Source organism: Aphidius gifuensis, linkage group LG2 (genome assembly GCF_014905175.1).
Source record: "Aphidius gifuensis isolate YNYX2018 linkage group LG2, ASM1490517v1, whole genome shotgun sequence".
NCBI classification, from domain to species: Eukaryota; Metazoa; Arthropoda; class Insecta; order Hymenoptera; family Braconidae; genus Aphidius; species Aphidius gifuensis.
In genome coordinates this window covers 19,964,589-20,032,878 of record NC_057789.1, presented here as the reverse complement: position 1 = coordinate 20,032,878, position 68,290 = coordinate 19,964,589, and the positions used below count along the sequence as shown (strand labels likewise).

The 68,290-nt window shown below is 32.7% G+C and overlaps 4 protein-coding genes and 1 long non-coding RNA gene across 14 annotated transcripts in view; 2 read left to right on the top strand and 3 right to left on the bottom strand.

Annotated features, from left to right (window-relative positions):
• The first annotated feature begins 6,571 nt into the window (after window positions 1–6,571).
• On the top strand, window positions 6,572–8,215 carry LOC122850499. The gene is made up of 3 exons (XM_044149635.1): window positions 6,572–6,737; window positions 6,843–6,998; window positions 7,641–8,215. Exons 1-3 carry the CDS (start codon window positions 6,572–6,574, stop codon window positions 8,213–8,215), a joined length of 897 nt encoding a protein of 298 aa, XP_044005570.1.
• Window positions 8,216–24,865: 16,650 nt separating this feature from the next.
• LOC122849293 (peptidyl-prolyl cis-trans isomerase FKBP8) lies at window positions 24,866–28,068 on the bottom strand. Its single transcript, XM_044147976.1, has 5 exons — window positions 28,054–28,068; window positions 26,289–27,977; window positions 25,794–25,993; window positions 25,415–25,710; window positions 24,866–25,340 (listed from the first exon to the last, which is right to left on the bottom strand). The coding sequence occupies exons 2-5, from the start codon at window positions 26,607–26,609 to the stop codon at window positions 25,039–25,041; spliced, it is 1,119 nt and encodes a 372-aa protein (XP_044003911.1). The 5' UTR covers window positions 26,610–27,977; window positions 28,054–28,068; the 3' UTR covers window positions 24,866–25,038.
• A 37-nt stretch (window positions 28,069–28,105) lies between these two features.
• On the bottom strand, window positions 28,106–28,787 carry LOC122849304. The gene is made up of 3 exons (XR_006373564.1): window positions 28,739–28,787; window positions 28,279–28,565; window positions 28,106–28,197 (listed from the first exon to the last, which is right to left on the bottom strand). It is a non-coding gene; the product is annotated as an uncharacterized LOC122849304 (long non-coding RNA).
• Window positions 28,788–52,782: 23,995 nt separating this feature from the next.
• Window positions 52,783–61,685, top strand: LOC122849287 (protein MTSS 2). Of its 9 annotated transcripts, none has more exons than XM_044147963.1 (9): window positions 53,038–53,184; window positions 53,359–53,439; window positions 53,872–54,012; window positions 54,483–54,703; window positions 54,851–55,544; window positions 55,945–56,082; window positions 56,235–56,855; window positions 58,696–59,108; window positions 59,327–61,685. In XM_044147963.1, the coding sequence occupies exons 3-9, from the start codon at window positions 53,941–53,943 to the stop codon at window positions 59,973–59,975; spliced, it is 2,808 nt and encodes a 935-aa protein (XP_044003898.1). In that variant the 5' UTR covers window positions 53,038–53,184; window positions 53,359–53,439; window positions 53,872–53,940; the 3' UTR covers window positions 59,976–61,685. The 9 variants fall into 9 exon arrangements, with proteins under 9 accessions (XP_044003899.1, XP_044003904.1, XP_044003902.1 ...); XM_044147966.1 differs by having other exon boundaries at window positions 53,038–53,254; XM_044147964.1 differs by having other exon boundaries at window positions 52,783–53,439.
• A 3,158-nt stretch (window positions 61,686–64,843) lies between these two features.
• LOC122849285 (arf-GAP with dual PH domain-containing protein 1-like) overlaps window positions 64,844–68,290 on the bottom strand; it is a 4,362-nt gene continuing 915 nt past the window's right edge. For both annotated transcript variants that reach the window (XM_044147959.1, XM_044147960.1), the window contains exons 3-5: window positions 67,977–68,290; window positions 67,664–67,886; window positions 64,844–67,582 (exon numbers count right to left, since the gene is read on the bottom strand). The exon at window positions 67,977–68,290 is cut by the window's right edge and continues 245 nt beyond it. In XM_044147959.1, the coding sequence (XP_044003894.1) occupies window positions 67,518–67,582; window positions 67,664–67,886; window positions 67,977–68,290 (602 nt within the window). In that variant the 3' untranslated portion in view covers window positions 64,844–67,517. The remainder of the gene's footprint in view (window positions 67,583–67,663; window positions 67,887–67,976) is intronic.

Genomic DNA, 68,290 nt, shown 5'->3' with positions numbered 1-68,290 from the left:
GAGGATATTTGGTAAAGCCGGTGAGGTGCGAATATCCTCGTTCTCGTATTGACTTAGGTTGTGCGAGTGAGTTAAACCAAGGTTAAAGTTCACGGTAATAACCGCCGCCGCGGGGTGAGGTTATTACGCTCCCGGCCAACACTAACAACAATATACATTTTAGTAATGGTGCCAGAGTGACGTTTTGGAACTAATATGGTGGACCGCGCCCCTCTACCATTTTCTTACTGAACTAGTCGCTACCGAAATGGCCGTCGGCGGCCATTGCTCCCGAAACTACCCCACGGTCCGTTGGTTGCCGTTATACACCAGCTGGCTCCCTCCTGGCGGTAAGAGAGGAGGATGGTGAGAAATCCTCGTTGACCCCATAGTAACTGAGGCTTCTACTTTATCGATGGAAAAATCAGTTACAAAATGGCTCCCAACGTGAGGCCTGCCATGGCAGGTTTCGAAGCGACACTCACGGCAAAATGGGGAGTCTGGTACCGTAGTTCCAACTTTTGCCACATTAGGGCTCGGCGTTAGTGCGCTCCATTCTCATTGGTCATGTGAACCCCTCGCGTGATTGGTGAGGAAGACGGAGTTGCGCAGACGATCGATACTTGTTGTAGCAAATTGGAGGGGCGAAATATCGAGCTCCCACGCGTATATAAGGAGCTGCTTCGAGTGAAGAAGCTCATTCCTTGTCCGGTTACGACGAGAGATACAGCTCGGGAATAAGCTTGTGTGATAGCGAATTCCTAAGCTGTGATATGGAATAACGTTGGTTATTCGTTCTCGTGACAACTCATTGGTCGTTTGTGCTCCAAGGGTTGTTGGTTCCCGGTTGTTGGACTCGGTAGTTCTCGGACATGGTCGTAACTGTTTAATACAGTATGCGGTAGTCTAAAGAACTACGTTCTCGGTAGTCCTCGGATAGTCTTAGTCGTTAAAAAACTAAGACAATCTAAAGGGCTACGATCACGGTAGTTTCAAGAGATAGTCTTGGCTGGTTAACGCAGGCTGAAGACAGTCAAAAGAAACTACGCTCTCGGTAGTTCTCGGACACGGTCGTAACCGTTTGGTACGGATTCGACAGTCTTAAGATCTACGATCTCGGTAGTCTCTAAAGACAATCTCGGCTGTCCTCGTACAGGCTGAGATATTTCAGAAATCTACGCTCTCGGCTATTTCCGTTAATGTTCGGTAGATCCCCACCTACGGACATTAACAGATGGCGCTGGCATCACTCCCCTTCCAGGGAAAGATGCGCTCACGGGCTTTGCGCAGGAGTAGAGAGAAGGGATGCAAGACTCCCACCACTCAAAACTGGGTATATAAGGCCGATCCCGAGTAAAGAGAAATCACTTCTGGCTTCAACGAGCTGGAGGAAGGTTCTCTGAACGCTCTCGATATGGCTGATGACCAAAAACCAGGTGCCTCTGGTGAGAAACCAGGGGAGGCTCCCGAGGTAGAAGTAGTGAATCCACCATTAATAGGAGGCAGCTCCGAAAATGTTGGGAACACTCTACTGTTGAAGACAGTGCAGGCTCTCCTGGATGGAATGCGCAGTATAGAAACTCGTCTTGAAGCTTTGGAGCCTCGTGGTAGAGGCAGACCGAAGAAAGACGGGAGTCGTGCGCCCTCTCCTAGAAGGCTAACACCAGAGCTTCGAGTGGAAGAACCACCGAATGGTCGTGTGGTTGACCACGTGTACATTCCGGAGTTGGAGATTCCGAGACTCGACTTGGAGCGTCAAGGGGGAAACCGTACTCATGGGGAACCTCAAACGATGTCACCAACGAAAGTCTTCGAGTTACTGAGTCGCTGGAACGTACAGTTCTCGGGTCAACGAGGCGAAGTTGTGGAATATTTCCTGTCTCGTATCGAAGACGCTCTCGAAAGTTTCCCTATACGGGAAGAAGACCTTTTAGGAGTATTGCGTGGGTGTCTACACGATACAGCCCTATTGTGGTTTAGAGAGAAACGATTCGGTAGCTGGCGTGCTGCTCGCACGGCTTTCAGGATTCGTTTCTCTGATCTCGATTTTCAAGCCACCCTGGAAATGGAGATATTATCCCGAACCGAGGGGAGGTATAAAAATGTCTGTGAATACATTTCTAAGATGAAAGCGCTATTCGCAAAGACGCTCCCGCCATGGCCTGAGACTCGTAGAGTACAAGTGCTCTATCGAAATCTGTTGCCCAAATTCCGATTGGGTTTACAGTTCGATGAATGTTTATCTCTAGACGTACTAGAGCATAGACTGCGAAGACAGGAGAAGAACATGGAATGCTCCCGTAGTTGGCAACCTCCGCGTAAACCGGAGGAATCTATGTGTCCAAGCTTGGCTTATCGACTGGCCAAAGACGTACGACACAATGCTCACGCTCTCGAGGAAGATGGAATCCTCTTTGACGAGGAAGCTATCAATCCTGATCTCGAAATGTTGGATGCTTTGGGTCGTCCAAGGTTCCAGGGACCAAGGCATTGCTATAATTGCAAAAGCACTGAACGCCAGTTCAGAGTTTGCCCAGAACCACCAACATTGTTTTGTTACCGGTGTGGAAAACCGGGGCTCACGTTTAAAGAATGCTCCCGTTGCAACCCGGGAAACGCCAAAACGGTCGTGTAAAGCACCCTGTCGTATCGACCGTTAGTATTACCCCAAGACAGGGAAATACATTGGAATTGGCTACCCCGGAACCTAACCCTATCTGGGATAGGTTGCAAAACACTCTCGGTCCTGGTCGAAAGATTACTTTCTACCTAACGATTAAAATCGGAGGACGTTCGATCAAAGCGTTAATGGATTCAGGAGCGACTCGTACCTTCGCAGGTCACAGAGGCATCGAGTTGCTCAGGAAATCAGACATTGAGCCGATCGATTGTCCAGGTAGAAAGGTTCTGGTTGCCAACAAACAGATAGAAATCATTCGACAAATATCGATGACACCTATCTCGTTGGGCGGCAAGACCATTCTCGTGGAAACTCTATGGATGCCATCTGTATCGGAAGATTTTATCATAGGGATCGATTTTCTACGAGAAGCAGGAATCGTGGTCGATTTCTTTGGGCAAGTCTGGTATTTTCGAGACCAGCCTACGGAAATGTTCTCGTTTGCTCCCGTTGAAACCATCCATCACTTAACTCGCTAGCTCCTGAAAGTCGTGAAATCACGGCTTTTATTGTTTCCGGCAGAGGGCTCTTTCACTTTCGAAGGATGCCATTCGGCCTGTCGAACGCTCCCGCGGCGATGCAGCGATCTCTCGACAGATTGCTGGGTCCGGAATTCTATCCTCATGTCTTTGTCTATTTAGACGATATCATCATCGTGACGAAGACATTTGAGGAACACATAGAATGGCTCACGAAAGTTCTCGTCAAATTGCGTGACGCGAATCTCACGATCAATAGAGAGAAAAGTGAGTTTTGCCGATCGCAGGTAAAGTATCTGGGGTTCCAGATCAATAGTGGAGGACTCCAGGTAGACCCCGAGAAAACCTCGGCTGTGCGCAACTTTCCTGCGCCACAGTCAACTAAGGAGGTACGGAGGTTTCTGGGTATGGCTTCTTGGTATCGTCGGTTTATTCCAGACTTTGCTTCGATAGCCTCGCCAATATCCAAGCTAGTGAGAAAGCAATGCAAGTGGCATTGGAACTCCGAACAGCAAGAGGCGTTCGAGATCCTGAAGTCAAAACTGACTGCAGCCCCAACACTAGATAGTCCAGACTTTACGATCCCGTTCACACTGCAAACTGATGCGAGCAGTGTAGGTCTTGGCGCTGTACTCACCCAGGTACAAGATGGCCAAGAAAGAGTTATCGCCTACGCAAGTAGAGGGTTAACTGCTCCCGAAACAAAGTATACCGTCACGGAGCAGGAATGCTTGGCAGTCGTGTGGGCTATCAAGAAATTTCGTGCATACGTGGAGGGATACAAGTTCACGGTCATCACCGATCATAGCAGTTTACGCTGGCTTCATAATTTGAAGGACCCTGGTGCTCGACTTGGTAGATGGGCTCTCGGACTGATGGAATATGATTTTGAGATAGTAGTCGTTGACCCCATAGTAACTGAGGCTTCTACTTTATCGATGGAAAAATCAGTTACAATATATATGTCCATGCCATGACAAGTCAATGTCACATGAACACACACGTCTAGTTTGATGCAGATGGAGATGAAAGGAGAAGTGGAAACGTAATAATATCAAGTACATTTAATTTATATTTATTTTATTAAACAACAGCATGTTTAGTTTTGTTGTTTTTTTTTAATCAAGTATGTGTCAATATATGTGTGAAAAAAAAGAAAAATAAATGATGAATATTGACCACACGAACAAGTAATATTTTTGCAAAATATAATGTAAAAAAAACAATGTTAAATTAAATATTTAACTGATAAATTATTGGCTCGAATTTTATGTAGAAAAAAAAATAATAATGTATCAAAATAGTTTTAAATATATACATATAATGAAATGATTTTAAATATAAAGATATATAAAAAATGATTTTCAAAACAGGAAATGATGAACTTGTGGTTAAATATTAGTGTTTATTTAATAGGGAAAAATAGCTGTGTTCGATGGTCGTCTCGGCTCAGTTCCGTCTCACTTACGGCTTACTTATGGCGCTAGCGACGTACGGTTGTTTGAAGAACTACAAAGGCACAAAATCTCAATACAGGTGCCTATCTATATCATCACTGTAAATAAACAATATTTATTGGGGCATTAATACAGTGATGATATAGATAAGCACCTGTATTGAGATTTTGTGCCTTTGTAGTTCTTCAAACAACCGTACGTCGCTAGCGCGTAAGTGACCGTAAGTGGGCTGAGGAGACGACCATCGAACACATTTAACAAAAGGGTGATATTACTCAATAAAAATACTCTGCAAAAGGTTGTATACCTTTTGCCCAACGTGAAAATAACTCAAAAGTAATTATACTTGGTGTGTATCACCAGGTATAAATGGATGAAAAAATAATGTGGTGTGTATTGTAGAATAACCAAAACGCAAGTGACACCAGAACGCTGCTTGGAGACTTGCTTGATGTTGAACTCGAAGTTGGCCGGAGATCCTCGATGATGAACGAGAGACTCGAATAGTTACGGCAACGTACGGTGTAAGCCGAGCGTTGTTGTGACGACATGAGAGTTTCTCTAGTGTGCGCTGATTGGACAGTGAATAACAGAGATGCGCAGTGGTTACTGGTCATCTCTGTGACGACACACATTAGAGGAGCACCCGGAAGTTCAAAATTGTGATCATAGAAAATTTTTGATATTTTGTTGTGGTAGACATGATTTTTTTTCCATGAATTTTAATAGGTACAAATCAAAAAAATATTATTGTTTAATTATTCTATACAATAAAAAAAGGACCAATTTCTTGGAAACGCAATTTTATGCAAACTACTCGTCCGATTTACTTGAAATTTAACATAGTTATTCAGTTTGGCTATCTGATTGTTCAGATGACAAAAAAAATTACCCTGGCGACTTTTTGCGATCACCAGGAGTCAAAAACTTATTTTTCCATCATCTTCAGGATTTTCTCAATTTGATAATATATCATCTATTTTTTTTCTGGTTCACTTAAAGATGATATATTTTTTCTGGTCTATTGGAAGATATGATATTTTATTCATGAATTTTTGATTATTGCTTTATGGTATAGAAAAAATAATTATTATTTGCATTTTTTTTATTTCCGATTAATTCAAAATTTAACATATATATATGCTGTTTGGTTGTATGATCATGTAGATGACAAAAAAAAATAACTATGAATAAGATTTGTGATCACCAGGATGTGAAAACTGATTTTCTCATCATCCTCAGGGTTTTTTCGATTTGATAATATGTAATTTGTTTTTTTTTTTCTGGTCTATTAACAGATATGATATTTTTTTTTATGGTTTATTGGAAGATATGATATTTTATTTGGGAATTTCAGATAAATGTTTCATGTCATAGAAAAAATAATAATTTGCATTTTTTTTCAAGTATACAGCCTACTTCAGATATGTATACAATATAAATTAAAAGCGATCGATTTTAAAAAGTATAAGCTGTCAATAAGATTAACCTATATTAAAACTCATATACAAGTTTACGAAAGTTCAATAGCAACAAACTAACCGTATCGATGAATTTAATTTGAACAAAACTATCAGTAGCATACAAATAATATTCTTATTATGCCTAAAGGAAAAAAAATATTGGACGAAAATCTTTGTTGGCAAAAAGATTGAAAAAATATAAAGAACCTCATAATACACAACAAAAAAAATCTAAAATAATTCTGGACATGAAAGCATTTAACTATACTTATAGCGATATATATGATGATGATTGTCGTATTTCTATTGGTAATATGGATGTTGCATGTAAACATTGCCATGCTTTGAGATTTAAAGATCAATCTGATAGTATGTGTTGTGCAAACGGAAAAATAAAATTGCCTTTTCAGTTAGCCTGAAGATCGCGAGCCTTTATTCACTTATTTATCTGGTTTAACAGATCATTCGAAGCATTTTTTAGATAATATAAGAAAATATAATTTATGTTTTAACATGACTTCATTTGGTGCAAATAGGAAAAAAGAGTCAGGTTATCAAACTACCTTCAAAATTCAAGGACAAATTTATCATAGAATAGGGTCCCTTGTTCTTTATGATGGCGATGAATCTGCTTTTTTACAAATATATTTTATTGGTGATGATCAGATAGAGTCAGAACGTAGGTGCTCAATTGTCCCAAATGTACAACAAGAAATTATCGATTCTTTACAAAACTATTTGCATAAACATAATTTATTGATAAAATTATTCAAAATCTCATTAGAAAATATGCCAACAGATGAATGCAAAATAGTTCTCCGAGCTGATAAAATCCCTTCAAATGAACATGAGCGACGTTTCAATTTACCTGTTGTTCAAGAAGTAGCTGCAATAATCAATGGAAATGAATTTATAAAACGTGATATTATATTACAAAAACGTAGTAACGAATTCGTAATCGTTCAAGAAACTCATAAGTAATATGATGCTCTACAATATCCACTAATCTTTTGGCGAGGAGAAGATGGATATCATTTTGAGTTGAAGCAAATAAACCCTAATACTGGATTAACTACAAATAAAAAAGTTTCAGCAATGGATTTTTATGCACAAAAACTTATGATACGTAATAATCCAAAAAAATTATTTATTATGTTATAAGCAATTGTTAAATCAGTTTGTCGTTGATATGTATGCGAAAATTGAAAGTGAACTTTTACGTTATATTTGATGTAATCGAGAAACTCTTAAAGTAGAACAATATATTCATTTAAAAGATGCATTCGAAAATGATGAAAATGTAAATAATATAGGGCAAACATTTATTTTACCAGTAAGTTTCATGAATATATACAAGACGCTCTTTGTTATGTAAAACATAATGGAAAACCATGTTTATTTATTACATTTACATGTAATAATCGATGGGATGAAATTAAAAATTCATTGTTACCTCATCAGCAACCGAGCGATCGTCATGACTTGATAGCTAGAGTATTTAAATGTAAATTGAGAAAATTAATTAATCTGATAACAATACATAAAATTTTCGGTGATGTTATATCTTGGGTTTACTCAATAGAATGGCAAAAAAGAGGTTTACCCCATGTTCATATTTTAGTATGGTTGAAAAATAAAATTCATGCAAACCAAATTAATGATATTATTTCTGCTGAGCTACCAGATCCAGAACAAGATCCACTTTTACACGAAATAATTAAAAAAAATATGATACATGGACCATGTAGACCATTGAATCCTTTTTCACCATGTATGAAAAACGGTAAATGTTCATATAATTATCCCCGTGCTTTAATTGATGCTACAAGATCGGATAGAAATGGATATCCTTTGTATAGAAGAAGAAGTGTAGTAAATGGTGGTTTTCAGACTACTATTAATGCTAAAATTCATGATAAATATGAAAAAATAAATATCGATAATCGTTGGATTGTCCTTTACTGTCCACTTATTTCTAAAATAATGGAAGCACATGTTAATGTCGAATTATGCAGCTCGGTCGTTGCGGTTCAATATATATTAAAATATATACATAAAGGTAGTGATCAAGCAATTTTTACCATAGAAAATAAAAACGATGAAATTGAAAAATATCAATCTGGACGGTATATAAGTAGTAATGAAGCAATATGGTGAATTTGTGGATTTAAAATTCATGATCGATATCCAAATATCCAACATTTGAATGTTCACCTCGAAAATGGACAACGCGTTAATTTTTCAAATGAAAATATAGTTCACTTGGTCTTATGATAGGTAAATAAATAATAATAATAATAGAAAAAAAAAATTTCAATTTTGTCAAATAATTTAATTACAAAAAAATATATAAATTACTATTAATATGTTCTTTGCTTTGGAGTAAATTAATATGTAAGATATTCAATATTTTTGTCTCAATAAAAATTATGTACGTACTTTAATTTATAGGTTCATTTTTTATTAAAAATATTCATTACATCATTGGATAAAATAAAATTGAAGTAATTATGAGTTTTGTTTTAAAATTATGATATTGACATGAGCCTTGGTGCAGATTCATTTTTAACCATCACATTTATAAGAAACCCCCGAAGCCAAAAAGAAATAAAAAAAAAACTTACCGTAATTGCAATTCATCCTTTCTTCAAAAGATAAAAAAGAAAAAATATAATGCATGACTTCATATAAAAGATCAAAAATACTCATCTTGCTGCTGTCAAAAAAGAAAACATGGCCTATGAACTAATGTCAGATTTACATTTATTATTTTGTTTTTTTTTTTCAATTGTTTTTAAATAAAAAAAATTAAATTTCCTGTGAAATACCGCTCCCGGGCGAAGCCGGGTATTTCTGCTAGTTAATAATAATTATAAAAATACTTTTCACAACTGTAATAGGTAACAAAAGTAAGTGGCATGTATGCAATATGGCTAATTTTGTTGTTTACAATCTACAGTAACTTTTAAGTTTATTTTATTCCTATATTTTTTCGTCTACTGCGCTGCTTCCAGGCTTCCGCAGTCCAATTCACAGGGCATTACAATTTAAGGCTTTTTTCCTTCACTGGCGGCGCTTGTAGAGCTTTTGTATGTGAAATCTATATAAAAAAAATTTTACAAGCGCCATCACCGGCAAAAAAAGCCCTAAATTGTAAAAAAATTTGCCCTGTGAATTGGACTGCAGTATTGGATAGGTAAATACCTTGGTATGTTACATGTGTAAGATACCATGTAAGATGCTGTATCTTACAGCATTAGTTTCATACATCGAGGTATCTTACACTGCATTCCCAGCGCCTCCTATGATTTTTTAGTGGGACCTTCATGCCACAATTTTTTTTTTTTATTCGATAAATACATGTAGTTTATTTATTAAATAAATAAAAATCCCAAGAACAAGCAGTAGCGAAGGAATTACAGTTGCTAGAGTGGGTATAAGAAATTATTTGTTAAGCAACATTACTTCCTTAGTTACATCTTTTCGCTTGGACATTTTTATTTTTTTAAAATAAAATTACATGTACTTTATTTTTTGAATAAACTAGGGCATATCCGCGCTTCGCGCGGTTTTTTCCGTGAGTTTTTTTTTAACCAAAAATTATAGTCAAAATAATACTAAAAATAATTATACAGATAATTTGTTTAATTCGTTAATATTTAAATAAATTGAGAGAATTCACAGAAAACTCTATTACCTCGTGAATTCAACTACTGATGATAGCTAAATACAGGCAGGGTTGAATAAGGGGTCTCTGGGGGCTTAGGTTTTTTGGTCACTGAATTTTATAGAATGTTGATTTACTTAGAAAACAATAAGAAATAATTATTTTGTATTAATATTTCATAGCATGAACTAATTTTATTAGGTTTTTTTTTTTTTTTCAATAAAGCAATACGTATGAGGCTATTTAAAATAGATAGATAAAATTTACTTGTATTGCGGAGCACCGTCAACTTATTAGAGTGTCATTAACTAAGGAAACAATAAGAAATAATTATTTTGTAAGCCTCATATGTATTGCTTTAATTTTCTTCCGCCCCATACGTATTGCTTTAATTTTTTTTTAGCCCCATACATATTGCTTTAATTCTTTTAAGCCTCATACGTATTACTTTGAATTTTCTGAGCCTCATACGTATAGCTTGATTTTTTTTCAGCTCCATACATATTGCTTCAATTTTCATACTCCTTACATACGTATTTGCTTTTGAGCCCAATACGTATTGCTTTGCGTTTTCTGAGCCTCATACGTACTGCTTTAATTTCTGCCATCCCCATACGTATTGCTTTGGATTTTCTAAGCCTCATACGTATTGCTTCAATTTTTTCCAGCCTTATACGTACTGCTTTGGATTTTCTAAGCCCCATACGTATTGCTTTGATTTTTTCAAGCCTCATACATATTGCTTTGGATTTTCTAAGCCTCATACGTATTGCTTCAATTTTTTTCGACCATATACGTATCGCTTTGTATTTTCTGATCCTTATACGTATTGCTTTAATTTTTTCCAGCCTTATACGTATTGCTTCGGATTTTCTAAGCTTCATACGTATTGCTTCAATTTTTTCGAGCCCCATACGTATTGCTTTAATTTCTTTCAGCCCCATACGTATTGCTTTGAGTTTTTTGAGCCTCATACATATTGCTTTGGATTATCTGAGCCTCATACGTATTGCTTTAATTTTTTTTCAGCCCCATACGTATTGCTTTGTATTTTCTCAGCCTCATACATTTTGTTTTAATTTATTTCCAGCCTTATACGTATTGCTTTGGATTTTCTAAGCCTCATACGTATTGCTTCAATTTTTTCCAGCTCTATACGTTTTGCTTTTATTTTTTTTCTGGCCTATACGTGTTGCTTTTATTTTTTTGAGCCCAAAACGTATTGCTTCGAGATTTCTAAGCCTCATACGGACTACTTTACGTAAAAAAAAAAAATTTAAACTTGACCCCACCTGTCGTAACATATATGTCGTAACACATACTAAAATCTTATTTAGGAAAAACCTAGTGGGGTCAAGTTTAAATTTTTTTAATAGTTTAGACTTAATTACATGCGTCAAAAATATATATATTTCTTTCTTGAATTTTTAGTGTCATATCTAAATTAATATACTTACAACTACATAGTATAGTGACAATTTCGAACATTTGACTAGTTTTTGTAGAAAAAAACTTTGTTTTTTTTTTTTTTTTCGTTGCGTAAAATACTAAATAAAGATCATCAAGAAATAAATTTAATTTGACCAATTGAGAAAATAGAAAATAACAAATAAAATAAAAAAAAAAATTAAAAAATCACTCTATTCCAGCTAATTTCACAATAAACAAAAAAAATAATAACAAAATAAAAACCTTTCAGTGTGAAGTTAGCTGAAATGGAGTGATTTTTTTAAATAGGATAAAAATCCCAAGGAAAAATATTAGTTAAAAAAAAAATGGAGCTAAGGAATTACAGTTTCCAAAGAAATTATTTTTCAAGCAACATTAATTCCTTAGCTACAACTTTTCCTTAGACATTTTTATTTATTTAATAATCAAAGTACATGTAATTTTATTTTCAGGAAATGAAAATGTCCGAGGAAAAGCAGTAGCTAAGGACAAAATGTAGCTAAGGAATTAATGTTGCCAAAAAATTTAATTTTTACGCAACATTATTTCCTTGAAACATAATTCTTTGGCAACATTAATTTCTGAGCTACAATTTTTTCCTTAGCTACTGCTTTTCCTTGGACATTTTCATCTTTTAAAAATGAATGTACATTGTACATGTATATTATTTATTTAATAAATAAAACTGCCCAAGGAAAAGATGTAGGTCAGGAATTAATGCTGCCAATCAATTATGTTTTAAGGAATTAATGTTGCTTGAAACAAAATTTTTTTTGGCAACATTAATTCTTTAGCTCCATATTTTCCTTTGCTACTGGTTTCCCTTGGAAATTTTTATTTATTTCATCAATAAAATTACATGTATATTCTTTACTTAATAAATAAAAATGTCCAAGTGAACGCAGTAGCAAAGGAAAAGATGGAGCTAAGAAATTGATGTTTCCGAAAAAATTCTGTTTCAAGCAACATTAATTCCTTAAAACATAATTGTTTTTCAACAATAATTTTTGAGCTACATCTTTTCTCAGCCACTGCTTCTCCTTGATATAATTTTTTGGCAACCTCAATTCCTTAGCTACATTTTTCCCTTAGCTACTGCTTTTTCTTGGACATTTGTGTTTTTAAAAAATAAATTTACATGTATTTTATTCATGAAATAAATAAAAATGTCCAAGAAAAAGCAGTAGCTAAGAAAAAGATGTAGCTAAGGAATTGAAGTTGCCAAAGAATTATGTTTTAAGGAAATGATGTTGCTTAAAATATAATTCTTTGGCAACCTCAATTCCTTAGCTACATTTTTACTTTAGCTACTACTTTTCATCCTTTAAAAATTAAATTATATGTATTTTATTTTTTAAATATTTATAAATATATATAGGACAAGCAGTAGCTAAGGAAAAAAAAATGTAGCAATTTAATGTTGCCAAAAAAATAATCGCTTTACCTTATCCTTTTCTTGCCCTGGTGAAAATATTACTTCGGCAGTACTTTGGCATTTCTCCGTTTTTTGCTTATTTCCGGAGATCTTACTTCGGCATGAGGTTGGTGGCGGAGTCTATACTCCGGCATGAGATTAATGTCGGAAAAATTAATTTGCTACCAACCTCATGCCGGAGGCATTTTCTCTGAAATGGGCTAAAAAAGGAGTAATGCCGGAGAAAGCCTGAGTAATGGCGGAGTAATGGCGGACAAATTTTTTACCAGGGTGGCTACTGCTTTTCCTTGGACATATTTATTTTTTAAAAATTAAATTACATGTATTTTATTCAATAAATAAAAAAAAATTCTAAAGAAAAGCAGTAGCTAAGGAATTAATGTGTCCAGAAAAATTATGTTTCAAGCAACATCAATTTCTTAGCCACATTATTTTCCGAGCTACTACATTTCGTTAGACATTTTTATTTTTTAAAAATTCAATTACTTGTATTTTATTTATTGATAAATGAATATATATAGGACAAGCAGTAGCTAAGGAGAAAATGTAGCTCAAGATTCAATGTGGCCCAGCTTAGCTACATCTTTTTCTAGGACATTTTTGTTTTTTAAAATATAACTTTTCTGCATTCTCTAATGCTGAGGCTTTCGGGTTTATCGAAATGATTTACCAGTAATCTACCAGTAGACTACTGGTAGTTCTTACCAGTAATTTTCTACTGGAATTCTACTGGTAGATTACTGGTAGTTCCTACCAATAATTCGTGACTGGAATTTCACTGGTAGATTACTAGTAGTTCCTACCGGTAGTATCTACCAGTAGAATTCCAGTAATATACTGGTTTAAAATTACTGCAAGGAGCTACCAGTTACCCACCAGTAGTACTTACCGGTAAGCTACCAGTAGATTACCGGTAGCATATCGTCCTACCAGTTGTGGTTATCTGGGAGCTAATTGTCGAGTCGACAGTCGGTAAGAATGTTCAAAAATGGCGTCAGAAATATCTTACAGTTTCTTACAGTATCTTACTGTAAGTGTAAGAAACCTCAAAATCCGACCATTTACCCGTCACTGATATGCAGGGGGGTAGCACTACGTGTATTTTTTTGGCATAATTCTTTGGCAACCTTAATTCCTTAGCTACATCTTTTCCTTAGCTACTGCTTTTTCTTGGACATTTGTATTTTTAAAAAATAAATTAACATGTATTTTATTTACAAAATAAATAAAAAATGTCCAAGGAAAAGCAGTAGCTAAGGAAAAAATGTAGCTAAGGAATTAATGTGACTAAGGAATTATTTCCTTGAAACATAATTCTTTGGCAACCTCAATTCCTTAGCTACATCTTTTCCTTAGCTACTGCTTTTTCTTGGACATTTGTATTTTAAAAAAATAAATTAACATGTATTTTATTTATAAAATAAATAAAAAATGTCCAAGGAAAAGCAGTAGCTAAGGAATTAATGTGACTAAAGAATTATTTCCTTGAAACATAATTTTTTGGCAACCTCAATTCCTTAGCTACATCTTTTCCTTAGCTACTGTTTTTTCTTGGACATTTGTATTTAAAAAAAATAAATTTACATGTATTTTATTTATAAAATAAATAAAAAATGTCCAAGGAAAAGCATCAGCTAAGGAAAAGATGTAGCTAAGGAAATAATGTGACTACCCTAGCGAAAATGCCGATAGTCGGTTTGTGCACTGATCTCATACAAAAACGACACAAAACCGACACACGACTATAAGAATTTCTAAGTCACAAAAATAAATAGTGAGAAGCATTTGAAAAATAAAATATTATGTCTAAAAATTTCTAAATAATGTTCTCACAATTTAAGACACATTAGAATTTTTTTTAAATAATTTTTTTATTGAAAAAACTCAATTCTGTTTATGTATTAAAAGTGAGGTTAGCTGTCCGAATCATCTGTACACGACTGTAAGATTTTACAATTCTCACACAATTCCGACACAATACCGACACAAATCCGACAGACGTACGACAGTACATTTTTATTTTGTATTTAAAATAAAAAAAAGCATTTTATTAATTAAAATTTTTGTCCATTATTAAAGTTATAATATTTTAATAATTTTAGGCATATTAGATTTTTTTTTTTTGAATAAATTTTGACAAAAAAAATAATTGGAAACATAGGAAACCAAATACATGGTTTCATTACAAAATACATTCGAGTTACAAAAATACCAAATACATGGGAAACTGATCAAATGTATTAGTTTTGAAAAAAAAAGTATTTAAAAAAAAACCGTTCTTAACCTCATAAAAAAACTAAAAAATGATAATTTTCTAATAAAATAGTTTGAAAAAAATCTAATATGCCTATAATTATTAAAAGATTATAATTTTATTATTAAACAAGAATTTTTGCAAATCGCAAATTCTCACAGACGATTCCAATTATTTTTTTTGTCAAAATTTATTCAAAAAAAAAAAATCTAATACCTATGCCTAAAATTATTAACATATTATAACTTTAATATTGAACAAAAATTTTTGTTAATAAAATGCTTTTTTTTATATTAAATACAAAATAAAAATATACTGTCGTACGTCTGTCGGATTTGTGTCGGAATTGTGTCGGATTTACAATTCTCACAGTCGTGTGTCGGAATTGTGTCGGAATTGTGTGAGAATTGTAAAATCTCACAGTCGTGTACAGATGATTCTGACAGCTAACCTCACTTTTAATACGTAAACAGAATTGAGTTTTTTCAATAAAAAAATTATTTAAAAAAAATTCTAATGTGTCTTAAATTGTGAGAATATTATTAAGAAATTTTTAGACATAATATTTTATTTTTTAAATGCTTCTTACTATTTTAATTTTGTGACTTAGAAATTCTTATAGTCATGTGTCGGTTTCGTGTCGTTTTTGTATGAGATCAGTGCACAAACCGACTGTCGGATTGGTGTCGGATCGGTGTCGCCATTTTCGCTAGGGTTTTAACACCTGACATTGTTTACAATTTTTTTTAAATAACTAAAGAACAAATTTATGCTAATTACAGAATATAATAATAATAAGAATAACAACAAATAACAATAAACATCGAGAGTAATGAAAACATAAAACATATGTTTGCAAAATGTCTACGAAATACATAGTTCCAGACTCTCCACGGCAAGGCATTACATACATTACATACACAAAATTACATTGTAAATTACAATGGGTTTCATACCTACCCAACACTGATATTTACTATCATTTAAGGGTTAATAGTTTTATTTGAATAAATAAAAAGAAAATTGCTTCGATTTTTTAGTGTTAAATAGAAAAGGCAGTAGCTAAAAAATAAGATGTAGCTATAAGGAATGAATGTTGACCTTGGGATTTTCATTTTTTTAATAAATAAAATACATGGAATTTTATTTTTTTTAAATAAAATTCTCCAAGGAAAAGCAGTAGCTAAGGAATTGAGGTTGCCAAAAAATTATGTTTTAAAGAATAAATGTTGCTTAAAATATAATTTTTTGGCAACCCCAATTCCTTACCTACATTCTTTCTTTAGCTACTGCTTTTCCTTGGACATTTGTATTTTAAAAAAATAAATTTACATGTATTTTATTCATAAAATAAATAAAAATCCCAAGGAAAAGCAGTAGCTAAGGAAAATATGTAGCTAAGGAATTGAGGTTGCCAAAAAATTACGTCTTAAAGAATTAATGTTGCTTAAAATATAATTTAGAAGTTGATCCATCTCTATAGTCAGAGTGATATCAATTACAAAAGAGGTTTGAAAACAGTGACGGAGTTGAGAGCCGTCAATGCTGCTGCTAAACGAGCTGTTAGCCTGTTTGATGAATACAATTCAATAATACCACAAAATGAACATCAAAAGCGATTCGTCATACAGATTGTGTCAGAATACCGGAAATCGTTTCCTGATGCAAAAAAAAAACAATGGTCATGTAAAAATTAAAAAAAAATAAATAATTCAAAATGTATATAAACAAATGTTTTTTGTTTTTTTCATTCCAAGACAATATTTAATATTTAATAATATTGAAAACAGCTTAGAGTTGGACGAAATTTCGTGTAATGACCCATAGATTTTTTTTTTTTTAATTTTTTTCTGTCAAATATATAAAGTGTAATGTCATTACACTCATATTATATTGAAAACTTTGAGAACTAGCGAAATCGAACAAAAAAAAAAACTTTAGCGTAATAAAAAAATTATGGAATGACCCATATAAATTTTTTTTTTTATCTTGAAGCAGACTTCATTCTCGATGATTTAATATAATAAAAGATTTTTTCCATGCATAATTGACGCTTCTAGATCAATTCTTACGTCTAACTGCATGTATTTTAAATAGGAAACTTCATCCTCTTACAGGGGGTGGCTAGGATGAAAATAAAAATTCTTATATAGCTCAAAAATTTTTTTAATTTTTTTCCAACGATATTAGGGGATGGCACGATGAAAATTTTGCCATCAACCAAATAAGAACCACCCTAATGTCCATATATGTTTGTATACAACTATATATTATTGTATACAAGATCAATAAACTAAGCTATCAAGTTGCATGGTTGTATCCCGTGTAGGAGAACACAACACGGCCAAGCATCGGCCGATGCTCGGCGAACATCGGCCAATAATCGGCAAACATTAATGGGCCTTTAATGCGCCAAGCCTGGAGCGTTACGGTAATTTAATATCAGCTGCCATTAATGGCCCAATAATGTTCGCCAAGATTGGCCCGATAAATGGCCCATTGATATACCAAGGGTAAGCCAAGAGTAGACCAACCATCAGCCATTATTGGCTTGCCATTAATGGGCCATTAATGCGCCAAGCCTGGAGCGTTACGGTAATTTAATATCGGCTGCCATGAATGGCCCAATGATGTTCCCCAAGAGTAAACCAAGTATGGCCCATTTATTAATTCCATTGAAAAAAAAAAAAATATATTTTTTTATATTTTTTTTTTTTTTTTATTATTTATTATTTATTATTTAATAATCGGGCTTTTATTATACAAGCTATTAATAACCAATTGAAGAAATTATCATTAAACACTATTGAGATTTGATTCTACCTGGACTTGAACTCGGGTCTTCCTGTGCGATATCCTGAAGCATTACCACTCGGCCACGGCGGCTATAACGAAAGTCATAAATAAATTTTTGATTTGAATCAAATCAACAAAAGACAAACTCTTGGCCGCCCAAGAGTCAGCCGAAGCTTGGCCAGTGATGGCAACCATGCGTTGGCCATTTAAGGATTAAAAAGATTGGCCGATGAATGGCAGACAAGCAACGGCCATTAATGTATGAGCCAAAGATTGGCCGATGAATGGCAAACAAGCAACGGCCATTAAAAGTCTACCAAGACTTGGCCAATGAATGGCAAACAAGCAACGGCCATTAAAAGTCTACCAAGACTAGGCCGATGATCGGCAACCAAGCAACGGCCATTAAAAGTCTACCAAGACTAGGCCGATGATCGGCAACCAAGCAATGGCCATTAATGTATCAGCCAGAGATTGGCCAATGATTGGCAAACAAGCAATGGCCATTAAAAGTCTACCAAGACTTGGCCGATGATCGGCAACCAAGAAATGGCCATTGATGTATCAGCCAGAGATCGGCCAATGATTGGCAACCAAGCAACGGCCATTGAACGTCCATCAAGGCTTGGCCGATGATCGGCAACCAACGAATGGCCGTTAATGTATCAGCCAGGCTTGGCCCATGTATTGTTGCCAATTATCGGCCATTTAAGAATCAGCCAAGGCTCGGCCGATGCATGGTTGGCAATCATTGGCCATCTAAGAGTCAGCCAAGGCTCGGCCATGAATCGGAACCATGAATTGGCAGTACAAGAATGGGCCAGTTGTTTGCCAATGATGAACCATGAATGGCCCATGCCTGGCTATCAATCATTGGGTGCCATTGATGGGCCAATGCATGGCCGTGTTGTGAGTCTTGGCGATTCCTACACGGGATATGATTGTATATGGTTGTATAGAGTTGTTTATACCTCATATACAAGTTTATATAATTGTATAAACCTAAAATAGTCAACTTTCCATATACATCCATATATGATTGTATATATGATTGTATATGGTTGTATATACAAACCGTTTTTCCCCAGCAATCAAAACATCATTAGCGTCTGTCGTTACTATAAATTCACGCGTAAAATCTGAATATTCCGTATTCAGGTGTCCAGTTAAATTAAGTATTTATCTTTAGTAATTTTGTAAGCGTTTTCGATAATTTGGCATAGTCAAAAATGAATTTACGGTAATACCCTGTTAAACCTAAAAATTGTCTAACCCCTTTAACGTTAATAGGTCGTGGAAAATCTTTTACTGAGATCGATTTTTTTTTCGATCAGGTTTTACCCCGTGTTCAGTTATGACATTTTGCAAAAAATTACATTTATCGGGTTGAAATTTTAAATTAGCGGCTCTAAACCTTTCAGCTACTTTCTCAAATTTATCAACATGTTCATCTAGGGTTTGCGAGTAAACTACAAAGTTTACTACCCTCTTAGAACTTCATTAGCAACTTTCTGAAAAATGCAAGGTCCATTTTTTAACCCGAAACTAACACGTGTATATTGATAATGATTATAAGGAGTAGAAAAAGCAGTCTTATGTCTATCATCTGGGTGAATTGGAATGTGGTGAAAGCCACTTGCTAAATCAAAAGTTGAAAAATATTTAACGTTGCCCAATTGGTCTATAATTTCTTGAATGTTAGGCAAAAAATAAGCATCCCCGATAGATTTTTTTTTTAATTCTCGATAATCATTCACTTATCTAAATTTCTTTTCGCCATTAGGACCATCTTTTTTTGGTACCATCCATATCGGTGAAGAATATGGACTATCTGACACTTCAATAATTCCCTGCGCTTCTAATTCTGCAAGTTGTTTTTTTATTTCTACTTGATAAATTTGAGCAAATCTATATTGTTTTACAAAAATTGTTGTGTCATCCATTGTAAGAATTCTATGCTGAGCTACATTTGTGCAAGTTAGTTTTTCACCTTTTAAATAAAGTAAATCTTGAAATTTACTAATCAAATTTTTTACTACCAATTTTTCTGTATCTATTAACTCTTTATAATATACTTAATTATTTTTTTTATTAATTCTCTCTTCATTATAAACTGGCTCGACTGGTAATTTTATATTTCCTTGAGATTGAATTATATTAAAAATATCAGCTTTAGGACTAAAGTTAGAATAATCACGAATTTTTTTATTTAATAAATTTATGTGATATTTATTTATTTCTTTTTTTTCTTCGTCTAGTGTTACATCCTCCTCTACATTATTCTCACCTTCATTCATACGTGATTCAACTAGCTTGACCAAAGGTGTGGGAATTAATAATTTATTTCTTGAAATATTAGTTACATTTACATAAAGCTGACCTGCGTCATTTGCTTTTACATTCCCTTTGATAATTATTTCGTCACCAAAATATAGATTTGAAACTAATCCTTCTTTATTAGAATTTTTACTTGTATTTAATATTAGTGGTATTAGTATAGTGGTAGTACTATTAGCTGGTATTTCCTGAGGTTGACCGAAAGAAAATTCTAAATGTTTATTATTTCCGAAACTTAAAAGATTATTGTTGAAATTTAAATTTGCATTAAAATATGTATAAAATATTGATCCTAAAATCCCCATATAAAAAATTAGAAAATTATTATCGACTACATAAAATTCGGTAAGACAACCCATTATTGATAATGTGATTGTACCCAAGCTATGAATTATACCCTCGGTTATTCCTTGTAATGAAATATTTTTATTAGAATTTATTTGATTTATATTTTTAAGAGCTGTGATTTTGATTATATCAACCTCGGCCCCAGTGTCAAGCATTAAATTACAAATACCTTTTAAATTTTTGGTGTATAAAGATATGAAAGGAATCATGGTTGATTTAGTTAAATTTATATTAGCAATTAATTTTATTTCTGTGTCTGTTCGCTCAATTGTGTTTGATTGTGACTGGGTGTTAGCCGTTGTAGTGAATCTCCACCATGATTCACTGGCTTCGCATCGTTTTTTGATAATCCAGACTCGACTCTAGCTCTAATTTCTTTGTACATGTTGCTTTGTACATGGTCTCTAGTCTTCTTGGTGTCAATGTAGATGATCGACCTGTAGATGTGTAGTAGCCTGAAGTTAACACAACTATATTTTAATGGTTCAATGATGATGGAATTTAGTTTATTGATTGCGGTTTTAAAATAATTAACACACTTTTTATTTAATGTTGAATATTTAATTATTGATTAAGAAAGTATACGTTGAGATTAAAAACAAGAGTGAGTGTTGTGACATTGTTACAGTTTTTATAATCTTGGTTTTGAAAATAATTAGTGGTAGGAATATATTGCTTTGACCGATCCTAAAACATTGTTCCTATGATAGTCAGCAAATTCCTTTATTGAAATCTTACAGAACTATATTTTATTTAATTAATATTTATAGAATTAAAAATGGATAAATTGGCGAAAAAATATTCCCGTTGACTGTTGTTGCTATATGATTTTAAATGTTAGTATAAATGGTTGTGTTACATCCGGTGAATTTAATTTTAATATTGTAGACTATGCAAATACGTCACACTGAGAAGATCTTTTCATTTTTTTCCGGGCTTCTAAAAACATGAACAACTTGTCTTGACCCAAGACACTTTTGTTCATAACTCAAAAAGTATACTTCTGAGAACACGAATAATTTATCTTGAAACAAGACATTTTTTATGATTTGGATTAAAAACTTTTTATCTTATAAATAAAAAAATTTTTTTTCAGTAACATTACATGCCTGCATGCGAAAAACACTCATTTATTATTTTCCATTCACTATTCTGTTTGATTAATATCATCAATGGCAATAATAGTAACAATTCAACGATATCTTCCAGTTTATAGATGAATTTTGAAGAATTAACAATATCATATAGTTTTTTCTAAATTAACGATTTAAAAAAAATTTGGCAAAGTTTGATGAAATTCGACAAATTTTGTCAAATGTTTCCAAAATTTATCAAAAAAAAAACTTATCAAAATTGACAAAGTTTGACAAATATTGACAAAATTTGTTAAAATTAGACGAATTTTGTCAATTTTTGTCAATGTTTACCAAAAATCGGAGACTTTGGCAAATTTTATCAAAGTTATTTTTATCAGGGTTATTTATTAAATAAATTTAAAAAATACCCAGGACAAGCAGTAGCTAAAATGAAAATAATAAAGCTATGGAATTGATGTTGCTTACCACATGATTTCTTTGGCTGAATTAATTCTTTAGCTTCATCTTATCCTTAGCCACTGCTTGTCCTTGGTATTTTTTTTGGATATAAGTATTATATTATAGATTATTTATTTATTCGATTACTTAATCTATTTTTTAATTGTTTGTCTGTGGGGTGTGTGTCGTGTGGGGTAAATGCCCGTAAAAAGTGAGTCTGGTCGGGTGTGGATCCGTGGGGTCAGTGGGAGGAGTATCCGTAGAAAATAGGTCCGTATACTGAGAAAACTTTTGGTTAAAAATAAGAAAAAATATTCTTGTAGTTAGAAAAAAACTTCTTGGCAATATTCTGTTTGAAAAAAGATAAAAATAGTTTATTATAAACAATAATTGGTTTGTAATAAGAAAAATAGAAGTCTTGTTATAAACAATATTCTGTTTGTTTCATGAAGATGGTGTCTTGTTTGAAACCATAGATGGTTTGCTTCAAGAAGAATACTTCTAAACGTAAACCATATTTCTTCTTGACACAAACCAAATTCTGTTTTTTTTATGCAGATGGCGTCTTGTTTCAAACCATAGAATCTTTTTTTTCAAGAAGAATACTTCTAAAAATATGCCACTAGCTTCTTGTTACAAACGGTCGATGGTTTAAAGCAAGATAATTAACTACTTATTTCAAACAACAAAATGTTTAATACAAACGATAAATTGATTAAATATTTAAATTAAAATAAAAAAATAAAAATTAATTGATATTATTTTTGTAGTACATTGATTAGACAAGTTGATGAAGACAATTTTTTTTTTTATGAACTACTGAACCTAACTGCCTCAAGCAGGAATCGAACTAGGGCCTAACCGGATGGGAATCTGACGCGTTACCGATGCGCCACGGAACCGGACGTGACTCTAGAAGTTTATTTGTTATACATCAAGAACGTTTAGATGTATTCTTCTTGAAGCAAACCATCTATGGTTTCAAACAAGACACCATCTTCATGAAACAAACAGAATATTGTTTATAACAAGACTTCTATTTTTCTTATTACAAACCAATTATTGTTTATAATAAACTATTTTTTTCTTTTTTCACCCTGACGGAATTGTCTTGTGTAAAACAGACTTGTTCAAGGCTTGTTTTGTCCAAAAGTACATGGCTTATTCAAGCCTTGTAGACGTGGCTTGAACGATACTTGTATACAAGGTTTGAACAAGTCTTGTACAAAGCTGTGTTAACAGACTGAATCGCTGAGATCGATTACAATACTCGTTCAAGCCTTGTACGAGCGTGGTTACAAGGCTTGTACAATGTATGTACAACGATGGTTTTTGATTTGGTTTATCGCTCCCGTGTATTCTGCTTGTACGAGCAATGTACAAGCCATGTATACAATACTTGTACAAGACTCACACAAGACTTGTTGAAAAAGCTAAGGAAAAGATGTAGCTAAGGAATTGCCCTAGCGGAACTTCTCAACCGACCGGTTCTGTTAGATTCCGGTTTTTCCACGGTTGGGTTCATTCACAGTTTTTTAACGGTTAGAGAACGGTTATTCATCCAAAAACAAACGGTTGAAAGTTGCGCAAATCCAACCCAAACATAACCTTAAGCCAAGGGTTTTCGCAGCGTTCAAATTTCGTCGAGTAATTTATTCAGTTTGAACTCAGTTGGGCTAACCGAATTCAAACCTTCGGGAAAAAATAAATTTTTTCACGAGTTTGTTTCCGGTTTATTCTCGGTTCAATTAGGGTTGCCAGTTAGATTTAGGTTTGATTTGCACAACTTACAACTGTGAATATCCTTTATTTTCGGTTTGTTCACGGTTGGGGTGTTCCGTTAGGGTGAGGTTACCAAAGAATTATGTTTCAAGGAAATAATTCCTTAGTCACATTAATTCCTTAGCTACATTTTTTCCTTAGCTACTGCTTTTCCTTGGACATTTTTTATTTATTTTATAAATAAAATACATGTAAATTTATTTTTTAAAGATACAAATGTCCAAGGAAAAGCAGTAGCTAAGGAATTAATGTGGCTAAGGAATTAATGTTGCCAAAAAATTATGTTTCAAGGAAATAATTCCTTAGTCACATTAATTCCTTAGCTACATCTTTCCCTTAGCTACTGCTTTTCCTTGGAAATTTGTATTTTAAAAAAATAAATTTACATGTATTTTATTTATTAAAAAAATAAAATACCCAAGGTCAACATTTATTCCTTATAGCTACATCTTTTTCTATTTAACACTAAAAAATCAAAGCAATTTTCTTTTTATTTATTAATATAAAAATATTAACGCTTAAATGATAGTAAATATCGTAAAAAGCTTTTAAAACCGTCTTTTATAAGTAAACGCAATATTGTAAGTAAGTTGAGAACCGTTGAAAGCCGCTTTTATTCCGGTATTGTACGAGTTTTGTACAAGCATTGCTTACAACCCTTGTGCGAGAGTTGTACAATGCTTGTAACTTTCAACAAGTCTTGTGTGAGTCTTGTACAAGTATTGTATACATGGCTTGTACATTGCTCGTACAAGCAGAATACACGGGAGCGATAAACCAAATCAAAAACCATCGTTGTACATACATTGTACAAGCCTTGTAACCACGCTCGTACAAGGTTTGAACGAGTATTGTAATCGATTTCACCGATTCAGTCTGTTAACACAGCCTTGTACAAGACTTGTTCAAACCTTGTATACAAGTATCGTTCAAACCACGTCTACAAGGCTTGAATAAGCCATGTATTTTTGGACAAAACAAGCCTTGTAGCGTTCCGTCAGGGCAAACAGAATATTGCCAAGAAGTTTTCTTCTAAAAAATAGAAGAAATTTTTCTCAGTATAGGATGATCATCAAGGAACTGTTATTTTTGCATTCTGGTACAGCACATTTCGCCATTTTACTGGATACCTGTTACACACACTCTACCTGAGATAAGGCAGAATCGAGTATCATGTCACCTTAAAGGAATGAAAAACAAATGCATTTTTCTTTCTAATTGAAATTTCTTTATTGAAAATATATTATCGAAAAATTTGTAAAAACTCAGTGATCTTTTTTTTTAATATCAAAACAAAAACATCGAGAGATCAATAATATAATGCATAAATTTAGAAGTTGATAATCAATTTTTCAAAACTCGAATAAAAGTTGAAAACTAGAATGCAAATTTGTAAACAATAACACCAGCAACAGCTGCAAGTGTTCCTCCAAAAAGGCTCCAGACAGCAAGTTTGTTTTTAAATTTTGATGATGCCGTTGACGACATATTTTCAATTTTTTTTGGTGATCCCAACATTTTTTTGTATAACTTTTTTTGTTCGACAGATTCATTGACAAGTTTTTGTCTAAGAACTGATAATTCTTGCGTAATTGCTTTTGATTCTGGATCCAATTTTGCTGCCTTTTCAAATGTTAATATTGCTCTTTTGGTTTCACATTTTCTCGTCAGTATTCGACCTTTTAAATTAGAATTAAAAAATAATTAATAAAAGACACCAAACAATATTTACAAAAAATAATATTAAATTTACCCTTTCTAAATAATGCCTTGATATTTTCAGGTTCAGCTCTCAATACATTATCAACACTTTCCAAAGCAGTATCATATGCTTCAGTTTTTATTTGTGCTGCTGCTAAATTATTATAAACTTTTGTTCTGTCGGCAAAGAGAGCTTGCAACTGTGAATCTGTAATTTTATTTTGAGATGTTTTATTGCTATTATCAACTGAAGGTTGAAGATAATCCAGGGATCTTCGATAACATTGGATTGCCAATACTGGCTCATTTCTAGAAAACCACCAATTACCTCTCTCTCGTTTTTTGTCTCTAAAACAAAAAAGTAAAATTTCATTTTACAATCTTTTTGAATATTAATCACAAAAAAAAACCATTTAGATAGATTTACTCACGCGAATTCTTTTTTTTTTTCGTAACTCATTTCATCAATTTCTGGCTCCATAGTAACAGATTTTAAAACAACATTGTAGATGATTTTGGAACTTGATGGAATATCAGGATCTCTCCCAAGGTTACCATACGCGAATCTTGGAAAAACTGTTATTTCAGCAACCTCCCCGACATCCATGAGTGCTATTGCCAAATCGAGTCCCTAAAAATCGAAATGATTCATGAAAATTAATTTATTGACTTATTTTATAAACTAATTTCAATAAACAAAACAGATATCTCCAATCTCATGTATATCATTTCCTTATGATAAAATTCTTACTCAAATTTTTAACTAAAATTCCAATTTATATGATTAGTCAGTTTTTCATCTTTTTATGTTAATTATGTAATAAGTACAATATATAGTTTGTTAAATATATAGAAATATACCTATAGCAATTTTTTGAAACAAAAAAATTACATATGATAGATACGATTTTATAATCTTATCATACCTGAACAACTTCAACATCACCCAACTGAATTTTATAATCAGTGAAGTTTTCAACTTTTGTTCCATCTTCAAGTTTTCCATCAATATCAACAACACACAAATCTAAACGCCCCGGTCGTGTATTTATTTCTCCTTTAATTAATGTTTTTTTCATTAATTCACCACTGCCCAATATATCCATATTTTCATTTTCTACTGAATCACTTAAAGCCGCCTTGGTCAATGGATCATTTGTATCAATATTGAAACCTAAATCATTTTTTATAAAATCTGCTTGACTTTGACCTTCTGGTATGGGAATAATATTTTCTATGTTGTTCATTTCTTCTAAGTTTTTTAACTTTAAGTTGAAATTCTACGAATGTCTATCAGACTAATAACTGCAGAGTCACCCCAACACTGCGCACTTTACACTATTGGAATGTAAATCGTTAAATAAAAAATAAATTATTCAAATTCTAGAAACGACAGATGTAGGATTTTCAAAAGAATCCACTGCCGTTGTCAATATGAACACTTTTTTTTCTTGTAGTTCAATATCTTTCATGATTGTGTCTTCAACGACGTGTATAAGACAAAGATCAAAATTTTTCTTCAAAATTATTTATAATCCTAATTCAACTAATTCAATGTAGGTGATAATGTAATGCATACGCATGGTAGAAATATACAGGTATGTCCATGCCTCGGTCGAAAATAAAAATCTACTGCGCAGGCCATTGGCGGCCATCTTGTTTGCATGTGTGTAAATCAAGAAGACTAGAAAGAAGGAGAGTCAACTCCGTACATTAGAAATCAAGGTCTGTAGATTAATAGACGGCTGGGATAAGGTCGTCGCACAAGCATCAAACATGGCCGACTTTTAGGCGCGCATTATTTAAACCATCTTTATAGCTTACATCTGGTCTATTACAGAAACAGTATACAACAAGAAGTTAACACTTAATTTTTTTCAATTAATAATTAATTAAATATTCTGAAAAATTGACAAAGTTATCAGACAGTTTAATATAAATAGTTGTAAAAAAGTGAAACAAAAGAAGAAGAAGAATAATATAATTTTTTCTTTTTCAATATAAAAATAAAATAATCGAATACAATTTTTTATCTGACAACAAAATATATTTTTCTGGCTTTAGTAGGCTTTTGCCTGTCGCATACTATAAATAAATGAATAAAATAACTCAATTAAAAGGTTTTTTAAAAGTGGACAATTTTCCGAATACATTAAGAAGCTTGTTAAACTTGTTTTTAATTTTTTCTCGTTGTCTTTCTGACAGTATCCTTTTTTCTTATTGAACTCGTAATTCGCAGTCTAAACTAATATTTATTTTTTGTTTTCTAGTTTAAACTCGAAATTTCGTGGTGATAAAGACAATGTTGATTTTGAAGCATGAAATTAAATTTAATAACTCCTTCATTATATTTTTTTATTATTTCTGCTTGTAATTCATCAGCAAGAATTGATACTAAATGATCCTTATCCAAGTTTACTAGTGGCAATTCAATCTGCTGCTCATCACTTGGTAAACATTTGGTATTATTAGACTTTGTAACTTGAATAAACTTTTATTGTCAGTGGTATATTTATCTATGATTACATCAAGCAATGGTCTGGAAAAGGATTCACCTAAGTTTGTTGTTGACAACTGCTTTAGTGATTCACATGAAGTCTAATTAACATCATGTTCTAAAAAAATAACTATTAATATTTTTTATCAAGACAACTTAATATAAGTTAAAATTCAATGTTTATTCTTACTCACGTCACTTGTATTTGGTGAATTTTACTTAAAAATATCAAAACATCACCAAACAAAGTTGGTACTGCATTTGGTTTTAATTTTTTGAGCCATCCTGACGATGTTGTTCATATTGAGATTCATTATGTTAGATCTTTATAAATATATCTGTAAATATCAATATTTTTTAACTAGTAAACTAATAATTTTGATCAGGAAAAAGAAAATCATGTGAAGAAATAATCTTACCTCACATAACGTTGAGCTTGGTTCTATTTGGCTCACACCAGCACCAGTAGATCATTTTCGACGATGATCTGAATCTCTGGGGGAAGCAACCGATCGCACAACGTTGACGTACAATATTTATTCAATAAATAAATGATTAAATTTTGATGTTGAAATTTTTTTGACATGCCATACACTGTTTGTTTACATTGTGTGGTGAACATTAGGAGTGGGGAATAGCATCAAACATGGCTGACCGCGCATGCGCACTGAGTCATGCGACGACCTTATCCCAGCCGTCTATTAATCTACAGCACCCGTATTCACAGGGCATTACAATTTAGGGCTTTTTTCATCCACCGGTGGCGCTTGTGGAGCTTTTATATGTAAAATCTATATAAAAAAATTTTTATAAGCGCCATCAGTGGGAAAAAAAAGCCCTAAATTGTATAAAATTTGCCTTGTGAATACGGGTGCTGACCTTGTTAGAAATGGGACAAAATATGTCCTGTACCTCGAGCTTCTCAAATTCGCCAATTTGGCGCTGATTGTTCTCAGCCGTACTTATGCGCTAACTATTTTGAATTAATATTGTTATAGCGCAGATTCGTTTGGGATAGCGTTTTTTATTTTTTTTTTTTCTGTCATGTAATTTATATACATGTTTTATATCAAAATTATACGTAAATATTTCACGAGTTTGTTGCATCAAAAAGTGCTCGGAAAACCAAAAACAAGAGTGATTTGACGGCTTTTTCAGATACCAAAAGTAAGTAAGTTCAACATCGTTAGACCAACACTTTGATAAAAAAGAATTCTTGCCAGAATTTAATTGTTTTTGTTTATGTTAACAGTTTATCATTAATTGATGTTTAAAAAATCATACTTCTTTCATGCTTATAAAATCATTGATGTATTTGTTTTTGTTAAAACCCTATTTATTAACTTTTCTACTGATAATCATTGAATTTAAATTTTGTTTACTATTTTCATGTTTCTTATTTTCTGCAGGATGCTCGTGTAACATGGCTTAATGTGATAGTTGTTAACAATTTTTGTGAACTATATTTTCAAGAAGAAGATATAGTTTGATTATTTCATACAATAAATCCCAAACATTGTTGATAATGTCAATAGTGAGACCAAAACGTAGATGTGCAGCAAGACAAACATAATCATAGTTTTGATGATCCATGTGCTGTATTATCTAAGTCAGCAACTCAAAAATCGCGTGATGCTGCAGATGAAAAATAATTAATTTTTGTAATGTTGACAAACAAAATTTATTGTCAAGTGAACAAGTTGATATGATTTTATTACAGTAATATTTTTTATGTTACTTGTTAATTTTTAAAAACGTTACTTATCGATCATCATCACCCAGTAAATTTTTTTGTCTGTTTAATATGGATCAATAAATTGATAAACCTGATATATTCCTTTGACATTGCTCTAAGATGATCGAATAATAAACCTGCGCTATAACAATGTTTATTAAAAATAGTTAGCGCATAAGTACGGCTGAGAACAATCAGCGCCAAATTGGCAAATTTGAGAAGCTCTAGGTACAGGACATATTTTGTCCCATTTGGCCTATCCCCCACTACAGGGAGTTGACTCTCCTTCTTTCTAGTCTTCTTGAGTCACAAATGCCACAAATATAAACAGAACACACACAAATTCATCGTATATACGTGTGAACCGAATGTTTTCTCCCAAAGTCTCCCAGCAGTCCAATTCACAGGGCAAATTTTTTACAATTTAGGGCTTTTTTTTACCGCTCATGGCGCTTGTAAAAATTTTTTTTATATAGATTTTACATACAAAAGCTTCACAAGCGCCGTAAGTGGTGAAAAAAAGCCCTAAATAGTAATGGAGTTTGCACTGTGAGTTAGGATGTCATTAGGCTTGATGGTGGCGCTTGTGAAGCTTTTCTATGTAAAATCTATATAAAAAGTTCACAAGCGCCGCCATCGGAAAAAAAAAGCCCTAATGAGAACATCCTCTGAATACGGGTGCTGTGAATTGGACTGCAGCAGTCCAATTCACAGGGCAAATTTTTTACATTTTAGGGCTTTTTTTTGCCGGTAATGGCGCTTGTCAAATTTTTTTTATATAGATTTCACATAGAAAAGCTCTACAAGCGCCACCAGTAGAGGAAAAAAGCCCTAAATTGTAATGTCCTGTGAATTGGACTGCAGTTGAATAATTTTTTGGACATGCGCAAAATATTCTCGCACTTGATCTGGCTGTGATAGAAAGCATGGGGGACGTTCCAAAAATCACTCGGAAACTCGGAAGATCAAGATTGTGATCATAGAAAATTTTTGATATTTTGTTGTGGTAGACATGATTTTTTGTTCATGTATTTTTATAGGCACAAAACAATAAATTATTATTGTTTAATTATTAATAATAATTATAAAAAATACTTTTCACAACTGTAATAAGTAACAAAAGTAAATGGCATATGCAATATAGCTGTTTTTGTTGCTTACAATATCTACAGTAACCTCTAGTTACTTTTAAGTTTATTTTATCTCTATATTTTTTCATCTACTGCGCCGGTCCGGGTTTCCGAGTGATTTTTGGAATGTCCCCATGGAGATGAATAAAGCGGTGTCTCCACGCTGTAAAAAATGCTTGCAAGATCTATTATCACTAGATAATTACTAGAATTTTGGTAGAAATCAGCCTTAAAAAGCCTTGCAAGACTGTAGGCATGTGGCCACTTGTGTCACTATATCTCACTAGCAATTTACTAGAAAATGGCCACCAAGGACTATGTTGAAAAAATGCTGCACGCAGCATTTTCATTATAGAACCGCGAACTTCAGACTAGTTTTTTTTGATACAGCCAACATTAAAACAATACAACAACAATGGTTAGCGTTGTTAATAAATTTGTTTGTTTATATTTACACATGTATAGTACATATATATAATGATTGACTGTCAAAATATCAAATTGTCAACAAATAAGAAAGGTTATATTATTATTTATCTTTTATGTGTTTGTAAGCAAGTTGGTACAGCTGAAACGATTAAAACGCCACCCTATAGCCGTTATATGTGAACTTTTTCTTCCATAGTACTATGGCATAGAACTTGGTAGAAAAACTATGCTAGTTGCCACAAGCCTTATCGCAGTCAATGGGACATGTTCCATTTTTTCGTTCGAGATTTTGCGGCAAGAACTTGCATGAGATTTTGATATCGTGGAGACACCGCTTAAGGAGTTTGCCTTTTTACTGCAGTCCAATTCACAGGGCATTATAATTTAGAGCTTTTTTTCACCACTCACGGCACTTGTGAAGCTTTTGTATGTAAAATCTATATGAAAAAAATTTTTACAAGCGCCATCAGCGGCAAAAAAAAGTATGTCTTAGGAACATTTGACAATTGTTTTTTAACTAATTAATTATGGAAAATGTGTCTTAAGGAAGGATGTAACTGAATAAATTAATTTCTAGTCTCAATTAATTCCTTAGCAATATTTTCTATAATAAATCAAAACCATCGTGGCCAATGGCTGAGAAATTATTTTAGACTACGAATTCATTCATTCAGTTACATCCTTTCCTTAGCAACATTTGCCAATAGCTTTTTTATTAATTAATTAATTATGGCAAAAAAAGCTAAGGAAAGGATGTGACCAAATAAATTGATGTATAATCTAAATTAATTCCACATCCATTTGACACGATAATTTTTTCTATAATCAATTGAAATTATTGTGTCAAATGGCTGTGGAGTTAATTTAGATTATAAATTAATTTATTCGGTTAGATTCTTTTCTCAGCAACATTTACCATAAATAATCAATAAAAAAACTATATCTAAAAAATGGATGTAACTAAATGAAATAATTCATAGTCTTAATTAATTCTTCAGCAATTGGCGACAATTATTTCAATTTATTATAGAAAATTTTGCTGTGGAATTAATTTAGACTAGGAATTAATTTATTGGAAGGAAACTTTTGTACAATATTTAATTGATTTATTTATCTATTCAATTGATGAAAGGGGTGTAACTGAAAGCACGTTGAAGTTAAAATTTTTGTTTCAACTTAAAAAAATTATAAAAAGATTTGCAAGAAATGACATCCCTTGAACAATTTAAGTAAAAACATGACCTTTAATTTTATTGAAAAATAGAAAAAAAAAAAGATGTTATCGGATATTGTAATTAATGAGTTCATATTAATAATTAAACTACACCTGAATGGTCCAAGAAGGTATTTTAAACATAATTGTAGATGCTAGAGTGAATAAGAATATTATGATCTGTCTTTCTTTTTGGTCTAGGGTAGAGTGGGTATAAGCAGAGTGGTGCCAATAGCAAAAAGGTGCCCAGAAGTGACGTCACTGTGCCTATACCAACTCTATACAAAAAGCACGATATGGCGGGCCTAAACCCGCTGTTGGCACCACTCTGCTTATACCTACTCTAGTCAAGGGTTGATGTCAACGCTGCAGTTGGTAGTTTTTCGAACTGACTTACTCCGAAATTTAGGCTTCAGCGACAGCCTATGCTTTAACACAGTAAGAAAGCAAAGCTTACACTCCTTATTCACCTACATGATAGAAAGATTGTCTACACCGTAATGAAAGGACACATCCCACTTATGAGGTACGTTCCAAAATCATTGTTCGGTTCGGCATTTCAAGATGGCAGACTTCAGTGTTTTATTTTAGAGTGGGTATAAGCAGAGTGAAGCCATAGATGATTTTTACCTCGGAAGTGCTTATACCCCATATATGTAATAATACTTGACGCGAGGCACTACGGTGCCTCCTGATCCTATATTGCTAACAAGGCTCGATTCTTTCTTCATGGGCAACGGTGCAGACTCTATCGTCTTCCTTGTCGTGCGCCTACCAAAACGACGCGCGCATGTGACACTCGGCGAACGTCGGGAGCTCACTCACACTATTATATCTAATTGTTGAATTTATTTGTATTGGTGCAAACCATGGTAGAAATATACAGGTATGTCCATGCCTCGGACGAAAATAAAAATCTACTGCGCAGACCATTGGCGGCCATCTTGTTTGCATGTGTGTAAATCTGTGTGTCCGTCATATTATTATTATTGTACTATTAATTATTTATGTATGGCATGCTTAAAAGTTACATTAATCATAAATAAAAACTTTAAAAATAATATTTGATAATTCTATTTTATAGATGTTGCAAAACAATTAGAAATTGAACTTTTACTTTTACAAAAACAATTTGAAAAAATAAAAGAAATTTTTACATATTTAGTTAACAAACTAGAAATTTGGATAAAAAGAACGATATAAATATTGCACTGGATGCAATACAATGTTTGGTACATACTTGTACGTACATTTGACGCAGAGTTTTTAATGAGCAAATTATAGAAGTATAAAAAAAAGAAAAAATAAGTTGAAAAAATATGTAACAAAGCTTAAAATGTATTTTATTATTTATTTTTTATATAATTAACCATGTGTTTATGTTTTTTTATTATTTTAATCTTTATTAAGATCATCTTTAATATGTATTTTAACTTATGCTTTAAATAAAGTCGCCCCACTTTAGCCACTATCCCAACCGGTGGTCAGCACTTCTTATTGGCTTAAAAACGTATGCGCATATGGCACCTACCGGTACTTTATAATTTCTACCATGGTTTATAAAATTAAAATTTTACTATAAAATCAAAATAGTATTGATGCCTGTGTACTGCTGTATATTTCTACCATGGTGCAAACAAAAATTTTTACATCAAATGTAGTAGTGTGAGTGAGCATCCGACGTTTTCCGAGTGTCACATGCGCGCGTCGTTTTGGTAGACGCACGACAAGGAAGATGATAGAGTCTGCACCGTAGCCCATGCAGGAAATCCACTTATTGTAGAAATAGGACGTTGGCAATATAGGAGTATTACATATATGTTATACCTACTCTAATGATACATGGCGTATGATAATGAAGATGTATGATACCTTATGATACAGTGTATGGTACTGCTGTATGATACAGCGGTATCATACCTACCCAACCAGCAGTCCAATTCACAGCAGTCCAATTCACAGGGCAAATTTTTTACAATTTAGAGCTTTTTTTTGCCGGTAATGGCGCTTGTCAAATTTTTTTTATATAGATTTCACATACAAAACCTCTACAAGCGCCACCAGTAGAAGAAAAAACCTCTAAATTGTAATGCCCTGTGAATTGGACTGCAGGGCATTACAATTTAGGGCTTTTTTCCACCATTCACGGCGCCTGTGAAGCCTTTGTATGTAAAATCTATATAAAAAAAATTTTACAAGCGCTATCAAGGGCAAAAAATAGCCCTAAATTGTAACAAATTTGCCCTGTGAATCGGACTGCTGGAGTGCTATTCTTGGTCCCGTATTGCGGGTCCCGCAATAACGATTCGCCGACAAGAAATGTTTGTCGCGATAGAAAAATATGAAGGCGCTTGTTGCTGCTTTCATAGAAGCTGCCATAGTCATATGCAAATGCAAAAATAAGGTAGAATTTACATGAAAGCGACAACAAGCGCCTTCATGTTTTTCTATCGCGACTAACATTTCTTATGTCTAATAGCACCCCTGCAGTCCAATTCACAGGGCAAATTTTATACAATTTAGGGCTTTTTTTGGCCGCTGATGGCGCTTGTTAAATTTTTTTTATATAGATTTCACATACGAAAGCTCCACAAGCGCTGCCAGTGGAGGTAAAAAGCCCTAAATTGTAATGCCCTGTGAATTGGACTGCTGAAATCTTTTATCTAAAATGAACGAAAATATTATTTTTATAATTTTCCGAACAAATATTTCCGATCTTTCCAATAATATTTTTTTATTGTACTTTTTGTAATCTCAACTTTTACTTGTCACTGTATGTCACTAGCGTCTGTTATTTTTATTTTTTTTTTTTGGCTGCGTTCTTTGGCCAGTTTTTTTTTAAGGCATTCTGACCGCGCAGTTGCGCAGAAGTAGAGGAATCAAGTAAAATTTTTAAAGTATATATGTGTGCGTTACACACACTTACAAAGACTTGAAAACTCACGTGCTTTTTCACCTTTGCGCAAATGCGTGGTCATGATGCGCTAAAAAAAAATTGACGAAAGAACGCTGCCTTTTTAAACAAGAATAAAAGATGGCTGACTGACGCAAGCACTCCAATTCTGCACCCGTATTCGCAGGGCAACACAATTTAGGGCTTTTTTCTCCACTGGCGGCGCTTGTGAAGCTTTTATATGTGAAATCTATATAAAAAAAATTTGACAAGCGCTGTCAGTGGCAAAAAAAAGCCCTGAATTGTATAAAATTTGCCGTGGGGTACGTTTCAAAACCTTCGTTCGGTTCGGTATATCAAGATGGCGGATTTCAGTGTTTTTTTTTGCCTTTTTTTTTTATCGCAATAATAGGTGTGTTCGTTCACTATTCACACCGAGCGTATGCCATATATGTAATACTACTATATTGCTAATATGGCCGCTTTGTGTCTCTGAAGGCAAGAGCGTCGACGATATTTCCTTCTTTTTTCAGAGCAGTAAAAAATGAGAAAGAGTAGGGAGCGTAGGGAGGGTTCGGATTAACTCGACAACTCACCAACACAATGTATACATATGTATATGTCTATTGTATACATATGTATATGTATATTGTATACATATGTATACAAATATATTTAAATGTACGAATAATTATATTATTTGAATAATAAATATTGAATAAAGTAAAATAATTTTTTTCATTCATTTTTTTTTTTTTCATTTAGTTATTTCAATTATTTCAAAATATTTTATTTTATTTATTTAATATACGTGAGAAAGTAAAAATAGTATTGGTGAGTTGTCGAGTTAATCCGAACCCTCCCTACGCTCCCTACTCTTTCTCATTTTTTACTGCTCTGAAAAGAGAAGGACATATCGTCGACGCTCTTGCCTCCAGAAAAGCTCCACTTATTGGGAAGATAGGATGTTAGCAATATAGTAGTATTACATATATGGCGTATGCACGGAGCGTATGCAAGGAAGCGCTAGAGTTTTGCGGTCATTTGAAGAAACTTTAGTAACTAAAATTTACTAAAACATTCGTTATTTTCAGTCATTGTGTTTATTTAGTTAATTTAATAATTTTTTCTCAGACGCAAGAACAAATTACCAATTAATAATAATGAAAGAGAGCGAAAGAACTGGAAAAAACGAATAGCAATAAATAAATAGTAAATTTTAGTTACTACAGTTTCTTCAAATGACCGCAAAACGCTAGCGCTTCCTTGCATACGCTCCGTGCATACGCTCGGTGTGAAAAGTGAACGAACACACCTAATAAGTTTATCACTTATACTTAGTTATTTTTTATTCTTACCAATTTTTTATTCTTACCAATAATAACTAATACTATTCTCCTTCCTCTACCAAAAAATACATCAACTGACACTAATATAAAAAAGTTTATAGGGGTGCTTAAAATTTTCATATATTTGATTTGAATCGCTGCCATCTTGATATACCGAACCGAACCGGGTTTTGGAACATACCCCTGTGAATACGGGTGCTGCACCATTAGGGCTTTTTTTTCCGCTGATGGCGCTTGACAAAATTTTTTTTATATAGATATCACATAGAAAAGCTCCACAAACGCCACCAACGGAAAAAAAACGCCCTAATGAGAACATCCTCTGAATACGGGTGCTGAGGGCAAAATTAAAGTTTACATTTTACGGCCGATGAGGGCGTTCGAAAATGTTGTTTGAGCAGTTCTATGTTAAATTTATCTCATGACAAGAGAGCTCCTAGCTGTGTTCGATGGGTCGTCTCGGCTCAGTTCCGTCTCACTTATAGCGTCGTACGGTAATTTGAAGAACTAAAAAAGGCACAAAATCTCAATACAGGTGCCTATCTCTATCATCACTGTATCAATGCCCCAATAAATATTGTTTATTTCCTTTATGCAAACAGTGTCATCATAATAATCCATTACAATGAGTTGATAAATATAGAATGAAACCGGCAGAAGAAGATCAAGAGAAACCATATGCACATGCGCGAATATGGAAGCACACAAAGGCAAATTGTATATCTGTGTGAACAGCTTCATCCCCCCACTCACAATTCTTGTACACACAGACATACAATTTGTCTCTGCGTACGTCAATATTCGGGCATGCGCATAACATACCTCGTGAACTTCTTCCGACGGTTTGGGTGCAAACTCACGACACGCAAAAGTTTGCGTTTTATCATGGCTGCTGTAATTCTAAACATGGCGCCTCCGTGATTTAATCCACCCGCTCGACAATGTCGAGCGGGTAAATTCACACGCGCGTTTAAATCACTAGAAATTACTATATATCACCAAAATATCACCGAAAAGTGTAGTTGTGTGTAATGTGTGTGTAATGTATCTAGTGTTCAAAGCTTGGATCACGGAGGCGCCATGTTTAAAATTCCGGCAGCCATGTTTAGAATTACGGCAGCCATGATAAAACGCAAACTTTTGCGTGTCGTGAGTTCGCACCCTTTCACTCTATAATCAACATGAATATAGAAAATATAATTCAGGTGAGAGCAAATAGTGAATGAAAGAAATAAAAATGAAAATACAAATTTGGGAGATGGAGAAATGATATGAACCAAAATGATGATGACGAAGAGAAAATTCATGATCAAAAAAATGTATGACTATATTCATTTATTATTCCACTTATTATTATCTGTGCCATTGAACAATAATTTTTTATCTTTTATACATAGGAAATAAATGAAAACAATCAAAATAATATGATGAACTCATTTTGTTATTACAAAATTAACGTTTTAATAAATAATATTTATTGAAGCATTGATAAATGATGATATACCTGTATTGATATTTTGTGCCTTTTTAGTTCTTTAAATTACCGTACGACGCTAGCGCCATAAGTGAGACAATATTTATTGAAGCATTGATAAGTGATGATATACCTATATTGATATTTTGTGCCTTTTTAGTTCTTTAATTTACCGTACGACGCTAGCGCCATAAGTGAGACGGAACTGAGCCGAGACGACCCATCGAACGCATCGAACACAGCTCTCATTTTTACTTTTGCAAGCTAGAGTCAACATCGATATAAATACATAGTATAAATACATAATAACAATGGTCATAAGTAATGATACGCGAGGTCGTTGAGTTATTTGAGTAAAACGATTGAAAAATGTTCTATTGTTCAATATGAAAAATGGATTCGACATTTCACGAATTTAATTGTTTTTCCCTATATAATTGATTCTACGCATTCTCTTATACTATCATTTTCTTCGTCATATATTAAATTAGATGCCCCGATAATAGCTCCAATATTCATTATGAGTTTTAATGAAAAATCAATTATCTAATGTAATAAATTGTGTTGACATTTACAATGGGGACATGGGTTTATGGTGTCATTCATATGTATTTATATCAATGCTGACTCTAGCTTGCAAAAGTAAAAAATGAGCTCTCTTGTCATGAAATAAATTTAACATAGAACTGCTCAAACATAGAGCTGTGAGTCAGTTATTAACCGGTTAACCCGGTTAATAACAGGCAGTTAGAAATTTTTCCGTTTTTAAACCGAAAAAAGGAGGAGCCTGCGCTCTAAATTGTATAAAATTTGCCCTGTGAATACGGGTGCAGTGATGATATAGATAGGCACCTGTATTGAGATTTTGTGCCTTTGTAGTTCTTCAAACAACCGTACGTCGCTAGCGCCATAAGTGAGCCGTAAGTGAGACGGAACTGAGCCGAGACGACCATCGAACACAGCTAATGAGTTCGTCTTGAATATATTAAAGTATGCCAATATGGAAAAAGATGTCAACTTGGCAAATAGGTTTCCCAGATCGATATAATACGTTCCTCATAGAAAACAACAGGGAAAATATATTTGTGATATTGAGTAATGTTAAATTATCTGTGTGATTATAATCTCGTAATAACTGTATTTATTTTTTTTTTTTTGCAAGCTAATGGAACTTTTTCCTGGCATTGCCTGGCATTCCATGATGTTCCTTAGAACCTGTCAAAACCCTCCTACCCCACATATCATGTGATGGTGTATTATCTCATTTTTTTATAATAATTTTTGAGATTATTTAAATAAAATATATACAATCATTAGTCGTTGATTGTGTCCAATAAATATTAATAAATTCATGAAATTACATATTATGTTGACATATTGCTTTTGGGCGCAAAATATGTGTACAATGGTGAATTAGGCAAAATGGCGTCAGTAAAATAGTTTAAAAAGTAAAATGTAGAGGCGCTTTTAATGTATGATACATGGCGTATGATAATGGAGATGTATGATACTGTATGATACAGTGTATGATACTGCTGTATGATACACCGGTATCATACCTACCCAACACTGGACGGAACTGAGCCGAGACGACCATCGAACACAGCTACTCTTGTCTCCGATTCTCCTGCAGTCCAATTCACAGGGCAAAATGAATTTTACACTTTAGGGCTTTTTTTATCTGACGGCGGCGCTTATTTGGACATTTTAAAACGAGACAACATTTTTTCTGTTTTTTCTTTTCGCACTCTATGTTTCTGAAGTCATCCGGCAAGAGGTCTCTAGTGTCAATAACTCATAAAAATCCATCATACTTTACTAATTGTAAAAACTATTCAAAACCTCTTTATTTTTTCTAGATTTTGTCTCATTTTATGTCTGATAGTTTTTTCATGATGTCATATTGCGATTGGAGATATTGGTATTATAATGGATTTTTTGACAAAAATTGCATTTCATAAGAGGCATGTTAAAGTTGTCATTAAAATTAATGCTTAATTACCAAAAAATCACATAGAATGTATTAGTATTTCAAAAATCTACTGTATGAATTTCATTTCTTTCTCATATTCCGAAAAAAATCGTCCAAATCCCTTAAACAACTTCTTGTCAAACCTCTATGCTGATTGTAATTCATGACTAGAGAGCTCATTTTTTCTGTGTTACGTTGGAGTTCACATCGATCATATGTCTATGATTATGAGTTATAACATACGTATGTCTATTGTGAATAATTGGAGTGATTAGAGCCCTACTGACGCAAGCTCGAAAATAAAATTTGAAAAAAATGATGAAATAGTATAAGAGAAAGCAATATTAGTATGAACATCGAAAAAAAACTTGTTTTGGTATCCTAGCATTATTAATATATTTATTAATTTTTTTTCTTTTGTAGAAAGACAATTTATAATTTGTTTCATTGCATTATTTTGAAAATTGTAAGCTCCCTAAAATAACCTAAATAAAGTTCTGTCATCTAACGTATCAAATGGATTGGATACTTTACTAATCATATTATTTCTTCTCATATTATAAATACGTAATATTTTATGTTTATCTTCTTCTTCTTGTTCTTCTACATTATTCAAGAGGGCTTCAACAATAGCAAACACATGATAAACCAAGTGCAATAACAGATTAAGCACAACTTTGTTGTTTATAAATGGTCGTATATGGTATACATGCATGATCGATGTGAACTCTAACGTAACCAAGAAGACTAGAAAAAAAAAGGCCCTAAAGTGTAAAATTTATTTTGCCCTGTGAATTGAACTGCAGCACCAGTATTCAGCACCCGTATTCAGAGGATGTTCTCATTAGGGCGTTTTTTTTCCGATGGTGGCGTTTGTGAAGCTTTTCTATGTGAAATCTATATAAAAAAAATTTTGTCAAGCGCCATCAGCGGAAAAAAAAAGCCCTAATGAGAACAATTTTGCCCCGTGAATACGGATGCAGTACACTCTGTGAGGGTGCGAACCATATATTTAAAGGCATGTGGCCACTAGCATAGTTTTTCGACCAAGTTCTATGCCATAGCACTTGTGTCACTATATCTAACTAGAAATTTACTAGAAAATGGCCGCTGAGGACTATGTTGAAAAAATGCTGCATGCAGCATTTTCAGCATAGAACCGCTAACTTCACACTAGTTTTTTTTGATACAGCCAACATTAAAAAAATACAACAACAATGGTGAGCGTTGTTAATAAATTTCTTTGTTTATATTTACACATGTATAGTACATATATATAATGATTGACTGTCAAAATATCAAATTGTCAACAAACAAAAAAGGTTATATTTTTATTTATATCTTTTATGTGTTTGTAAGCAAGTTGGTACAGCTGAAACAATTTCAAGAAACGATTAAAACGCCGCCCTATAGCCGTCATATGTGAACTTTTCCTTCCATAACGCTATGGCAGAGAACTTGGTCGAAAAACTATGCTAGTGGCCACAAGCCTTAACACTACTAGTAGTATTAAATATATGGTGCGAACTCATGGGACCGCTAAAGTTAGCGGCAATATGGCCGATTTCAATATGGCGGCCAATATGGCTGCTGTTTCCAATATGGCGGTGGTAAATACCGTGGTTTAAGCACTTTTTGTTGACTTCCGTGACTCTAATTGTACTGTTCGACTCAGATGAACAGTCAAAATTTGAGTCACGAAAGTCGACAAAAAGTGCTCGAACCACGGAATTTACAAACTGCGTATGCTCTGATCATGGAGGTGAATAAGGAGTGTAAGCTTTGATTTTTTACTGTGTTAAAGCATAGGCTGTCACTGAAGCCTAAATTTCGGAGTAAGTCAGTTCGAAAAACTACCAGCTGCAGCGCTGACATCGACCATTGACCAAAAAGAGAGATAGAACAAAATATTCTTATTCACTCTAGCCTGTACAATTATGTTTACCTTTTTTGACCATTCAGGTGCAGTTTAATTATTAATATGATATGACTTTATTAATTAAATTTTCCACTGAATTCTAATTTTTTATTTTTCGATAAAGTTAAAGGACATCTTACAGCTACTCAAATTGTTAGACAAAGATGTCATTTTTTGAGAATCTTTTTATAATTTCTTGAATTGAAACGAAATATTAAATTTAATGTGGTTTTAATTACACCCTTTTAGCGATTAAATAAAATAATAAATCAATAAAATGTCATACATAAGTTTCAGGATAGAATTAATTTTGTTTGTTCAGAATAAAATATGATCTCTTATAGTGTACAGTTATTCTTACTTTTATTTGATAATACGTTATTTATATTATTTTATAAATTTTCATTTTCTCGCAGTTTAATTGATTTATTTATTTAAACTTGGCTATTTTTGTGAGCATTTGTGTCTCTTCTCTTCTTGATGATAAATAAATATCATTATAACGATTGCAAAGAGTAATGGATGCATTCCTTTAATAAAAAATTTTTTTTCGTTTTGCAATTTCGCCCTGTAATACCGGCCAAAATTTTATAGGAAAAAGCTGTTTCGTGTAGTGGCAGTACTGGCACATGACATTATTTTTTTTGGCTTCCAATTATTAGATGGATAACTGTTCAATGTTTATATCAAACTGAAATAAATAGAAAATTTGCTTGTTGTGATTGTTTGTTATTGTCACATAGCTCATACCACACATTATCGTAAACTGTAAAGCCTGGAATATTGCATAGAGAAATTTATCACTTTTGTCGTTTTTTCTGTTTTTAGTTTTTAGTCGGTATTACAGGGCGAAATTGCAAAACGAAAAAAAATTTTTTATTAAAGGAATGCACCCATTCATACGCTAACACACAAGTTCTAAAAAAACAATTAATCTATTAATTAGTTAAATTCAATCCATTTATTGTAAAATATTTGTGATTAAAGTAGATTAAATCTGACATTAACCGTATTTGCGCTACAAACAACACAAAAAGTAAACAAACAGTAAGTAAAATAATACACGTGATACTGTCGTTCGCGTTCGATTCCAGCGCCCTCATTTACTCCGAAATGTCGGCTTCAGTAAAAAAGCAAAGCTTACACTCCTTATTCACCTCCATGGCTCTGATGCACCGCCATATTGAAAACAGCAGCCATATTGGCCACCATATTGAAATCGGCCATATTGCCGGTAACTTTAGCGGTCCCATGAGTTCACATCCTCAAGGCTTTTTTTCACCACTAACGGCGCTTGTAAATCTTTTGTATGTAAAATCTATATAAAAAAAATTTTACAAGCGCCATCAACGGTAAAAAAACCCTTAAATTGTATGAAATTTGTCCTGTGAATACGGGTGCAAGAGTACGTTCCAAAACCTTCGTTCGGTTCGGTATATCAAGATGACGGATTTCAGTGTTTTTTTTTGCAATAACAAGTTAATAACTTACACTTATTATTGACTAGAATAAGAAATAACGAACTAATATTATTCTCCTTTTTCTTCTAAAAATACATCAACTGAAACTAAAGCGGTGTCTCCAAACAATAGAAATGCTTGCAAGATCTTTTAGCAAGATCTTTCATCAGTAGATAATTACTAGAATTTTGGTGGTAGTAAGCCTTTAAAAGCCTTGCAAGACTATCGCAGTTCAATTCACAGGATAAAATAAATTTTACACTTTAAGACCTTTTTTTCGATGGTGGCGCTTGAAAAACTTCTTGTCAAATCTCTATGCTAAATGTAATTCATAACTAGAAAGCTCATTTTTTCTGTGTTACCAAGAAGACTAGAAATACAGGAGGACTTACTCCCTATCTCACCTGTATATGAAAACCGTATCGCTATGTGATGGCCGCATAATCGAGGAGCGCTAGTAGTACCTCGGTAACGTGCGCGACTTGTATCGCTTTTTTTTACAATGCACATAATACAAACATACTCTGGCAAACTCTAAATAGAGCATTATACAGCTCTCAGGATTTTTCTTTTTCTAAGATACATTTGTCATAATTAATAAATTGAAAAGCTATTGGCAAATGATTCCTAGGAAAGGGTGTTGCCAAATAAATTAATTAGTAGTTTCTTCGCATATTTTCTTTCAATTAATTAGTAATTTTTATAAAAATCCTGAGAGCTGTATAATGCTCTATTTAGAGTTTGCCAGAGTATGTTTGTATTATGTGCATTAATAAAAGTCACTTTACGTCCTAACACTACTAACGCTCCTATTATGCGGCCATCACATGCTAGCGATACATTTTCATATACGGAAGAGAAGGAGTAATCACCTAATCTTTGTTGCACAGAAAAAATGAGCTCTCTAGTCATGAATTACATTTAGCATAGAGGCTTGACAAGAAGTTTCTCAAGCGCCATCATCGAAAAAAAGGCCTTAAAGTGTAAAATTTATTTTATCCTGTGAATTGGACTGCGATAGTCTTGCAAGGCTTTTAAAGACTTACTACCACCAAAATTCTAGTAATTATCTAGTGATGAAAGATCTTGCAAGCATTTCTATAGCTTGGAGACACCGCTTTAGTGTCAGTTGATGTATTTTTAGAAGAGAAAGGAAGAAAGTTATTAACTTGTTATTATTGCAAAAAAAAACACTGAAATCCGTCATCTTGATATACCGAACCGAACGAAGGTTCTAGAACGTACTCCTGCACCCGTATTCACAGGGCAAATTTCATACAATTTAGGGCTTTTTTTTGCCGTTGGAGGCGCTTGTAAAATTTTTTTTATATAGATTTTACTTACAAAAGATTTACAAGTGCCGTGAGTGGTGAAAAAAAGCTTTGAGGATGCGAACTCATGGGGCCGCTAACGTTAGCGGCAATAGCTGTGTTCGATGGTCGTCTCGGCTCAGTTCCGTCTCACTTACGGCTCACTTATGGCGCTAGCGACGTACGGTTGTTTGAAGAACTACAAAGGCACAAAATCTCAATACAGGTGCTTATCTATATCATCACTGTATTAATGCCCCAATAAATATTGTTTATTTACTTTATGCAAACAGTGTCATCATAATAATCTATTACAATAAATTAATAAATATATAATCAACATGAATATAGATAATACAATTCAGGTAAGAGCAAATAGTAAATGAAAGAAATAGAAATAAAAATAAAAATTTTAGGGATGATATAAATAGGCACCTGTATTGAGATTTTGTGCCTTCGTAGTTCTTCAAACAACCGTACGTCGCTAGCGCCATAAGTGAGCGTATTCAGATTACAATTTAGAGTGGCTTGTAGAGCATATGACTAGCGCCATCGTGAACTGAGCCGTGACGACCATCGGAACTGAGCCGAGACGACCATCGAACACAGCTATGGCCGATTTCAATATAGCGGCCAATTTCAATATGGCTGCTGTTTTCAATCATATATTTAATACTACTATATTGCGCATCGCCTATGCTTTCCCATAAGTGGAACGCTGGTTCCTCAAACGGTGCAGACAATCTCTCTGTCGCAGTCCTTGGAAGATTTAGGCAATGACAAGAGTGGGGATTCAGCAGAACTCGGCGTACATGCATGCGCAATGAATTTGTGTGCGTATCATTTCTGTGTTTAAATATGTGATGCATATAATATTACTATTAACATGTTTCCTTATTTTTAAAATATTCTTTTAAAATATTGATAAATAAACGTAATTAATAAAAATGAATTCGGTCAGACTATTGTTTATTTATACACAGCCATGGTAGAAATATACAGGTAGGTCCATGCGCATACGTTTGTTTAAGCCAATAAGAAGTGCTGACCACCGGTTGTCATATTGGCTAAAGTGGCGCGACTTTATTTAAATCATAAATTAAAATACATATTAAAGATAGAAGATTGAAATCAAAAAATTAAAAGATAGAAGATTAAAATTTAATAGAAGATTGAAATAATAAAAATACATAAACAAATGATTAATTATGAAAAAAATAAAAAATAAAATACATATTAAGCTTTGTTACATATTTTTTTTAACTTATTTTTCTTTTTTTTTTATTTATTATCTTCTATAATTTGCTCATTAAAAACTGAGTCAAATGTACGTACAAGTATGTACCAAACATTGTATTGCATCCAGTGCAATATTTATATTGTTCTTTTTATCCAAATTTCTAGTTTGTTAACTAAACATGTAAAAATTTCTTTTATTTTATCTAATTGTTTTTTGTGAAAAAGTAAAAGTTCAATTTCTAATTGTTTTGCAACATCTATAAATACGTAGAATTATCAAATAATATTTTTAAAGTTTTTATTTATGATTAACAATGATTAATGTAACTTTTAAGCATGCCATACATAAATAATTAACAGTACAATAATAATAATATGACAGACACACAGATTTACACACATGCAAACAAAATGGCCGCCAATGGTCTGCGCAGTAGATTTTTATTTTCGTCCGAGGGATGGACATACCTGTATATTTCTACCATGTACACAGCTAATCTCTCGTATGAGGAAACCTGCAGTCCGATTCACAGGGCAAATTTTTTACAATTTAGGGCTTTTTTTTGCCGCTGATGGCGCTTGTAAAAATTTTTTTTATATAGATTTTACATACAAAAGCTTCACAAGCCCCGTGAGTGGTGAAAAAAAGCCCTAAATTGTAATGCCCTGTGAATTGGACTGCTGTATATGTGTTGAGCTATTTCGAGTTCTGCCAAATCCCCACTCTTAACATTGCTTAAATCTTCCAAGGACTGCGACAGAGAGATGTTTTCAATATGGCGGTGGCAAATTCCGTGGTTAGAGCACTTTTTGTCGACTTCCGTGACTCTAATTGTACTGTTCATCTGAGTCGAAGGGCTTAAACTCACGAGTCGTGTTGGGTTTGTATAAAACCGCGGTATCATACCGGTCGTAAACCTCGGTATAATACCGGTATAATACCGCATAGGTTTCATACTTTCATACCGCGTTAGTAACGCCATCTGTAGAACTTTTCGTATATCGGGTCACACACCATTTTTAATTCTTCATAATTTGAATTTAAAAATATCATTCTTTTAACTATAGCATAATAGTAATAATCTTCATCCTTTTCTCAGACATTTGTCAGTAGTAATAAATTTATTGAATATATTAAAAGCTATTGACTAATGTCTAAGGAAAGGATGTGGCTTACCTGTTAATTTCTTTGGCTCAATTAATTTTTTATAAATCAACATGTGGCAACATCCTTTCCTTAGTTATTTTTTCCATAGTTTTTTGATTATTTATTTATATAGAAACCTATTGGAAAAATGTCTGTGGAAAGAATGTTGTTTACATGTTAATTCATAAAGTATTAATTTAGCCAAAGAAATTAATACGTAGGCAACTTCCTTTCTTTAGCTACCATTTCTCCAATAGCTTTTTATTAATTGAAATAAATAAATGGTCATAGGAAAAATGGTAGCTAAGGAAAGGAAGTTGCCGCATGTTAATTTATACGAAATTAATTTTGCCAAAGAAATAACCATGCAGGCAACATCCTTTCCTTAGCTAATATTTTTCCTATAGCTTTTTATTTATTTAAAATAATAAACAGCTATAAGAAAAATATTAGCTAAGGAAAGGATGTTGCCTGCATGTTAATTTCTTTGGCAAAATTAATTTCGTATAAATTAACATGTGACAACTTCCTTTCCTCAGCTACCATTTTTCCTATAGCTTTTTATTTATTAAAATCAATAAAATGCTATGGGAAAAATATTTGCTAAGAAATGGATGTTGCCTGCATGTTTATTTCTTTGGCAGAATTAATTTCGTATAAATTAACATGTGACAACTTCCTTTCCTTAGCTACCATTTTTCCTATAGCTTTTTATTTATTCAAATTAACAAAAAGCTATAGGAAAAATGGTAGCTAAGGAAAGGATGTTAATTACTTTGGCTGAATTAATTCTTTAAAAATTAACAGGGAAGCTACATCCATTTCTTAGCCATTTGTCAATAGCTTATTATCTGTTCAAATAAATTGGAATACATTACTGTTGTTGTTTTTATAATCAAATATTGTTCATATTATTTGTTTATTCTGTAATACATCTATTAATATATCAACAAAAAATTTGACAGTCGAGAGTTTTATGCTGGTATGGTAGACAATTTTGATGCCAGAGGGGGCGTTCCTGAGTTTCATACTTTCATACTGGTTTTATACCGTTTTAATACTTTCATACCGGTATGAAAGTATTAAACCCAAAAATCGACCATTTACCCAACACTGACGACACGCAAAAAGTTTGTGTTTTTAATGGCTGCCATGATTCTAAACATGGCGCCTCCGTGATTTAATCCACCCGCTCGACAATGTCGAGCGGGTAAATTCACACGCGCGTTTAAATCACTAGAAATTACTATATATTACCAAAATATTACTGAAAAATGTAGTTGTGTGTAGTGTATCTCAGTGTATCTAGTGTTCAAAGCTTGGATCACGGAGGCGCCATGTTTAAAATTCCGGCAGCCATGTTTAGAATTATGGCAGCCATGTAAAAACGCAAACTTTTTGCGTGTCGTGAGTTTGGATGCGAACTCACGACAAGCTAAAATTTCCGCTTGTAAACATGGCGGTCAATGGCGGCTACAAAAATAACCAAATTCACTAAATTTATTGCGAATCCGTGATTTTAGAACAAGCTTGGCGGTGTCAAGCTTGTTCTGCAGTCACGGAGAGACACCATGGATTTGCAGTAAATTTAGTAAATTTAGTGATAATTTAGTGAATTTAGTTATAATTCGGTTATTTTTGCAGCCGCCATTGGCCGCCATGTTTACAAGCGGAAATCTTAGCTTGTCGTGAGTTTGAGCCCTCAAACTCACGACAAGCAACATTTCGCTTGTAAACATGGCCGCTGTTCCTACGGACCTACTGGGTATGCGCGAATCCGTGATTTCAGTATGAGCTGTGCTATTGTCACGGTTCAAAAAATAAATAAATATAACCTTATTAAAATCTCAATATTGATGTTTTGATTAAATTTTGGAGTATTTTTTAAATTCTTTTTTAATTGAACACTTTTGCTCAAGGTTTTGTTTATATATTTTTTTGTGTAATGTGGTGTCATGCCCAAATGTTTTTATAATTATTTGGTTCTTATTTTTGTAACACAACTGACAGCTGACTATTTACACTGCATATCAACACAGTGCCTCCGTGATTTAAGGTAGATTCCAAGTCCCATCGCCGTACCAATATTTATGCCACAAAGGGCCCGTATATCAGTGTTGGGTAAATGGTCGATTTTTGGGTTTAATACTTTCATACCGGTATGAAAGTATGAAAGTATGAAACTCAGGAACGCCCCCTATGGCATCAAAATTGTCTACCATACCAGCATAAATCTCTCGAATGTCAAATTTTTTGTTGATATATTAATAGATGTATTACAGAATAAACAAATAATATGAACAATATTTGATTATAAAAACAACAACAGTAATGTATTTTAATTTATTTGAACAGATAATAAGCTATTGACAAATGGCTAAGAAACGGATGTAGCTTCCCTGTTAATTTCTAAAGAATTAATTCAGTCAAAGTAATTAACATCCTTTCCTTAGCTACCATTTGTCCCATAGCTTTTTATTATAATTTGAATAAATAAATGGTCATAGGAAAAATGGTAGCTAAGGAAAGGAAGTTGTCACATGTTAATTCATACGAAATTAATTTTGCCAAAGAAATTAACATGCAGGCAACATCCTTTCCTTAGCTACCGTTTTTTTCTATGACCATTTATTTATTTAAATAAATAAAAAGCTATAGGGAAAATGGTAGCTAAGGAAAGGAAGTTGTCACATGTTAATTTTTACGAAATTGATTTTGCCAAAGAAATAAACATGCAGGCAACATCCTTTCCTTAGCTAATATTTTTCCCATAGCTTTTTATTTATTTAAATAAATAAATGGTCATAGGAAAAATGGTAGCTAAGGAAAGGAAGTTGTCACATGTTAATTTATACGAAATTAATTTTGCCAGAGAAATTAACATGCAGGCAACATCCTTTCCTTGGATAATATTTTTCCCATAGCTCTTTATTTATTTAAATAAATAAATGGTCATAGGAAAAATGGTAGCTAAGGAAAGGAAGTTGTCACATGTTAATTCATACGAAATTAATTTTGACAAAGAAATTAACATGCAGGCAACATCCTTTCCTCAGCTACCATTTTTCCTATGACCATTTTTTTATTTAAATAAATAAAGAGCTATGGGAAAAATATTATCCAAGGAAAGGATGTTGCCTGCATGTTAATTTCTCTGGCAAAATTAATTTTGTATAAATTAACATGTGACAACTTCCTTTCCTTAGCTACCATTTTCCCTATAGCTTTTTATTTGTTTAAATTAATAAAAAGCTATGGGAAAAGTATTAGCTACGGAAAGGATGTTGCCTGCGTATTAATTTCTTTGGCTAAATTAATATTTTATGAATTAACATGTAAACAACATTCTGTCCATAGACATTTTTCCAATAGGTTTTTACATAAATAAAAAAATAAAAAACTATGGAAAAAATAACTAAGGAAGGGTGTTGCCACATATTGATTTATAAAGAATTAATTGAGCCAAAGAAATTAACAGGTAAGCCACATCCTTTCCTTAGACATTTGTCAATAGTTTTTAATATATTCAATAAATTTATTACTACTGACAAAAGTCTGAGAAAAGGATGAAGATTATTACTATTATGCTATAATTAAAGGAATGATATTCTTAAATTTAAATTATGAGCAATTCAAAATGGTGTGTGACGTAATATACGAAAAATTCCTACAGATGGCGCTACTAACGTGGTATGAAAGTATGAAAGTATGAAACCTCCGCGGTATAATACCGGTATTATACCGAGGTTTACGACCGGTATGATACCGCGGTATTATACAAACCCAACACTGCCGTATATTAATAACGCTATTTTTTATTCCCCGTATCCTGAAATTTTTGTGGCGCCACTGATGAAAAAACCAAGTTCTTTAGTAGTATGTGTGTGCGCGGCAACACACTAGCAAACAAAGTTTACGTCGTACGCCAAAACCATGCTTGTGTTCATGTCTGTGTGCCGCGCATCTAGCAAAATTTCGAAGTTTAAAAGTTAAATATTTATTAAAAGAAAAAGAAGAAAAAATTGAAATAATTATCAAAATTTCGTCTTGTCCAGGGCTACAATCTGATAGTAAATGTACAGTTTTGAATCAACACAAAAAAAAGTTATTTGTAAAAACATGAGGTAACGCGTATACCTTAGGTGTGTTCGTTCACTTTTCACACCGAGCGTATGCACGGAGCGTATGCAAGGAAGCGCTAGCGTTTTGCGGTCATTTGAAGAAACTGTAGTAACTAAAATTTACTATTTATTTTTTGCTATTCGTTTTTTCCAGTTCTTTCGCTCTCTTTCATTATTATTAATTGGTAATTTGTTCTTGCGTCTGAGAAAAAATTATTAAATTAACAAAATAAACACAATGACTGAAAATAACGAATTTTTAGTAAATTTTAGTTACTAAAGTTTCTTCAAATGACCGCAAAACTCTAGCGCTTCCTTGCATACGCTCCGTGCATACGCTCGGTGTGAATAGTGAACGAACACACCTCTTGTGTGTTAAAGTTGTCAACTTTGACAGTAAATATCTCGAAAAAAGCAAACAAGAAAAAATTCAAAAAAATTCACAATATAGATAATTATTTCATTTAGAAAATAAGCCGAGAAAATCGAAAGTCTACCAGAAATTCAGATATTCGGAATCAACCTTAAATCACAAGTTCGACAGTGTGTCGAACTTGTGACTTATCTCACGGATTTGCGCATGCTCAGATCGCTCAGAATTATGTCGGCCATGTTTACAAGCGAAATGTTGCTTGTCGTGAGTTTGAGCCAAGAAGACTAGAAATACAGCAGTCCAATTCACAGGGCATTACAATTTAGGGCTTTTTTCCTCTACTGGTGGCGCTTGTAGAGCTTTTGTATGTGAAATCTATATAAAAAAAATTTGACAAGCGCCATTACCGGCAAAAAAAAGCCCTAAATTGTAAAAAATTTGCCCTGTGAATTGGACTGCGGGAGGACGAACTTGCCTCAAAAAACCGTATCGCTATACGGTCGCCGCATAATTGAGGGGCGCTAGTAGTAACACGGTAACGTGCGCGACTTGTATCGCTTTTTTTTTACAATGCGCACAATACAAACATACTCTGACAAACACTAATAGAGCATTATACACATGATGTTTGTTAGAGTATGTTTGTATTGTGCACGATATAAGTCGCGCACGTATTACTACTAGCGCCCCTCAATTTTGCGGCGACCATATAGCGATACGGTTTTTATATACAGGCGAGATAGGGAGTAAGTCCTCCTGTATTTCTAGTCTTCTTGAGCTGTGTTCGATGGTCGTCTCGGCTCAGTTCCGTCTCACTTACGGCTCACTTATGGCGCTAGCGACGTACGGTTGTTTGAAGAACTACGAAGGCTCAAAATCTCAATACAGGTGCCTATTTATATCATCCCTAAAATTTTTATTTTTATTTCTATTTCTTTCATTTACTATTTGCTCTTACCTGAATTGTATTATCTATATTCATGTTGATTATATATTTATTAATTTATTGTAATAGATTATTATGATGACACTGTTTGCATAAAGTAAATAAACAATATTTATTGGGGCATTAATACAGTGATGATATAGATAAGCACCTGTATTGAGATTTTGTGCCTTTGTAGTTCTTCAAACAACCGTACGTCGCTAGCGCCATAAGTGAGCCGTAAGTGAGACGGAACTGAGCCGAGACGACCATCGAACACAGCTATAGTTTGAGCCCTGAGCCCTTTGAGCCCTGCACCCGTATTCACAGGGCAAATTTTATACAATTTAGAGCTTTTTTTTGCCACTGATGGCGCTTATAAATTTTTTTTTATATAGATTTTACATATAAAAGCTCCACGAGCGTCACCGGTGGATGAAAAAAGCCCTAAATTGTAATACCCTGTGAATACGGGTGCTGACTCCGCTATATCGCTCAATATCGAAGACCACTGCATAGAGTGTAGTCCACTAATTGCCACTAATAGACATGACAGTCGAGTCATCGAGTGTCGACAGTCGACACATGCATTAAAACACCTTCAAAGCACTTCAAAGAGAGTGTGTTGTGTTGCATGGTTCTGAGTGAAGTTTTTTTATGTCATTTTTCACTTGTTCCTTCTTATTAATATTATCATTATAATATTTGTATGGAAGTCGTTTTCATATACTTACAATTCTTTTTCGAAGGGTTTTTGCAGGACTTTAACAGTGATACTCAAAAAAATGCTTTCATTAATTTTTTTTTACAGTTATGTGCTTACACATGTGCGTAGCTGGTGATTGAGTTGATAAGTCTTTAATTATTTCCAACAAACGGAATACTGAAATAGGTATTCATTTTTTTCGACAATTTAAATTATTTTGAGTTTGACGCAGTTTGACGAGTAAACTGAAAAATAAATCAAAAAAAAAAAAACTGCCTAAAAATTGTAAAATAATTTATTTTTAGAACTTTTGTTTATATTTATATTTTCAATAAAATAGTCAAAAGTTATAGTGTTGTAATTTTTTGATTAAGTAAACTATTCATGTGCAAGTTTTTTCTTTTTTAATCCAAAAAGTTGAAAGTATTCTCTTTTTATTTTTTTGCGATAAAATTGAGTGGCGTCAACTTCTGAGGAAAAGTATATTTCTTGTATTTTTATGATTTAGAAAGTGTTGTCTAACAAAAGACTGGATTAATATCAATTTGATAAGAAATAAGTAAATCATCGTCTGTTCGGTTTTTTTTTCATGTTTTGTTTTTTGTTGAAATCCCATAGGGTAAAGACTCGGTGGTTAAGTCATTTAATACTTAAGGGTGAAAAATAAGCGATAAATTAATCGTAAAGATGGACGTCAATGTTGAAAGAGAGTGCAGCGCTCTGGGTGGACTTTTTCACCAGATCATTAATGATATGAAGGTAAATTTCATTTAAAAAAAAAAAAAATATTCATTGTTTACTTTCTTGCATTAGGAAAAAAAAAACCTCGATGAGCTTGATCTGGTATGGAATTTAAAAAAAACAAAAAAAACAGAATATTCGGTTATTATTTTAAAGCTGTTAAATTCAATAAATATACCTACAGTTTTCAGACACCAAAAAAATAATATTGATTGTCAAGTTGTTGTGAATCAGGAAAAATAAAAAAAAAATTTAAATTGAAAGAAAAATATGTTTTTTTTTTATATTCGATTGTCTTTTATTCTATTAAATTTGAACTTGTTTAACTTTTATTTTGTAGAAACATCTTGGTTTATACAAATGAATAATATTATACCTATACTTTTATACTTTTTTTTGTGGATATGATTTATTGAGCGTAGCGATCTACACAGTTTGCTAAGCCGCGTAATAAAGTTAATTGTTTATCGAATTAAATTTATTTACAGAATGGTGCACCATTGTGGGAAGACTTCATTTCAAAAGCCACGAAATTACATGTATGCTTGAGAGCAGCTATACTGGCTGTATCAGCGTACCTCGAAGCCTTCCAAAAAATTGCAGATGCTGCAACAAATGCACGTGGTGCAACAAAAGAAATTGGTACAGCATTAACTAGAATATGCCTGCGACACAAAGCTGTTGAAACGAGAATGAAATCATTCACGTGGTAATTATTTAAAAATACCTTCTTTCCTCTAAAAAAAAATAGAAGCTATATACTTTGTTTTTTTTTTTTTTTTTTTTGTTTTAAAGTATTTTTTGTTTACAATCAAAAAATTTCTTTATATATTTTTTTATATATGTTTTATTTTAGCACAATAATGGATAGACTTGTAATGCCCCTCCAAGAAAAACTAGAAGACTGGAAAAAAACGTTAATTAATTTGGACAAAGAGCACGCCAAAGAATACAAAAAAGTAAAATCAGAGCTAAAAAAACGTTCAACTGACACACTACGCTTACAAAAAAAAAAAGCCCGTAAAGGAACAATACCCAATCATGGACACAATCAACTATCAAATGTGATACAATCACAAAGTAATCGCATTGATGATTTGGAACTAAATAGATTACTTGAAACATCAACAGCAAGTGTTCATGAAAAACGTATGAGTCTTGAAGAAACTGAAAGAAAAGCAGTACGCGCTGCATTACTTGAAGAACGTGGTCGTTTTTGTCAATTTGCAAAATTTTTGAAACCAGTTTTGGATGAAGAAATATTAATGTTGGTGGAATTAACGCACTTACAAGAAGTATCAGAACAACTTGAACGTCATGTTTCAGCACCATTTGATTTACCAGCTGCATCTGAACAAGTTATAACTGATTTAAAAGGGCGTGATAATATACATTGGACATTGTCAACACCACCATCAAGCCCAAGTCTATCACTTGGATCTAGAAAAAGTTCTATGTGTTCAATAAGCTCACTAACAAGTAGTAGTTCTGAATCATGCAAAAATCAACCGAGCCTATGTGGACATCTTTGTCGCAGATCACTTTCTCAGGTAACAATAAAATATTTACATATTAATCTAAAAATTGAAAGATAATTTCGAACTTTTGCACTGGAAATATCAACATAGATTTTTTTTTGTTATAATTAATAAATAAAAAAAAAAAACATCTCTGTAAAAAGAAAATCTACAGGAACAAGGGAATATTTAATTATGAAATTTATTGTAGTTAAATAGTGAACAATTTTCGTTTATTGAAAAAAAAATTATTTTTGAAAATTTATTTATTTTAGAAGTTTTTTTTTTTTAAATTTTATTTTCCTTATCTTGAATATATTGATGTTTTGTAGTGTAGATATATTCATATATTTTTTTTTGCCATGGCTTCATTATTCGTCTGTCCATATTAGTTGAATGTTGTTTTGGTAGTCGATGTTGTAAATCATTGTAGACAATCTGTACGAGACCAATGAGTATCGCTTGTCCTGGTTCGACAATAGCACTTCGTCATTTTTCAAGGGGTAATTCTCGCGATTCTGGATTTACATCACAAGATACACTTTATAACCAACCAATATCTGAGCACCAGGTAAAAAAAAAAAACCAAGAAATTTAACACATAGTTTTTTGGCATGAAAGCTTGCATTTTGTACTTTATTATTATCAAATAATATATAAATATATCGTATATTTATTTTAAAAATGAAACAATATCATATAATCTTTATATTTAAAATTTAGGTATCGAATGTATCTTTTCAAAGTAGTCAAAGTAATTGTCCAACAAAAACTACAACAAATTCAACATGGCCGGATTTGCAAGAGACAACAATTATCAAAAATCAAAATCAACAAAATACAACAATTAATGAAAGACCCCATACAATATCATCAACATACGAAAAAGGTCATCAACGACCAGCACTCAGTGTTTATACATTTCAAGCACCAGATACTGATTGTTGTCATAGTCAGCCAGCATCACCAGTATCATCACCATCGTCAAACTTACAATTGGCTAGAGTACAATCACATAAGAAAAGTGTAAGTGGTATAAGACCACCAATACCAAGCCGATGCTCAAGTCTTGAAAGAACTATAACTCATGCATCATCGAGTGGAAGTACTAGTAGTATTAAGACTGAAGGACATGGAAGTCGTGGTAAGGCTAAACTTCCAATTCCTGTACATCTTGCCAAAGAATTAGGTAATCATCAGTTAGCCCAACAGCCAATGTATGTTAATATGCATGAATTGGCCAATCTTGCTGCAAACAAAGCTCAAGAAATGCATATACCAGCAGCAGTACCAACATTGTCAACTGCTACCGGTCAACATGCTTCAGGCAGCATCAATGATAAAGTAAATACAAATCTATTTTTATTTTATTATTATTCTATTATTATAAGTGAAATTAAGTAAGTCTTACTAAAATACAAAATCTATGCTAATAGAAATAAAAAAAAATTTTATCTATGTCTAACAATTCATAATTTATTAATAAATAAAGAAGATTTCACCAAATTTCATGAGAATTTAAAAATATTTATTTGATTAGATAAAAAAGTGTCAGGACAAATGAAAAATTTTTAGAATATATAAATTTTAGAATATATTTTGTGAATATATTTATACTTATATATTTGTTAATTATTAAAAAAATTTATCCATTTATATATATATATATATTAGACCTGTCCAAAAAAAAAGAATTTTTTTTTTTTGTACCCTCTTGAGGTTTAAATTTGTTCTTTATGATGACACAAAGAAAAAAAATAAAAAAAATTTTTTTTTAAGATTTTTTTTGAGCCTGCTCATCGGGTTTTTGTATTTCCCACTTGATTAACACGTGCGCGTATGGCTGTATATCTTTGACTTTGCATAACTCAGTCAGTTTTAATCCTAGAGAGTTGATATTAGTCTCATTTTTTAGCTCATGAAAACACCTTTAAATTGTCACTGTACATTTTTTTGTACTGTTAATAGTTTTGTTTCAAGAAAACCTCAAAAATCATGACTTTGCAGGTATATGCAATTTAACTTGTAAACGTATTTTATTATTATTATTAGTAGGATAAGTATTATTACTCGAAAGTATAAAATTGTTGAGCTTGATAGAGAAAAAAATTTTTATGTTAAATAAAATATGTTTAGCAGTTAAATTGCAAATCATGATTTTCAAGCTTTTTTTGAGACGAAAAAACAAAAAAACAGTACAAAAAAATGTACAGTGACAATTTAAGGTTGTTTGTAAATATTTGAGTTTCTACTCGATTTTTTTTTAATTAGGCTTATTTTTTAAATGAAATAATTATCTATCTTGACAATTTATTTCAATTTTTTTTGCCTCGGCTTTTTATAGATAATGAATGTCAAAGTTGACAACTTTTATACACGAGAATAGTGCGAAACAATTTTTTTTTTCTTTAACAGCATATAGTAGATTCGTTGTCTACTCGAAAACTTTTTTTTTTCTATCAAATTGTAGATAAGAAAAAAACGAATATAATTTGAAAAAATAAGTTATGTTTGCCACGGATTTTAAAAGTTATTCAAGTTTTAAAAAAAAAAATATTTGCTTTCTCGCGGTGCGCACAGACGTGACACACACAAGCATATAATGTAGCTGTGTACTGTACTTGCTTGCTAGCAGTTGTGTTAGTGTCTGTCTGTATATGCACGGACACACTTAAAAGCCGGTTTTTGAGACAGAAGCGCAACAAAATTTTGGGTACCCGGGCATGAAATATAGCGTTACGATATACGGGCCCCTCAAACTACAAATATTGGTTCGACGATGTCTTTTACAAACAACCTTAAAGGTATTTTCATGAGCTAAAAAATGAGACTAATATCAACTCTCTAGGATTAAAACTGACTGAGTTATGCAAAGTCAAAGATATACAGCCATACGCGCGCGTGCTAATCAAATGGGAAATACAAAAACCCGATGAGCAGGCTCAAAAAACTTTTATTTGACTTGGCAAAACTAGCCAAAACTGAGAGAGCTAAAACTGAATACCGAAGAGCCGTAGAATGGCATAAACCGTGACCCTCGCCACGGGGGGGGGGGGCGGAGGTACAATCTGAATTTACCTACGTCCAAAAATAAAGAACAAATTTAGACCTCAGGAGGGCACAAAAAGAAATTTTTTTTTTTTTTGGACAGGTCTAATATATATGTATATATATATTTTTGTAGACTGAAACAATAGTACTAGAAAAAGACTGTGGTGGCAGTCAAACTTCCGAATCAAGTATCGAATCAAGTAGTGGCTATGGTAGTCAATCGACATTGCCCAACTCTAGCTCAATACTAAAACAAAATGAATCCACAATTGCTGTTGAATTATCTACAATACCAAGAAAAGGCTCAATGCAACAACAATCCAGGCCAATGCCACCAACACGTCGAACAACACAAATAATTGGTGATAATTTTTCAAACACTGCTGGATCTTTTGTTGGTGTAACTGGAAGTTTACTTGCTGCCACCGATAGCAATCGTACTGATATACCTGCTGTAACTATTTCCGATGAGACTGAGAATCTTCCTCCTCCACCAGCGTTTTTGCTGGAGGGCAATTCTCCAGCTGCAAGTCCAACTTCAAAACGGTAAGCAATCTTGTTTGTTTCATCAATATAGTAATTTTTTTTTTCTCGACTTTTTAAGTTGAAAAAACCATATTAATTCTTTTTTTGTGATTTTTATATTATTTATTCATTTTTTTCTTTTAGAGAAAAGTAGATAAAGTTTAATTTGCCAAAAATTTTGAGTTATTTATTGATTTAAATGAAAAAATAGAATAATGATTTTCAATAAATTTTTGAAGATCCATGTCCGTATCCGAGACTGTACGAACGTTGACGGAGTTACGTCATACACCAGCAAGCCCATCATTTCTTCGTAAATCAGCAAATCAACCCCAGCAATTACCAAATTCAAATACTGGAATATTTACACAAATAACAACACGTTCACAAACATTAAGACGTGTATCAACAACATCAATTGAATCAACATCATCTATATCAGGACAAAATCAAAGTGGTGTTGGCGGTGTTGGTCAAGGATTTATGGCAGTATTAAGTTCAAAATTAATAAATAATTCAAATGTTAATTCACCAACTGGTTGTAGTCCAAAATCAATACGTAAAATCAATACTGACATAACGAATAAAAATCAACGTACATCAACTGGATTATTAGAAACATTGAGTGCTAAATTATCAGCTCAACAACAACAAAGCAAATTGTTACAAAATACATCACCAATTAATAATCCATTACAAGTCATGACAAATCAGCCAATTTGTACATCAAGTAGATCAGCTAGTGTTCGTAGAAAAATGGCAAATCGGATCCCTATTGTTGATCAAAACCAAGTTCGTGGCTCATTGATGGATCAAATACGACGTGGTACATCATTAAAAAAAACAAGTGGCCCCATAAATGATCGATCGGCTCCAAAAATTTACTAAGCACTATCATTTAATTTTTTTTCAACATAATTTATGATTATTATTGTTATTATTATTTTTATTATTCTATAAGCATAATCTGAAAAAATATTATTTTGGGAATAACTAATGTTGATAATTTATGCTTTTCAATATTATTTTTTAATGCAATTTATTCAATTTATTTCTATTTGTTATCCTAAAATATATTACCTAAATGATGATGGTGTCAGACAAAATGAGTTCTCAGTCTTCCCAAAGACAATACTTCATTCCGGATTTTTTTTTTTTTGATATTTCATATTGCATTACAATATTTTCTCCGATACTGTCGAACATTAATTTATTATAGATTTAATTAAAAATAATCTAACTGTTAACGTTTATTTTTTTGGTTTCTTTATGTCTCGTGTACTTTAAATAATTTCATGAATTATATATAAATTTCAAAAAATTGAAAAAAAAAAAATGATTGTCTGTACGGAATGTATGAACAGAATTTATCAAAAAAAGATGACTAAAAACAAACCGCTGATGATAATGTAACTGTGGAAAAATAATAAATACCAAGATGAGAAAAGAAAAACATTTCCTTAACGATGTTAACAATAATTAAAGTATAGTTAGTGGTGAATGAAAAAAAACTAATGAAAATCTTTAGAAATAATATTTAAAAAATTACTAGTAATAACTTAAAATGAAATGATACAGAAAATTTAACAAAAAAATACAGTTGTTAGTTATTAGACCTTAGTTTAGTAGCTTCTGTTTTGATAAACAATAAACATATGTATGATCATCATTGTAATTTGTAATTATTGCGTGGTTTACGCCTCTAATTACGATAATAAAGAAAAAATAAAAATAAACGTTAACAAGAATTAACCTTCATATTGAGGTAAAAGGGGTGATGCCCGTGTGCATGTATGCGTAGATTTCGGTATATTTTTTCTGATGATAAAAAATCATGAGATATAGGGTTACCATATCTCCAGGAAACCAAATCAGAACATTTTCCTCCCACTCCAAAATTTCACCCCCTCCACCCATAAATTTATGTTTCAAGTTGATAATCATAACAATTCATTTATTTTAATTATATGTTATTTATTTATTCGTTTTTTTTTAATTATTCAGTAACTATTCATCACAATTACACGAACGATAAAAAAATTTTTTACAGTAGTCAATTTCTTTGTCTAAATTAATTCATTAAAAATTAATTGGTTAGCAAAATTCTTTCTTTAGGCATTTTTCTTATAGCTTTCAAGTTGTTAAATTAATAATATTTTAAACAAATTAAAAGCTATAGAAAAAATGGCTAAGGAAAGGATGTTGCTCACTAATTAATTTTTGAAGAATTAATTTAGCTAAAGAAATTAATTGGCGAGCCACATTCTTTCCTTAGCCATTCGTCGATAGCTTTTCATTTATTTAAACAAATTAAAAGCCATAGGAAAAATGGCTAGGGAAAGGATGTGGCTTACCTATTAATTTTCAAAGAATTAATTTCGCTAAAGAAATTAATTGGCAAGCCACAAAATTTACAAAAAAATAATTTTACGAAAATAAAAGAAGGGTTGCCTAGGCTATAGAAATTTTTCATCGGGCCCCCTATACTCTATATGACGAAGTACATATACTGCACGCTATCTAAATTTTAATAATTAGAAGTATTCAAGAGTCCATCATAGATAGCGTAAATTCTATATTATATTTATTAAAAAAACTTTATAATAAAAAAAAATTACAAAAATTGTAAACGAGTCTCAAAAATCAGGACATTTAACAAATCAGGACCGTATCAGGACAAGCCGTTCAAAATCAGGACATGTCCTGCTAAATCAGGACGCATGGTAACCCTAATGAGATATATCGACCACAATTAATTTTTATATTTAAGAATAACTTGTTTCGCACTTTTTGAACGAAAATTTTTATTTTTTTTTTAAAATTTTTAATATTTTACTATTTCTTTACTGTTATTTATTTTTTCCAGTTCTTTCGCTTTCTTTCTCCATTATTAATTGGCAATTTGTTCTTGTGTCTTCACGGCGCTACTGGCAATAAAATCCGAAGTCACATGGTGTTTTTGTTTATTTTTATTTTTTTTTCTGTGGTTCAGTTAAAGTATTCCTTCATGTAAAAAAATAATACAACTAAATAATACATTATTTATTTAACAAATAAAATTAAAGCAATACATTTTATTAAAAAAAATATTGAGGAAAAGATGCAGCTAAGGAAAAAATGAAGCTAAGGAATTAATGTGACCAAAGAAATTATGTGGTAAGCAACATTAATTTCATATAGCTTCATTTTTTCCTTGGCCACTGCTTGCCCTTGGTATTTTTTTTATTTATTTAACCAATAAAATTAAAGCAATTCATTGTAATAAATTAAAATACCAAGGGCAAGCAATGGCCAAGGAAAAAATAGAGCTATGAAATTAATGTTGCTTACCACATAATTTCTTTGGTCACATTAATTCCTTAGCTTCATTTTTTCCTTAGCTGCATCTTTTCCTTAATATTTTTTTTAATAAAATGTATTGCTTTAATTTTATTTGTTAAATAAATAATGTATTATTTAGTTGTATTATTTTTTTACATGAAGGAATACTCTAACTGAACCACAGAAAAAAAAATAAAAATAAACAAAAACACCATGTGACTTCGGATTTTATTGCCAGTAGCGCCGTGAAGACACAAGAACAAATTGCCAATTAATAATGGAGAAAGAAAGCGAAAGAACTGGAAAAAATAAACAACAGTAAAGAAATAGTAAATTCAAGTTACTAAAGTTTCCTAAAATGACCGCACGACTCTAGTTCCTTGCCAAGAAGACTATGATGCTATGATGAAACCAGGGGTACGTTCCAAAACCTCGTTCGGTTCAGTATATCAAGATGGCAGCGATTCAAATCAAGTATATGAAAATTTTAAACAGCCCTATAAACTTTTCTATATTAGTGTCAGTTGATGTATTTTTAGTTGAGAGAGGAGAATAATATTAGTTAGTTATTCTTTATTCTAATCAATAATAAATGTAAGTGATTAACTTAGTATTGCGATAAAAAAAATGGCAAAAAAAAACACTGAAATCTGCCATCTTGATATACCGAACCGAACGAAGGTTTTGGAACGTACCCCAAGCAAAGAACCCGGTGAGTGACAGTTCTGAAAAACACCTTGGTGAAAATATTTCTCCGGGATTTCTTTTGAATTTCTCCCAAATTGACCCATGCGGAGAAATAAGTGGAGAAAGGTATCAAAATTTTTTTCCGAATTTTCCCCAAATCGACTTGGGTGAAGAAACGTTCGGAAATATTTTCCCGCGAAAAAATCACGTGCATAAACGTGTGAAAAAAATAATTTTACCGCAAAGAAACTATCTCCGCGTGTCTTTTACGTGGAAAAATTTTTTCCGAATTTCCTTGGTGAAAATATTTCTCCGTGATTTCTCCTGAATTTCTCGGCGATGACTCCAAATTTCTCCGCGATTACTCCGATTTTTTCCCAAATTGACCCATGTGGAGAAATAAATGGAGAAAGGTATCAAAATTTTTTTCCAAATTTTCTCCGACTTGGGTGAAGAAACGTTCGGAAATATTGCTCCCCGAAAAAAACGTGCAGAAACGTGTGAAAAAAATAATTTTACCGTGGAGAAATTATCTTCGCGTGTCTTTGTTGCCGCAAAATTTTTTCCGAATTTTCTCCGAATCGACTTGGTGAAGAAACGTTCGAAAATGTTTCTCCGCGATAACAACACGCGGAGAAACGTGTGAAATAAAAATACAAGCGCAGAGAAATTCTTCCGAAATCAAAGACGAGGGGAAATTTTTCTACTCATTTCCCCACATTGATCAATTTGATAAAACGATCACGGGAGTTTTGTAGAGCAAGTGCCTCAGGTATATCTACTTTTTTGAAAAAAAAAATGAACATCATGCTTTGTGTTATGTAACAATTAATAATCAGTCATTTTTTTTTTGGAAAAATTGAAAATTGAAAATGTTGGAAAAAAGTTGAACAAATGGTGGAGAAAAGTTGGAGAAAGGGTGGAGAAATTTGTATTCGGAGAAATATTTTCACCAGCGGTGCAGCCTTAAAACGTATGTAATGCTGTATTTTCTTTCGAAACTGTTGCTGGGTTCTTTGCCTGAATTTATAATAGAAATACAGGAGGACGAACTAAATAAATAAATACAATTTTTTTCAAAAGTTTTTTAAAATGTTTATTATAATAATAGTATTTTTGAAGAAGTATTTACATGCCATTTATTTTTATAAATTGAAATATCTAAGGACAAACAGTAACTAAAGAAAAGATGTAGCTAAAGAAAAAATGTAGCTAAAAGCTTGTGACCACTAGCATAGTTTTTCGACCAAGTTCTATGCCATAGCGCTATGGAAGAAAAAGTTCACATATGACGGCTATAGGGTGGCGTTTTAATCGTTTCTTGAAATTGTTTCAGCTGTACCAACTTGCTTACAAACACATAAAAGATAAATAAAAATATAACCTTTTTTATTTGTTGACAATTTGATATTTTGACAGTCAATCATTATATACATGTACTATACATGTGTAAATATAAACGAAGAAATTTATTAACAACGCTAACCATTGTTGTTGTATATTTTTTAATGTTGGCTGTATCAAAAAAAACTAGTGTGAAGTTAGCGGTTCTATGCTGGAAATGCTGCATGCAGCATTTTGTCAACATAGTCTTCAGCGGCCATTTTATAGTAAATTTCTAGTTAGGTATAGTGACACAAGTGCTATGGAATAGAACTTGGTCGAAAAGCTATGCTAGTGGCCACATGCCTTAAGGAATTGATATAGCCAACGAAATGATGTGGTAAGCTCATACAGTAGAATCGTTGCTCGATTTTTTAAACCCGATTATGCCAAATAAATATCGATATCTGATTAATGGAGTCAAAAAAAAACGATGTTCCGATTAACCGGAAAATATCGCCCGTCCCTATTCGTTTATTCACGGATTCTTCTCCGCTCTTTAATACCGGCAAAAATATATCACAAATAAGCTGTTTCTTGAGTGGCAGCAATGGGTATCATTTGATTTTTGGCAAGTATATATATATATGTCAAATGTCAATATAGCACTACATTTAGGCTATAAAGGTACTTTTGCTCATGTTATTTTGACATTAACAAACAATCATTTATTTTAGAGCTCTAGAGCAAAACACTCGTCTGAAAACCGATAAGCAAAGAGCCATAAAGTCTGGTAAATTGTATGGAGAATTCTGTCATTTTGTTGTTCTCCGCATTTTTAGTGAATTGCCGGTATTGAAAGGTGGAAAAGAATCCGTGAATACACGAATGCACCCCTTCTTCTTGACTAGAAGTTAAAGTTTCGAATATATACAACGATATTTGAATATCCCCCTGGTACAAATATTTCTCCGCCTTTTTTCCAACTTTCTCCACCTTTTTACGAAAATGACCCATGATTGGAGAAAGGTTGGAAAAAAGTTGGAGTACATTTCAGGTTGGAGAAATGGCGGAAAAAAGTTGGAGAAAAGTTGGAAAAAAGTTGGAGTAAATTTTTGGTTGGAGAAATTTGTCCGCCATGGGTCATTTTCGTAAAAAGGTGGGGAAACGGCTATGTCTGGATCACGGCTATACGGATCGAGCCTGATCTGGCAAAGCAGATTCAGACATATCCAGAATAGTATATTTCGTTACAAGTGCCCAGGCAGAGAGTGTGCTCTTAACGAATTTGGAGAGGCAAGCACGAGCCTTGGCGAGTGTTTCCCCTCCAAATGAGTTGTGAGCGGGCTCTCTGACTGGGTACATGTAACGAACTATATTTTATGTTATTAGGGACAGTGGTAATAATGTGTGAATTTCCGAAAAAAGGAACTACCCTTCCGACGCTTTGGAAATTCACACATTATTCTCACTGCCCTTGTGACATGAAATTTTTTTTGTTATCCGTACTCGAGAAAGACAACTTTGCACACTACATTTGATGCGCAATGGTATTGTTTCCAACATTTTTAGAATAATGCAAGAAATGAAAAAATCATTTCATTGCTATACATTTGGTATAGAAATAATGCGGGAAACAGAATGATTCCTGCATTATTTTAATACTAAAAAAATAAAAGTTGGCTTCAGTTGGCTTGCTCTGTGATCGACTTATACACCTCCTATCGTGAAATCGGGGAAGTTCGTCTGCCTACTTGTATGTGTGCGTGCTTACATCGAGTATCTTAAACACGTTTTAACTTGATCAAACAGCTTTCAAGCAATTCATTCTATTATATTATGATTATTCATGTTTTTTATATTTTTTTTCAAAATTATATTATTATTTATATTAATATAATATTATTATTTTGATAATTTTTTGATATTAAATTTTTTGATTTTTTAAATATTTTTTTTACAGAATTATTATATTATATTATTATTTTCATATTATTTAATTGAAAAAAAAATTTTGTGTCGTTCTTTTTTATTATTTTTATTCTTTTTTTTTTTTGTTTAACGTTTTGCAATGTAGCGTAATTGCAATAGTAAAAAATAAAAAATATTGAACGTGGCTAAACCAATTAGAGATGGTATAATAATTAGTGATTGAGTTTATAAATCAAATACATTTAAAATTTTATTGCTGTTGATAGATGGGGGGCAAGACCCCCCAAACCCCCCCTTCTATTCTTGACAGATAACCCTACCATATTGTTTTTCTCAAGTACAAATAACAAAATATAGTATGTTCTACTCGGACGCAATGAGCCAGCTTCTTTTACAATCATAAAATAACGCGAGGCGCATGCACAGACGATGCCGAGACGACAGGACGGTGATGTCAAGTCGACGGTTGCGTAGAAACGAGCCGCAGGCGACCTCCTCGTAAAACAATGTATTATTTCCCAGGTATTCAAATATCGTTGAATATGTTAAAGATTCTAAATTCTAGTATAAATAGTTGGATATCTTCGGTGATATTTAGGGATGTGGGCAAACGTAACATCTTCAACTATATTCCATGGACGATCTCCGAAGATATTCGAATATCATTCCTTTTTGTCCCCCGAGAAGCGGAGAAGAAATTGTTCCCCGGAAGTTCTAATATATGGAGCTTCGATTGTAGTATGAATTACGAAAAATATTCAATCTAGATATAGACTGATGGACTGAAAAGGTTACAGAAAAAAAAGGTAGCAATAGTAGTTTCATACCGGGCAACGGTATGCAAACATTAATACCTTATTGTACACATTTCACTAACAAATTAAAAATCGTATTTTAAAAACAAATAAAAAAAACCTGAGATTTCAAAGCCTTTTCTATCGGTAAGTTATCAAATTTTTCGACTATTTGTTGGTGTAAAAAAAAAAAGGTTTTGCTTCTTTGTTATTCTGCCATTATACAAGGATCTTACTTCAATTATTGACTCATAATATTCGTGTCGTTTATACTTATATAATAATAATAAGAAAAGGCTAGTCAATAATTCAGCTAGCGGATAATGGCAAGGATTAAATAGTATGTTTATAATCATCTCAGTGCAATCAAGCTTTACCTAGTTGAAAATATACTCATCGTTCCACTTGCTGTGCGTTTTCTCACTAGTCTTGAAGCAACTGAAAAAAAATTCATCAATTTTATGTAAAAAAAATTATATTAAAGTTAATACAAAAATTCATGATTAATTTTTTTTATACCCGCAACATCTTGAGGTGTTAGTGGTGTTTCAAGAACTTTTTGAATAATATTAATCCAATGTATTCTATCATCTTCAGATTGTGCTGACAAGAGAAAGCTTCTTTCAGGTGTTTCAAGTGTAAAAGAAAATCCTTGGTTTTTAGCACCAGGTGGTACTCCTATTTTGACATTAAAACCTTCAGAACTGCAACCAAGAAATATTTCACCTTTAGGATGAGCATCCTAGAATTAATAAAGAGCAAAAATTTTTGTAACATCAATACTTATTGTTAAAAATTTTTTTTTAATAATTGTTTGAATCAATAGACTGACCATTGGATCATCATGATACATGAGTTTCCTGCCATCTAATGTAAACCATCGTTTCTTATAAGAATCAGATTGTCTAGGTCCAGTTTTCCATAAAAAACCTTCTTTCGGAAAATCTTTAGTTAATTGTGATAATAATTCACTTTCTGATGCACCAGGGTAGGCAACTTGTAATCGATGCAATTTAGCACATCTTATTGCTAAGTACCAATTTGTTATAACTTCTGGATCCTCATGATAAACATAAATATGACGCGTTGAACCTTCCTTCATAAATGATATTTGTAAACTATTTTGATGTCCTGTCTTTTGTGGTG

Excerpts from the sequence above, each read along its gene's own strand:
- LOC122849293 (XM_044147976.1), bottom strand. The coding sequence starts at position 26,609 with ATGAACAACATAGAAAATATTATTCCCATACCAGAAGGTCAAAGTCAA. Across the intron at positions 25,994-26,288 it reads GTGATGTTGAAGTTGTTCAG|GGACTCGATTTGGCAATAGC; the intron begins GTATGATAAGAT and ends TTCGATTTTTAG. Across the intron at positions 25,711-25,793 it reads GAAAAAAAAAAAGAATTCGC|AGACAAAAAACGAGAGAGAG; the intron begins GTGAGTAAATCT and ends TTTTTGTTTTAG.
- LOC122850499 (XM_044149635.1), top strand. The coding sequence starts at position 6,572 with ATGACTTCATTTGGTGCAAATAGGAAAAAAGAGTCAGGTTATCAAACT. Across the intron at positions 6,738-6,842 it reads TGATCAGATAGAGTCAGAAC|AAAATATGCCAACAGATGAA; the intron begins GTAGGTGCTCAA and ends AAATCTCATTAG. Across the intron at positions 6,999-7,640 it reads TGATATTATATTACAAAAAC|AATGGCAAAAAAGAGGTTTA; the intron begins GTAGTAACGAAT and ends TTTACTCAATAG.
- LOC122849287 (XM_044147964.1), top strand. The coding sequence starts at position 53,941 with ATGGACGTCAATGTTGAAAGAGAGTGCAGCGCTCTGGGTGGACTTTTT. Across the intron at positions 54,704-54,850 it reads AGAATGAAATCATTCACGTG|CACAATAATGGATAGACTTG; the intron begins GTAATTATTTAA and ends GTTTTATTTTAG. Across the intron at positions 59,109-59,326 it reads GCAAGTCCAACTTCAAAACG|ATCCATGTCCGTATCCGAGA; the intron begins GTAAGCAATCTT and ends AAATTTTTGAAG.